This window comes from Lampris incognitus, chromosome 16, assembly GCF_029633865.1.
Source record: "Lampris incognitus isolate fLamInc1 chromosome 16, fLamInc1.hap2, whole genome shotgun sequence".
NCBI classification, from domain to species: domain Eukaryota; kingdom Metazoa; phylum Chordata; class Actinopteri; order Lampriformes; family Lampridae; genus Lampris; species Lampris incognitus.
Genome location: NC_079226.1, coordinates 36,615,962 through 36,675,713, shown reverse-complemented (window position 1 = coordinate 36,675,713; position 59,752 = coordinate 36,615,962). Strand labels below are relative to the sequence as shown.

General features: G+C 45.5%; 3 protein-coding genes across 3 annotated transcripts in view; all 3 read left to right on the top strand.

Moving 5' to 3' along the window:
* Nucleotides 1-1,955: 1,955 nt before the first annotated feature.
* On the top strand, nt 1,956-24,893 carry zmp:0000000662 (RING finger protein 145). The gene is made up of 10 exons (XM_056296364.1): nt 1,956-2,712; nt 3,379-3,487; nt 4,573-4,664; nt 5,176-5,417; nt 8,136-8,314; nt 13,017-13,157; nt 20,246-20,428; nt 21,432-21,579; nt 21,993-22,349; nt 23,107-24,893. Exons 1-10 carry the CDS (start codon nt 2,544-2,546, stop codon nt 24,175-24,177), a joined length of 2,691 nt encoding a protein of 896 aa, XP_056152339.1. The 5' UTR covers nt 1,956-2,543; the 3' UTR covers nt 24,178-24,893.
* A 119-nt stretch (nt 24,894-25,012) lies between these two features.
* LOC130126746 (ubiquitin-conjugating enzyme E2 D2-like) lies at nt 25,013-34,225 on the top strand. Its single transcript, XM_056296365.1, has 7 exons — nt 25,013-25,430; nt 26,841-26,904; nt 27,742-27,773; nt 27,942-28,019; nt 28,497-28,602; nt 31,037-31,130; nt 31,987-34,225. The coding sequence occupies exons 1-7, from the start codon at nt 25,407-25,409 to the stop codon at nt 32,030-32,032; spliced, it is 444 nt and encodes a 147-aa protein (XP_056152340.1). The 5' UTR covers nt 25,013-25,406; the 3' UTR covers nt 32,033-34,225.
* Nucleotides 34,226-35,571: 1,346 nt separating this feature from the next.
* The window catches only part of manba (mannosidase, beta A, lysosomal), a 25,455-nt gene continuing 1,274 nt past the window's right edge, over nt 35,572-59,752 (top strand). The window contains exons 1-16 of the mRNA XM_056296127.1: nt 35,572-36,059; nt 37,089-37,183; nt 37,296-37,401; nt 37,868-38,041; nt 38,293-38,416; nt 40,364-40,533; nt 43,547-43,657; nt 45,216-45,367; nt 46,169-46,286; nt 47,383-47,469; nt 48,513-48,680; nt 49,008-49,226; nt 49,378-49,542; nt 50,309-50,453; nt 53,177-53,319; nt 55,513-55,770. Of these exons, the coding sequence (XP_056152102.1) occupies nt 35,853-36,059; nt 37,089-37,183; nt 37,296-37,401; nt 37,868-38,041; nt 38,293-38,416; nt 40,364-40,533; nt 43,547-43,657; nt 45,216-45,367; nt 46,169-46,286; nt 47,383-47,469; nt 48,513-48,680; nt 49,008-49,226; nt 49,378-49,542; nt 50,309-50,453; nt 53,177-53,319; nt 55,513-55,770 (2,442 nt within the window). The 5' untranslated portion in view covers nt 35,572-35,852. The remainder of the gene's footprint in view (nt 36,060-37,088; nt 37,184-37,295; nt 37,402-37,867; nt 38,042-38,292; nt 38,417-40,363; nt 40,534-43,546; nt 43,658-45,215; nt 45,368-46,168; nt 46,287-47,382; nt 47,470-48,512; nt 48,681-49,007; nt 49,227-49,377; nt 49,543-50,308; nt 50,454-53,176; nt 53,320-55,512; nt 55,771-59,752) is intronic.

Here is a 59,752-nt window from a genome sequence, read left to right as displayed (position 1 = left end):
GACCATTTCTGTGCTAGAGGCATTCTGCCAGGAAGAATGGGGAAAATTCCAAAAGCAAGAATAGAAAGACTCCTAGCCGGCTACAGGAAGTGTTTACAAGCTGTTATAGGTCCAGAGAGAGCTTCTTAATGGCCCTCTCTACAGAGTCATTCATACAACTCTGAATTCACCTTCTGCCACAGATTTCTGTGGCGATGCTCCACCTGCTGCTCCAAATCCGCTTCCTCCTTGTCAGTCAATTCTCTTGTCTCTGCTGAGTTTTCTTTGAGAGCTTGCTCTGATGATGGTGATGCACCAAATATCTGGCACTCTCTTGTCAGTGTAGCCTGTGATAGCATGACCTGATCACAGACTCGGTCTACTGACAAGGGTTTTCTGCGATAGCTGCTGAGCAGTGGTTTGGGGACTGGGAACAACCACAACTCTCCTGAGAAGACAGGGAGGAAAGTACAGATGAGAAGGTTGCACTCAGCAACAAACTCATCAAAAAGAAGATAGCATAAAACTTAGAACTCGACTACTGCAAATTTATCTATTCTACTTTTGGTCTTCAAATGTGTATCTGCACTCTCTGCTGCTTGAATTCTGATGACACAGCACTTGTGCTTTGAATTTGCCTTGACGTCCTCATATCTTGATCAAAGATCTAACAAAAGAAAAACTGCTATTAATGGAAACTGTGGGGAAAGTGGAAATTAGGGCATCCAGGTAGCATAGCGGTCTATTCCGTTTCCTACCAACACGGTGATCGCCTGTTCGAATCCCCGTGTTACTTCTGGCTTGGTCGGGCGTCCCTACAGAAACAACTGGCAGTGACTGCGGGTGGGAAGCCGCATGTGGGTGTGTCCTGGTCACTGCACTAGCGCCTCCTCTGGTCGGTCGGGGCTCCTGTTCGGGGGGGGAATAGCGCGATCCTCCCACGCGCTACGTCCCCCTGGCGAAACTCCTCACTGTCAGGTGAAAAGAAGTGGCTGGCGACTCCACATGTATCGGAGGAGGCATGGTGTAGTCTGCAGCCTGGTAGGGGGTGGAGCAACGACCGGGATTGCTCGGAGAGCGGGGTGATTGGCCAGGTTACCCCCCCCCCCTAAAAAGTAGAATTTAGTGTAGTAGCGCATACTTGTCCAATGTATTTCTTAATGTGCCATCTTAATGAGTGAAGTGTTGAAATGAGACCAGAACTTTCCGTTTGTCGTTTGTATGAGTATGAATGTTTATGTGTGGAATCAATTTGGAGAACCGTGTTGAAAGGAGAGACATTCTGTAGACGGCATCACGACACTGAACCCCTAACTGTTCCTGAAGAGCAGGCCGACACCTTGAATGGCAGCCTCCTCCATCAGCGTGTGAATGTGAGGCGCCCATTAAAAGGCGCGTTGAATGGTCGCTAGACTTGTGTAACCGGTTATTTTCTTGGCCGGTGCGGGATCCGATACGAGGTGTACTGCATCACAAGGCGACGTCACTAACCGCTCGGCTAAAGGGTCAGACCCATTAGCTAGGGGCTAACGTGTCTGATTAGTAGTTCACACTAAGTGCAGTCCATTCACCATTCATTCCCCCCCCCCCCATTCGCCATTCATCTCTTGTCACTCAACAAGTTTCCGTGACGTCACAAAAGACACCAACAGCCATTGTCTGTGCAAAACGTGGCAACCTTAAAAATAACTTCGGAAATAACCGAGGAGGAAAAAAATCAATAAACGACTTCCGGTTTTGCGGTTCCCGTTCGGGCGTCTGACAAGGCGTTACCCGGACGAGCGAAGGCGAGGGCTCTTATTTTGAAATGGAGGAGGAAAAATCAATAAACGACTTCCGGTCTTGCGGTTCCCGTTCGGGCGTCTGACAAGGCGTTACCCGGACGAGCGAACGAGAGGTCTCTTATTTTGAAATGGAGGCATTTCCTCCAAACCGATTGGTGCGCTTTCTACATGACGTATTGCGGAAACGGCCACGCAAGCGACTCGCACCACAACATTGCGTCTGAAGTATTGCGCTCCCCTGTTTATTGTTGGTTATTGGCCAGTCTGTGTCGCTTTTTCTCCCCCTCCCCCATGGGCACATTCTCTAAATCTCTCGGACGAATGAAATTTGCGGATTTTTTTCCTTTCTTAAAGGCGCTTCGCACCACTGGGAAAACATGCTTGGGCGAGCTAGCGTGCTAGCATACGGCTCCCCCGCAGGGGCGCGACGTGCTGTGGGGAGTCGGCGCACCAAGGTCTGGTCGGTTACGCCTCAAAACACGTGCTAACCGAATGAAACCGCTCACGCCGCGGGGATCATTCACCTTTCCCCCAGGGAACATGGAGGGCTGAAGGCTCGACGCGAACTGTGCAGCAACTACCGCCGCTCACGGCCTGGTCGCGGTCGAAGAGGACTCACTGACTGGTTTCCCCATGGACGACTGCGGGATGTACAGATGACGAGAGGACGACCGAAACACAAGTCAGCCTGCGTATGAACCGCCAGCCTCGGGCGTGATTTAAAACGCGTCGGACAACATGTGACGAAAGCTCGTCGTCCGATGCGAAGCCGCCGTCAGGATGCCTCGTCTGGAAGAGTTGGCCAATGTTGCCCTGAGGGTGCCGAGCATATTGGTGCTGGACCTGCTCTATAAATGTGACATTGATGGCTTGACAGAGCACCTCAAGGCTAAGAACGAGGACATGCTCTTCAAATACAAATATGCCATCTGGAACATGTACTACCTAGGTATGTAGGCGTACACGTTTGCTGAAATACTCCCGAGGCAGTCACCCCGTTTGTCATCTTGCCCAATGTACTGAAGAGTTTAGCATTACATTTAGATACCCACAGACCATATGGTCAGATTACCATTCACCAGTGATATCACTGGTCCCCACAAAGTATTTTCTACGTTTTTTTTTAAATCTTGCGACAGCCAAGATGGCCAAATATGTAAGGCGGGGATAGGCAACATGGTCCAGAAAGGTCCGGTGCGGGTGCAGGTCTTTGTTCCAACCAAGGAGTTACACACCTGAGTCTACAAATCAAGGTCCTTAGCAAAGACTGTTGGTTGATCTATAGAATCAGGTGTGTAACTGCTTGGTTGGAACAAAGACCTGCACCTTTCTGGACCATGTTGCCTATCCCTGATATAAAGTATATGTCACCAAATCAATTGTCATGGACAAACCAATTTTTAGTAACGGATGTTAAGGTTTGGTTTATGAGCTACTTAGTGCTACACAATTTGGATTGGGAATTTAGCTTTTGGGCAACAGCTAGTCCATGTGTGAGTGTGTGCCCATGTGTTTCTCTCTTGAATGTGTATCCATGCTCTGAAGCGCCTGCTGAAAGTCAAAGTTGATGTCAAACACAAACAACATGACCTGCACTTTCTTATTTGCCTTCCAGGTCACCTGTTCAACCTGGTGGTGTTGGTTCTGCCATTGAGACACATTATAACGCTCTACCTCCATATCCTTGCTGCCCTTCTCCTATATGTAGGGCATCAGATTTCCAAGTGAGATGCCCCACTACTACTACTACTGCTGCTGCATGGTGCTACAAATAAAAGGAAGAATCAATTGTTTCTAGTGGCATTGCATTCACACTATCTGTCCTGCTCTGTATCAAATGTCCTTTAGACTCCCGAGTGTGTCTCTGAGATGCTGATCACAGATTTTTGTAGTTGTATATAATTTTATGCTGAGCCCCTTATTGTTCACTGCATAGGTTATAACTCTTTTGTAATGTGACAATATTTGGGTTTAGCTAGTTGGTTAGGGAGGGTGCCTACTGCTGAGTTTTGAGAAGGCTGCTAGTTTGATACCCAGCACTGACGGTGTGCATTATGGATTAGCTGTGTTCTGTGCTGGGTAAGATGCTAAACTGCAACCGCAGACTGTAGAGGGGTTAGCACCTTACCTCAGCAAGGGCCCTTTGGCCAAGGACAACGTTCCTACTGATAGATCTGGTCCTCCTGCATGCCTGTATGGTACTTCCCATGGTGCCCAGTCCAGCCAACACATTGGGATAGGAGAAGGGAACTGGTTTCAAATCAACCTGCTGCCTTGTGGGTTGATGCTCTTTAGGCAAAGGCTAGGAGAAGGTAACTCTGAATTCAAATTCCCGGGCACAGCTTACCCAGCTGTCAGTACCTGGAAAGGGTAAACCATGGCGGCTCCGCTCAGTCAACTTGGCAGCGGTTCCGGCAACCGGCAGCTCTGTTTGTCAACTCGGCAGCAGTTCTGGCAAAAAGCAACAGGATTCTTCTGCGGCTGTCTCAGCTACGCTGTACCACCGAACAACAGAAAATCTTGCCAAGGGACACTATAGAGCACCAAATAGTGTCATCATCTAGGGTGCAGCCTCACATTTGAATATGGAGATAGTGAATCATAGATTTGATATATGTACTATCTTTGTATTAACTTGTGTTTTACTCGTTTCGGGTGAAGGCGTGTATATGTTCTGTGCAAGGACAGCTAGCCTTCCTATAGTACCAAAAATGAGCAGTTCCCATGCATTATGTCCTTGTTTTTGTATCTGTCTTGTAAAAATAAGCAAAACATAATTACAGTGCTATAACCAGTGTCTACTTAACAGGGACTATGTACGCGAGGAAGTGCACTACGGTTATGAAGGGGCTTTGTATCTTGATTCTCTGGCCTTCAACCGATTCGTCTCTGCACTGACGAGTAGGTTACAATGCCACACTGGAAAACATAGAGGTCACTCTGCAAAACCTGCCTATTTCGCAATGACAGTAATGCCATTGCGTCATTATTTATTTTCTATTGATAGCCAAGTAAATTTTCACATACAGTTAAAGGAATTTGTCCTGGTAGTGTTCAGCATAGAGAACACAGTGGAAATAAATGCATCATTCTCAAGCAGAAAAAAAGTATGCAAGAATATGAGAGAATATAATGTGTACTTGAGAATAGTTTTTTTTAGAATGTGCATCAAAATGTGCTACACATAGGCCTGCACAATGTACTGTCTATAACTGCATGTTGCAACTTAAGCTTCCATAGTTTTAGAGCCACAATTGTAGAGTTGTCACATATTGGGCATACTCTCACTTTATTAATTATTTTTTTGACATCAATCAAAACATTGGTAATCATTTTAGCAATGTCTGTGCAGTTCTGTCATCTCAACTGTGGTAATCTGACTTCTGTTTTGCTTTCCCTCTGTTTGGTCCAGGCCAGATTATTCTCAGCACGCTGTGTGCCTTTCTGATGAAGACTAGAAAGGTGTGGCTGTTTTCTGCCCACATGCTGCCCCTGCTGGCCCGTCTCTGCTCCGCACCCCACACCACGCTGCTAACCGTCAGCGTCTTCTCCATGGGTCTGACCGCAGCTGGCATTGCCATATTCCTTCTTTCCAATCTCTTTGTGCCATACCGCCTGGCAAGGGCTGCCTATTCAGAGCTGCTTCAGCTGGAGGTAACCGACATGGTGTTGATAAGAAACTCATTTATTCTCCCATGTCAGTGAGTCAGAGGGCTTTGTAGTCCATTACCTCCCAAGTATTTGAATTGAAATGGGGTGCGCTCAGTTTGTGGTGTGTGAATTTCTCCTTTAGAGGCTGTTAGAGTCTTGGTTAAGTGTAGCATAATATAGCCAATATAGGACATTTTGACCTGCTCAAATCTTGAACACATCGGTTTTATAATGTGATTCTCTGTCCATTTCCGAAGAGATTTTTTTTCCTTCCAATTTTTCCAGGATCTTGGAATTTTGGGTGTGTACCCCCCCCCCTTTTTTTTTTAGTCCTGTGCTGTTGACAGGCTTGGCATACAGCACATGGAAATTGTAATGCCAATGTGTCCGGGACAGTTATTCTGCAAGTGGAGTCCAGATTCTCCAACTGCAGAGGCAATTTTTATTAATCATCAAGAACCGCATGTAAAAATAACTCCATCCTGTGGATGATCTGTGGGAGGACAAGAGCACAGGGTTATTATTATACATTTATAGCCCCCGCCGGTCCCCCTCTGCAGCATGTTTGATCAGCCAAGCAACCAATCAGCGTCACTTCTCCAAGAGGGGGACAATCTCCACAAGTGAAACAAGGAAACTCGGAAACAAAACATGACAACATGTGTGTATCTGATAAGCCGTAGAAACTGACGTGTGTTCGACAAAACATAATTAGATCGATCTTATCGATGTCAGTTTAGGATAGTAGTTATAGCAATAAAGGAGAAGACAAGGAAAAAAGGGGAGAAAGGACTAGGAAGAAGGATGTAATCCAGAGTTTTCCAGGGAGTGTGTGAATGTGACCTGGCCACCTGTGAGTGCACGGGATTAATCGCGATAAATTCTGGTGTCTTATTGTAGTTCCTCCGAGCACCAGACAGGCTCTGCAGCCAAACATGCCCCCCCCCCCCCCGAGTCATGCAGACACCCCACAACCAAGAGAACAGCTGGAGCCCAAACACCGTGACCCCAGAGGAACACCGAGCCCTCAGGAGAGCCAGGAGCCCGCAGAGCAACAGCCATGCATGCCCCTGAGGAGCACAAACCAGTCCCCAAAAGCACAAGCTAGGCCCGCACCCCTGAGGCGTACTCACACCACCAACCCCCAAGCGGAGGTACAAAAGGCACCCGCAGGCGTGGCACCCGAGCCGTAGACGGCAAGCACAGACCACTGGCTCGGAGCGGGGCCCTGTGACCAACAGACCGATGCATCGCCAGGACTGCCCACCCGGCAGGCAGGCAAGGGGGGCCCCCATATGGTCCATCTGGCTGCACACACGGAGCATACACCCACGTAGCCGAAGACACCCGATGGCAAACCCCCCCCCCCCACCACCACCACCTCAGGACTGACAGGGCCCCGCCAGCGCCCGTGAACAGCCAGACATGAGGTCCCCACACCGCCCCCCACACTCGCGGCGCCCATCACAGAAAAGCCAAGCAGCAGGTGCAAGTCCGACAGCCGCCCGCCACCCCGCAGCCCACACCCATGATGACGAGATGCCACCCAAGGGCCCCGTAAAGCACCTAGCAGTGCTTACCGCAGCCCTGGCGGTATTCAGCAGGCAGACGCCACGCAGCACCGAGGAGAGAGCGATCCACCTGGGCAGGGGCCCCTCCTGGCCGACCACCCACCCACGCTGACCTGCCAATGTCCCGCCCTTCCCAGTAGTGCCGGCGCTTAATGTGCCCTCGTGTCATGTTTGGAGTTAAAATGGTGGGGTGTGGGAGGTATGAGTCATCCAGGCTCATCAGACCTGAACCACTCACACCCCTCCAGCCCCGCCAATCCTGACCTGTTAGTGAGTGTTGTTTGGAGTATGGTTTGTGTGGATGGGTGTGTGTACTAAGCTAGTTTGCTTCGGATTAAAATTTCAGGACATTGTCGAGGTCCAAGCAAGGTTAGGAGCGTCGTGCGCGATATCTCAGTCACCCACCATGCCTCCACCCAAATAGCTCGCACCTCAACTGTCCCACAAACCCTAGGCCTATCGAATGGAGTGTGTGCTGCGTATGTGTTCCAGAACTGGGAGAGAAGGGCAAGACACGGCAAGACCAACACAAGAGTGCAGTCGGCCGGGGAGCAGCCAAGCAGACCCCCCCACCCCACCCCCCCAATAGCACCAAAACTCTCATGAACGTTTATCTCCGTACCACGGAGAGTGTCTTGACAGGCTGTATCACAGTGTGGTTTGTCACCCTGACTGCTCAGGACTGCAGACTCCTGCAAAGGACTGTAAAGACAGCAGCAGAAATCACTGGCATGGAACAACCACAACTTCATAATATTTACACCGCTCGCTAAAGAAAATCCCAAAACATCATTAAGGACACAAGCCACCCAGCTCATGTTCTGTTCACACTCCTTCCATCTAAAACAACGTTACCGGAGCATCAGATCACACGCCACCCGTCTTAGTAATAGTTTCTTTCCACAGGCAGTCAGGTTGCTGAACAGCTGACGCACCCATGTGCACCTTATATTGTTGTGTTATCGTGTAATTTTCATTATTGTGTATATAATGTATGAATTCATGTGTTCATAGTCTATGTAGGTCTGTAGTTTGGTTTGTTTTTTTTGGGGGGGGTGGTGTCCTTTGTCCTTATGTTAAGGCAGAGTAAACCTCCGTTTTCCTGCTTTTTTTACGTTCCTACTCACATGACTACTCTTCCTCCCCTCAGGTAATAGAACTGTACAGACTCCTGGCCGTGGGGATTTCTCTGTGGAACCAGTTTGCCGTCCCAGTGCTCTTCAGTATCTTCTGGCTTGTTCTGTTCATCGTCCAGCTGTGCTCAGATGCTATGGCTGGCAGCAGCACCTCAGCAGGCCATCAGGGAATCATGTTCTTCCTGCTCACAAGGTGAGTTCTCAGCAGCTGGTCTGTGTGTGTGTGTGTTGTGTGTTTTTGTGCCCATTTATGTGTGTGTGGGTAGATGAGAGCCTGTGAAAGTATGCAAGGCACTTCAACCACATGGCTGCAGATGTGCTCAAATTTGTTGGTACCCTTACAGCTCACTGAAGTAATGCTTCATTCCTCCTGAAAAGTGATGAGATTAAAAGCTGCTTTGTCATGTATCCTTGCATGCCTTTGGTATGTCATAGAATAAAGCGAAGAAGCTGTGAAAAGAGATGAATCATTGCTTATTCTACAAAGATATTCTAAAATGGCGTCCGAGTAGTGTAGCGGTCTATTCCGTTGCCGACCAACATGGGGATTGGGTTCGAATCCCCGTGTTACCTCCGGCTTGGTCGGGCGTCCCTACAGACACAATTGGCCGTGTCTGTGGGTGGGAAGCCAGATGTGGGTATGTGTCCTGGTCGCTGCACTAGCTCCTCCTCTGGTCGGTCGGGGCGCCTGTTGGGGGAGGGGGGGGGGCCTTGGGGGAATTGCGTGATACTCCCACGCGCTACGCCCCCTGGTGAAACGCCTCACTGTCAGGTGAAAAGAAGCGGCTGGCGACTCCACATGTATCGGAGGAGGCATGTGGTAGTCTGCAGCCCTCCCCGGATCGGCAGAGGGGGTGGAGCAGCGACCGGGACGGCTCAGAGAGCGGGGGTGATTTGCCAGGTATAATTGGGGAGAAAAAGTGGGGGGGGATCTAAAATGCCTGGACACGTTTGTTGGTACCCCATAGAAAAGACAATAAATAATTGGATTATAGTGATATTTCAAACTAATTATTTTCCTTAATTAGTATTAGATGTCTCCAACCGTGTAATCAGTCATTCAGCTTGATTAAATAGAGAAAAGTCATCACTGTGCTTTTTGGTATCACTGTGTGCGCCACACTGAACATGGACCAAAGAAAGCAAAGGAGAGAGTTGTCTGAGGCGATGAGAAAGAAAATACTAGACAAGCGTGGTAAAGGTAAAGGCTACTAGGTCATCTCCATGCAGCTTGATGTTCCTGTGACAACAGCTGCAAATATTATGAAGACGTTTAAGGTCGATGGAACTGTAGCCAACGTCCCTGGGCGCGGCCGCAAGAGTATAATTGACCCCAGATTGAAGAGAAGAATGGTGTGAATAGTAGAAAAAGAACCAAGGATAACTGCCAGAGATACAAGCTGAACTCCAAGGGAAAGGTACGTCAATTTCTGATCAAATCATCGATCGCTTTTTGAGCCAAATTGGGCTCCGTGCAAGAAGACCCAGGAGGACTCCGCTTTTGAAAGAAAAACATAAAAAAGTCAGACTGGAATTTGCTAAAATACATATTGACCATCCACAATCCTTCTGGGAGAATGTCCTTTGGACAGATGAGTCAAGACTGGAGCCTCGTGGCATGTCACACCAGCTCTGTGTTCACAGACCAAAAAATGAAGGGTTCAAAGAAAAGAACAGCATACCTACAGTGAGACATGGAGGAGGCTAGGTTATGTTTTGGGGCGGCTTTGCTGCACATGGCACAGGGGGCCTTGAATCCGGACAGGGAACAATGAAATCTCGAAAATATCAAGGCCTTCTGGGGCGAAACGTACTGCCCAGTGTCAGAAAGCTCTGTCTCAGTCGCTCGCAGGTCATGGGTCCTCTAACAAGATAATGACCCAAAACACACAGCTAAAAGCACCAAAGAATGGATAAGAACAAAACAATGGACTGTTCTGAAGTGGCCTTCCATGAGTTCTGATGTGAAACCCATTGAGCATCTATGGAAAGAGCTGAAACTTGCAGTCTGGAGAAGGCACCTATCAATCCTGAGACAGCTGCAGCAGCTTGCTCAGGAGGACTAAGCCAGACTACCTGTTATCAGGTGCAGAAGTCTCATTGAGAGCTATTGAAAACCTTTGATTGCATCGATTGCCTCTAAAGGTTGTGCAACAAAGTATTAGGTCAAGGGTCCCATCACTTTTGACCCCATGCCATTTTCTTTTGTTTTATTTACAAAATTATGTTGAATAAAAAGAAAAATCAAAAGCGAAGTCTGATTTCTGTGAATTATGGCGTAAACAATGTTGGATGCCAATTACATTTGTCAGTTTCAAGTTATTCCAGAGAAAATTGTGCATTCCTTGTTTTTTGTGGAGGGGTACCAACCAATTTGAGCACATCTGTATACGGCAGGTCTAGAATTTCTCAAATCACGTTCTGTATTGTTGGAGCCACCTTGTCTATGCCTGTTTTTACTGCATGTAGAGTCAAAGAAATCATCAATGTGGGTGTTAGTGCGTCAGGCTTGTCGTCGTGTGCAGTTTCCGTGGTGGTATTCAGTGTGAGAGAAATGCTGATGTCATTCGCGACGCACCGTCAACATAGTTTGTTTTGTAATCACAAAATGAAAGCTCTTGCTATTGTCTGAGTGCTTAATTGGTCACTGATTAACGACAGTCAGTGTGTTTACATGCAAGTTAAAAAGTCACTTTTAATCAGAGTAAGGCAAATATTTGATTATTGCAACTGCCAACTATCTTCATCAAATCAAGGACTAAATCCATAAAGGCATGTTGTGATTGACAGAGCTGGATTATTTTGTCAGTCATTTGACTGAATCTGCTTTTTATACACCTTAATCAGAGTTCTTCTGGTTGGGCGTCCCTGCAGACACTATTGGCTGTGTCTGCGGGTGGGAAGCCGGATGTGGGTATGTGTCCTGTTCGCTGCGCTAGCGCCTCCTCTGGTTAGTTGGGACGCCTGTTCAGGGGGGAGGGGGAACTGGGGGGAATAGCGTGATCCTCCCATGTGCTACATCCCCCTGGTGAAACTCCTCACTGTCAGGTGAAACGAAGCGGCTGGCGACGCCACGTGTATCGGAGGAGACATGTGGTAGTCTGCAGCCCTCCCTGAATCGGCAGAGGGGTGTGGAGCAGCGACCGGGATGGCTCGAAAGAATGGGGTAATTGGCCGGGTATAATTGGGGAGAAAGAAAGGGGGGGGGATCCCCCCAAAAAATGAATAAATAAAATGAAGGACCTTAATATTCTAAAGTTCTGGACAGGTGAAAGAACGGAAACGAAGACATTTTCCAAAAAGTCTCGGAACTCGATGTTGGAAGCGGGGTTGCACACAACATGTTTCCTGTTCCACCATTTAGCTATCCAACCAGTCTTGTAAACTCGGAATTATAATTATTATTATCTGTTATTCACCTAAATCATATTGAGTGCATTTTAACATAGTCAGCGTAAAGGCTGTGATGTGCTTCTGTGTAGGTCCATGTTCACATTGTGAGTTATTATAAAGGGCGGCACGGTCGCACATTGGTTAGCGCAGTCGCCTTACAGTAAGAAGGTCCCGGGTTCAAATTCTGGGGTAGTCCAACCTTGGGGTCGTCCCGGGTCGTCCTCTGTGTGGAGTTTGCATGTTCTTTCCGTGTCTGCGTGGGTTTCCTCCGGGGGCTCTGGTTTCCTCCCACAGTCCAGACATGTTGGTCAGGTGAATTGGCCGTACTATATTGTCCCTAGGTGTAACTGTATCGGTCCTGTGATGGACTGGCAGCTTGTCCAGGGTGTTTCCCCACCTGCTGCCCAGTGACTGCTGGGATAGGCTCCAGCATCCCGGCACCCTTATTGGGATAAGTGGCTTGGGTAATAGCTGGATGGATGGAGTTATTGTAAAGAAAAGAAAACCGGGCCACTGCGGCTTGTAAAGCCTCATAGGTACACAGTTATACACACCTCCAAAATCTCAACATTGCATCTACTGTGTCAGCTGGGCTATGCAAAGTATCAGTGCTGATTGGTCGGAAAGGATTTCTGGTAGCGTTACGTCAACACAAAGCTAAATCGGTAGCGGGGCCAAAATAAGCTGACACAAAGTACAGACAGACTAACAAAAATGGGATATACCCAAGATTTTTACAATCTTTTAACTCTTTTCTTTATTTTTCCTTTTTCTGTCTCCACATTTCTGCAACTATTCATGTGTGTAATTTGGTTTTGTTAAAGCAACACTGTCATGGAGTCTAGGGCACCTACGAGCACCGTGTCGCATGTACATAGACAAACACCAGTGCGCACATCAGTGTTAATGCCTCACTCATGCTCACAAATGCTCTGACCTTTACGCATAATTTGACCTCCTATACCAATATTTTGCTTTCTGAAGGTAAACTCGGGTCACTCAGTGTACAAAACGGAAGGCCAACAGTCCCCCCTAGTGGCCAAAGAGGGTAACACCAGTTTTCTTTGGAATTAAAGGGTTGTCCCGCTGGTTTACAAATGGCACCACCACATCAACAGTTGTGTGTGTGTGAGAGATTCTGACATGCTTGATATTATACAAAAAGTACTTAGATTATTGACGTGAGATGGCTTGGGCATGTGTGGAGGAGAGATGCTGGGTATATTGGGAGAAGGATGCTGAATATGGAGCTGCCAGGGAAGAGGAAAAGATGAAGGCCAAAGAGGAGGTTTATGGATGTGGTGAGGGAGGACATGCAGGTGGCTGGTGTGACAGAGGAAGATGCAGAAGACAGGGAGAAATGGAAATGGATGATCCACTGTGGCAACCCCTAACCTGAGCAGCCGAAAGTAGTAGTAGTAGTAGTAGTAGTAGTAGTAGTAGACTTGACTTGAATTGGTTTTCTTTGCTGAACTGAACACCATGTCCTTGTGTCTCAACAGTGTCTCTGAGTGTTGCGCCACACCCTACTCCCTCCTGGGCCTGACATTTGTGGTGTCCTACCTAGCTCTCGGGCTGCTCAACCTATGCAAGTTCTACCTGGGAGGTTACGCAGCTGTTCAGAATGAGAATGTCATGCACAGGTAAGCATGAGTCGCCACAGGTGAATTGTCTCTTTTGGGTGTCCTATCACATAACTTGCTTTTGTTTTTATCAGGAAACATTGACGTGTTTAGGTTACTTTTTTTTTTTTAATTTCTAGTTTTTCCCCTTATCCCACCCGATTAACCCAATGGCATATGGCCGGAACTCTTATCAGATAACTCCCCTGGCTCATGTTTCCACAGGAAGGAGATAGTTGTAACACCAGCTTCCTTCAAACTCGTGTCGGCTGCTCTCGCTATTTTACACGCTGAAGCCTCACATGGATTGCATTACCTTCAGGCCGCGAAGGAGACGTAGGGAGAATGCTTTCAGTTACTTGGCTGCAGGCGCCCGGATGTGCCAGAGGGGTCGCTGGAGAATGACGAGTCCCAGAACACTACACCGACCTACACCCACTATCCCTCGGGTAAGGGTGGCCTAATGAATGCCTTACCCCGTGGGTGCTCTGGCCGTGACCGGTTACGGCGAGTCTGGGATACGAACCTCCCAGCCACATGATGAGCAGATTGCAAGAATGGCGGTTTATTCCGCTCGGCCATCAGAGCGGCCTAGGTTATTTTAAATGCAGTTTGAATTATACTACTGAACACTGACAAATAGAGTCATTTTGAAACCGCTCATTCGTTTGTTTATCATGACGCCAAAACACGGAGTGTTTGTTCTACCTATCCTCTGGTGGACCGACCACTGCTGAGTGATGGGAAACACATCACTACCTGTGCAGCACCTATGGCAGGCAGTTTTATCATTTCAATTTAAGGCACTAGCCATTAAAAATTAGACACTAGTACTTATTTCTTAAACACTAGTCGCTACTCGGACGCTCACTCGTCGCTATTGTAAAGTCACTGGTTGTTAGAAATTAGATAGTAGCTCTGTTAGAATAAGCACTAGTTACTAATTTGATTATGACTACTCACTTCTCTCTTTTTACTTGATAACAATTCAGTAAACACTAATTCTTTTATTTACTGGTAACTCTCTTAAACAGCACTAGTCACTATTATTATAGTATCTTTTTTTAGCAACTAGTAACTTCACAATAGCAACTAGTGTTGAAAAAGAAAGTACTAGTGTTTAATCATTAGTGACTGGTGCCTAAATGGCCCATAGTCCACCAGCTAAATGCAACCCACTATAAAAAAAGATGGCTAAGGGGATTAATCTCTCGTATTTTTTATTATTATTAGATACTAGTCACTATTCTGGCTTTCACTTGTCACTATTGTAAAGTTACTAGTTGCTAAAAAATACATATCAGGTCTAAAGATACCTTTTTACTCGTGTCTAACACAGTTCTACTAGTAGTTATATATTAGTCACCAGTAAGTGTTTATCAATGCTTGTTGGTATTCACCATTTTCCAGTAGAGAACCACAGCCTCAGACTCGGAGGTGCTGACTCTCATCCCAGTCATTTCACTCTCAGCTGCAAACTTCCCCAGTGCGTGCTGGAGGTCACGTTCTGATGAAGCCAACAAAACCACATCATCTGCGAAGAGCAGAGATGCAATTCTGAGGTTCTAGAAATGGACACACTCCTCACCTTGGCTGCGCCTTGAGATCCTGTCCATGAATATCACAAACCGAATCGGAGACAAGGGACAACCTTGGCGGAGTCCAACACCAACCGAAAACTTGTTTGACTTTGTGCCGAGAATGCAGACACAGCTCTCAATTTGGCTATACAAGGACCGGATGGCTTGTAGCAACTGCCCCGGTACCCCATACTCCCACAGTACCCCCCACAGAGTGCCCCGGGGTACACGGCCGTAAGCCTTCTCAAAGTCCACAAAACATGTAGACTGGCTGGTCAAACTCCCATGGATCCGAGGTTCGACAATCGGTCGGAGCTTCCTTTCCAGCGCCCTTGAGTAGACTTTACCAGGGAGGCTAAGCAATGTGATGCCGCGATAATTGGAGCACACCCTCCGGTCCCCCTTTTTAAATATGGGAACCACCACTCCTGTCTGCAACTCCACAGGTACTGTCCCTGACCGTCATGCGACGCTGAACAGGTGTGTCAGCCAAGACAGCTCAACAATGTTGAGAGCCTTCAGCATCTCAGGGCGAATCTCATCCACAGCCGGCGCCTTGCCAACGAGGAGCTTCTTAGCTACCTCAGAGACCTCTGCCAGGGATATGGGTGGGGCTTCCCCTGAGTCTTCAGACTCTACCTCCTCCACCGAGGACATGTTACCCGAGTTCAGGAGCTCCTCAAAGTGTTCTTTCCACCACTCGACAACATCCCCAGTCGGGGTCAACAGTTCCCCTCCCTGGCTGAACACAGCCTGAGTCGAGCCCTGCTTTCCCTTCCTGAGTCACCGGATGGTTTGCCAGAACTTCCTTGAGGCCAACCGAAAGTCCTCCTCCATAGAAGCTCCAAGAAGGAGCTGAGCCGGAAGGCAAAGCTCTCAATTTACCAGTCAGCCTTCATCCCAATCCTCACCTATGGTCATGAGCTTTGAGTAGTGACCGAAAGGGTGAGATCGCGGATAGAAGCAGCTGAAATGAGTTTCCTCCGTAGGGTGTCTGAGATCGGCCTTAGAGATAGGGTGAGGAGCTCGGACATCCGGAGGGAGCTCGGAGTAGAGCTGCTGCTCCTTTGCGTTGAAAGGAGCCAGTTGAGGTGGTTTGGGCGTCTGGTTAGGATGCCTCCTGGGTGCCTTCCTTTGCAGGTTTACTGGGCACGACCAACTGGGAGGAGACCCCAGGGTAGACCCAGAACTCGCTGGAGGGACTACATGTCCAATCTGGCCCAGGAACGCCTTGGGATCCCCCGGGAGGAGCTAGAGGGTGTTGCTGGGTAGAGGGACATCTGGAGTGCCCTACTTATTTTGCTAGTAACTAATATATAATGATTAGTAGGACTTGATTAACAACTAGTATTATTTAAATACTGACTAGTAGTTAATAAATAGTTAATATCTAATATTTGATGCCTCATAAGGTTCAGTTGATAAGCAGCTTGGTATTTTCCTAGTAAGAATATAATAGTGACTAGTGCCTTTAAATTAGATACTAGTATCTAAAACAAAAGAAAGAATGTTCATTTATTACTAGTAAAAGAGAAAAGAGACCAGTCAATCAAATTAGTAAATGGTGCTTCTTCTAATAGAACTAGTATCCAAATTTTACCAACTTGTGACTTTATAATAGCAACTAGCCACAGTCAAAATATTGACTAGTTTTATAAAAATAAGTACCTGTGTCTTGTTTGTAGTAACTAGTGCCTTAAAATGAATAATTCAATTCAGTTCAGTTTATTGTCATTAAAAACAATGTGCATGTATAAAAATAAATTAGGGCTGCGGCTTCGCCAAACAATACAAGACAGACACAGACAAACATCGCAAACATAGTACAAGATATATACAGATGAAGACTAAAAGCTAAAGACAAAGTACAAAAAAAAAAAGCGCACGAGTATAAACATATTTACAGACATTCAGTGGGTAGCCAGGTTCAGGTGGGCAACAGCTTGGGGAAAGAAGCTGTTTTTGAGCCTGGTAGTGCGGGCTCTGAGGCTCCTGTAGCGCCTTCCACAGTGCAGGGGAGAGAACGGTCCATGGTTGGGGTGGGTGGGATCTCTGCTGATGCTGAGACCCCTTCAAAGACAGCGTTTGTAATAAATGTCTGGGAGCTGGGTACCGGTGATATGCTGGGCCGCCTTGACGACCCGCTGCAGAGCTTTCTGGTCTACTGAGGTGCAGTTGCCGTACCACACTGAGATGCAGCTGGTCAGGATGCTCTCTATGGTGCAGCGGTAGAAGTTGGTGAGAATTTTGGGGGGTGGACAGGCGCTCCTCAGCCTCCTCAGGAAATGCAGGCGTTGCTGGGCCTTTTTCACAAGGGCCTGGGTGTTTAATGTCCAGGAAAGTTCCTCGCTGATGTGGACTCCAAGGAATTTAAAGCTGGAGACACACGCCACCTCCACCCCATTGATGTGTATGGGGGAGTGGCTGCAGCTTCTAGACCTCCTGAAGTCCACAATCAGCTCCTTCGTCTTCCGCACATTGAGGACAAAATTGTTAGTGGTGCGCCATGATGTGAGGTGCTGAATCTCATCCCTGTAGGCCGTCGTGTCAGTGTTGGTAATACGGCCTACAATGGCTATTATAAATATAATAATAAGTATGATTGAACGGCTTGCCATAGATGCCTGGGATCTTTGGTGGGAATGTCCTCACAGACACACGTTTGTATTTCTCTGTATTACTGAAACTGCAATGGCATTCATCGGTGGTCGTGGGGTTGAATCGCCATCGTGTCACCACGTTCAGTGAAAGATAGTAACTTAATGGTCATTTTAGTGGAAATCTTCAATATTGTTACCCATCGGATCACATCTGTTGAAACAATAATGCCATTGTGGAAAGTGGGTCGTCATTACAGCAGCAAGTCGATAAGTCAAATTGGAAATACTGAAGTTAATAATACAGCCATCCATCCATTATCCAAACCACTTATCCTACTGTTAAAGCAGTAAGCAGTGACAAAGATATGTCTCTGTAGATGAAATTAAAGATGGAGTTTACGTATACACTCTCTTTGAACATGTGAGGTAATGGGCAAGTTCTCGACATGTTCAGTAAGTAAAGAGCTCGGTCTGTGGTTAACTAGTGTCTTGGAGCAGGATGTCATTTGTAACTGCAGCAAATTCTCCATGTAATGCAGTTTTGTTCCTTCTTTTATAAATAGGAGTGAGAGCATATTGTTAACGTTCCTCTCCTTTTTAATGACCCAATTCTGCCAGTTCTTAGCAGAGTTTCGGAGGTGTCCTAACCCGTTAGACTTCCCAGCAGATGGTGCTGAGACAAAGGCGGGCAGGCACATTCAGGGGCAGGAGGGACATATTGAGAACCCCCCCCCCTTTTTTTCTCTCCAATTGTATCCGGCCAGTTACCCCACTCTTCTGAGCCGCCCCAGTTGCTGCCGATTCGAGGAGGGCTGCAGACTACCACATGCCTCCTCCGATACATGTGGAGTCGCCAGCCGTTTCTTTTCACCTGACAGTGAGGAGTTTGGCCAGGGGGATGTAGCGTGTGGGAGGATCACGCTGTTCCCCCCCAGTTCCCCCTCCCCCCCGAACAGGCACCCCGACCGACCAGAGGAGGCGCTAGTGCAGTGACCAGGACACATACCCACATCCAGCTTCCCACCCGCAGACATGGCCAGTTGTGTCTGTAGGGACGCCAGATCAAGCCAAAGGTATTACAGGGATTTGGTAGTGTTGGTAGGCAACGGAATAGACCGCCACGCCCGTATTGAGAACATTTGACACTGGGAAGCTTATGAAGTGATATTAATTTTTGTGACCGACTTTATCCGGGATGCAATCTCTCTGTCAATGTATAGATTTTGTGCTGTCTCCGTCGAAACAAAAGTTCTCGAAAAACTTGTGAAGAATCATTAAATTTCCCCACCTTTCAAAGAGAAGTAACACAGAAGCAAGCAGCCTTCTCGCAGGTTGCTGGGTCTCTGTGAGTTGTGGCTATAAATGGAGCACATTTAAACACTGTTGTCCCAAGTGTGGATGAGGAAACATTTGTGAACCACAAGCGATACCACAGCATAAACAGCCACATTGTGGATGCAAACGGTTATCACCGGTGTAGGTGCCAGATGGCTTGGGTCGATGCTTGACTGAAGGCTTCTCGGTGAAAGCGGCCTCGAGCGTTGATTGAGCGTGTGCAACCACATTGCACCTGGATGTCACTTGCTTGGTGACGAAGGTTATCCTCAGAAGTTCATGAAATATACAGTCACACTGAGCGCAGTGTTGAGGAAACTACAAAACATTATTGTAAATTTGCTGTGCGGCTCAAAACAATGTAAAATAGTGGTGTCGGTTTCTTAGCAGGAGTTCCCGTCCTAGCTGAGTGTCAGCGGAGTGCTTTAAGTTGAGTATTTTTCAATCTTAGTCATACTTTTAGCGTGACTCAGAGAAGTAACTCAGGCCCAGGCCTCGCTGATTTTCCAAAAAGACCCCTGCACTGTGTGCATGACCCTTTCACCTTTAAAGTGTTATATTGTATTGGATGGCACGGTGGCGCAGTGGTTAGCACGATCGCCTCACAGTAAGAAGGTCCTGGGTTCGAGCCCCGGGGTAGTCCAACCTTGGGGGTCGTCCCAGGTCATCCTCTGTGTGGAGTTTGCGTGTTCTCCCCGTTTCTGCGTAGGTTTCCTCTGGGGCCTCCGGTTTCCTCCCACAGTCCAAAGACATGTAGGTCAGGTGAATCGGCCGTACTAAATTGTCCCTAGGTGTGAATGTGTCGGCCCTGTGTGATGGCCTGGCGGCCTGTCCAGGGTATCTCCCTCGCCTTCCGTCCAATGACTGCTGGGCTAGGCTCCAGCATCCCCGCGAACCTGAGTAGGATAAGCGGTTTGGATGATGGATGGATGGATATTGTATTGGCACAGTACAGTATTTTTGTGCCTTTATAATACTGTTAGATCCATGGCGACAGGCATGGGTGCAAGTCCATGAATACTGGGATGGCATCCAGCGCTTTACCTGTGCCCCCATCCATAGGGTTAGTGGTGGTGTCCGGAAGGGCATCCGATGTAAAAGTTTGCCAAATCAGTATGCGGATTGACAAGACCATACCGAATCGGTTGAGGCTGCCATTGTTGCTGTGTCTTCACAGGGTACTGATGGAAACTATAGAATCCACTGTGGCAATCCCTGAAAAACAAGGAACAAGCCGAAAGAAGGAAGAAGAAGATAATACTGTTAGATCCCTTAGGTCCTTAAAACCAAGAGCTTTGGGTCATTCCACAGGCCAGGGTCAACTTATAAGCACTTTTGTCTTTGATGTTGCTGACCTTAAACTATGGCGCAGCCTTGCGTATGGTACCAGATCATCTGGTTCTTACTACCCTTGCGCTGGTTTACACTCTTTTAATGTCATTATTTTTTCAATACATACAGTTTGCTTCATGTTTTGCTATTCTGCTGTTTTATGCGTTTATCATTCTCATTTTTGGGTTCCCCATTATGAAACACCATGTAACCATGATTTTGAGATGGTGAAATTCAACTTGGTGTACTTCTTCCCCTTTAGAGGTGTCACTGAGGGCGTCACTCTGCTCCTGCTGGCGCTCCAGACGGGTCTACTGGATATGCAGGCACTGCAGCGCACCTTCCTCCTCAGCATTATCCTCTTCATCGTGGTGACGTCTACGTTGCAGTCTATGATTGAGATAACGGACCCAGTTATCCTAGCCCTGGGAGCATCACGCAATAGGTACTTTTACAAATAGTTTGTGCATTTTTTTTTTTTTGGCACTTTTGTTTATTAGGTTTTCCATTTATAAAAGCGAACCAGAAGTGCAGCATCAAATCATGTGTAGGATGCTCAACCCATTCTTTACAACCAGCATGTTCTCTAAGGAATCTTAGCACATAGCACTATACAATATTATTGATACACTTCATCAATTTGGTCATTTTTTCTTAAAATTATGCTTCATAAAGCTGAGGTAAGTCACTTGGTCTCTCTAATACAAATGCTTTATTCAGTAAATCTAACGGTTTGTCAGTTTGTCAAATAACGTGTTACTTTCTGTCGCTTGGAAAGTACCTCAACATACCTAAATGTTATGTGCTGGGGATGTCCGGGTGGCGTGGCGGTCTATTCCGTTGCTTACCAACACGGGGATCACCGGTTCAAATCCCCGTGTTACCCCCGGCTTTGTCGGGCGTCCCCACAGACACAATTGGCCGCGTCTGTGGGTGGGAAGCCGGATGTGGGTATGTGTCCTGGTCGCTGCACTAGCTCCTCCTCTGGTCGGTCGGGGCACCTGTTCAGAGAGGGGGAGGGGGAATTACCATCGCCATGACAGCCAATGTGTGATAGGGGTTGAAATTGCTGTCACTGCTTACTTAAACTTCTAATTCTTATTCCTGATGGTTTATGATATTTGTTTTGCTGTTGCAGAATTTTTTTCACAATTAGATGGGATAGTGGGTTGATATTTTTAGACAAGTTGGTTATTTTGTCTGTCCATTTCTCAAATAGAGTTTTTTTTGAGGTTTATCCTTCCAGCACTAAACTTACAGATACCTTTTACAGCAGCTGTGTCATCACATTGTTATTGGTTTCCTGTTTCTTTCACTGTTTGAGTCTGCGTCATTTTACTCTTTTTTTTTCTTTCTTTTTTTTTCTTTTTTTTTTTTTGAGTCGCTTCCTGCAGCGCAAAACAAGCTTCCTACAGCACTGAAGTTCTTCTTTTTCTTTGTGCCTGCAGGAGTCTATGGAAACACTTCCGCGGCCTCAGCATGTGTCTGCTGTTACTGGTGTTCCCAGGTTTCATGGCGTATAAAATGTCCCAGTTCTTCCACATGGACTTCTGGCTGCTTATATTGGTCTCCAGCTGCATGCTCACATCTCTTCAGGTAGCGTAGATGGACGAGTCCCCTACTGTTTTTAATGCCATATTCTTTAATGTGAGGATTGTATAGTTTGAGCACTGTCTAGTAGAGACACGCTATCTTGTACTTCTTTTGCTATTATACTATACTCATCATACTACCTCTTGTATACATAGTCTTCATTGACGTTACCTTGATTTTTATTACTAAATTTCTGTACGTAAAATTCTGTTCTTTAAAATTTATGTATAACAGTTATTTTATAATTACATTTATAATTGCAAAAAAATATGTACATGCAACTACAAGGCTCTCTCCTGAGGTACACATGTCTACCAAATTGTATTTTTTTGCCCCCTTCTCTCTCCAAGTTCTCTCTAGAATGGCAGATCATTTGAAAAATGCAAATTATATTTCTTTGTTTTTTGGTGTTCCAGGTTACAGGTACCATGCTTATCTATTCGCTCTTCATGGTGGAGCTGTTTTGTAGTGACCCCATCGACAGCCTGGATGAGGTCATCTACTGGGTGAACGCCGTCAGCAGAGTTCTGGAGTTTGTGGTGGCCCTCTGCGTGGTAGCATACGGCACATGGGAGTCCCTGTTCGGCGAGTGGAGTTGGATGGGTGCCTCCGTCATCATCATCCACTCTTACTTCAATGTTTGGCTCAGGGCGCAGTCCGGCTGGAAGAGCTTCCTACTCAGGCAGGAAGCGGCAAAGAAGATTAACTCCCTACCCAGAGCCACGACTCTACAACTGCAGCAGCACAATGATGTCTGCTCAATCTGCTTCCAGGTCAGTCAGGTCATCTTCACAGCAACACTGGTATGGATGAACCACCTTAGATTTTTGTGGCATACAACCCTGCTTGCATATTGTGTAAACTGCTTCTCTGTATGTCTTTTTAACATTATATAAAGTTATTATCCATCCATCCATTATCCAAGCCGCTTATCCCAATCGGGGTCGCGGGGATGCTGGAGCCTATCCCAGCAGTCATTGGGCGGCAGGCGGGGAGACACCCTGGACAGGCCACCAGGATGCCCTTCCTGACGCAACCCTCCCCATTTGTCCGGGCTTGGGACTGGCACTAAGGATGCACTGGCTTGTGCATCCTCAGTGGCTGGGTTACAGGGCATAAAGTTATTAATCCTCCTTATTGTATTCAGGTTTGACAATGGAGACACTAACATTGTTACGGGGTAACGACAATCCAAAATTTTATTAATTTTACTTTTGGCTCAGCAGCAAATTAAAATCTATGGTTGTAATGAGAATCTCTTGAGATGACAACAACTGTGCCTTCATGACACATTTTCCTGTTTTAACTGTGAAGCTTTCCCTCCTTTCTGTGGGTCAGGTACATTCCTGACCTTTATCCATCCTTGGTTTAGGTTGAAAATTTGAGAGTTTTGACAGCTACAATGACTAAAATACTACTAGCAACTGTAGCTATTAGCTATAGATAAGTGGAGAAGGAACTCCCACACCAACATAAGTTGGGAGTTTTTGCACTCATATTTTTGATTCCAACATGTGTCTTTTCCCACAGGAAATGAATGCTGCGGTGATCACTTACTGCGGACATTTCTTCCATGGCAACTGCCTTCGAAAGTGGCTGTATGTGCAGGAAACTTGCCCTATGTGCCACCAGGCAGTTCGACCTGCCCCGCTTGGTCAAGGTCGGGGTTCAGGAGACGCTCAGGCAGAACCGCCTCAGAGAGAGACGGGGCTTGATCTAGCTGCACAGGAGAGAGATGAGAATCCAGGCAACGGTAATTCACAAGAGGCCCCAAGTACTCCACTAACTCCTGGCCCCACAGAACAACAGGCGGGAGCTGTGGCCACAGCAGAAGGAGTCCGTGGTACGGCTGATGAGGGATCCCCAGATGACCCACACAGGGAAGCCATCCAAGGACTTCGTTTTAGCTCCAGTGGGGACTTTGTTGGATTTGTTAACCCAGCATTTAGCTCCACTTTAGGGGCAGATACTGGTTCTCATGCGCCATGGGATAAAGCTTCTTATGCTAACCAGAACAATTCAGGTAAGTGGAGCAGTGAGGGGCAGTTGAGAGGAGAGACAGCATGTTCGGAGGTAGCTGACTCCCCACAGCTGCCATATGCTCCTTACCCCATAAAGAAAGATGACCTGGAGAGGATATCTAGATGCAGGGGAGATGGACCTCACATGCAACCGGAAGACCTCTCTACCTCCCCTGACAAAATATTACAAGATAGAGATGCTGACTGTGAGAGCATTGAGAAAAAATGTATCGGCCCAGTAACTAAAGAGAACATCACTAAAGGCAGTGAGTCAAGAGATTTAAGTGACTGGGGGGAAATGGATCCCCCATGTGAAAATGGATCCGAGCAATCACTGCACAAGGAAACTCAAAGGAACCAAATAATTACAAGTGGGTCATCAAATAACGAAAGACAGACTACAGCCAGAGATGGGGCAGCTAAAATGTGGGATAGCCTTGATTCAGCAGAAGGAAATGGCGTTGACAAACTTCCAGTTGCTGAGTCATGTGACTCAGGCCCTAAAAGCCAAATATCTATCAAAGTAAACAGTGGAAACACTGAACTATCAGACAATGTGGACAGTCATCAAATTCGATAGTAAAGGTGAGCACACACATTCAGACCTGGACTTTTGATAGACTCTTAAGAGGGTGAATCTGCCCCACAATGGGTGCCGCGGATGCTGCCTATTCTTGCACGGGAACGGAGAAGGAGTGACCACCTGGCAATGGTGCCTTGAAAGGACGCGACACACTCGCCTTCTCTCTGGGATACAAAAAGGAAAACAATTGTGACCTTTAACTGACAGTCTAATGAATGTGATTCTATCCAGTACATAAAGACGTGTCTGGGTTCAGTTTAGAGATCAGGTTTTGGGGCAAAAGTCATGGTGCAATTGTGCAGAAGTAGAAAAATGAACTATACGTGCAACATTTAACACAGCTGTCATATTTAGCAATTTCTAGCAGGTGTCCAGTAAACCTGTTCATTATGAGAAATGGAAGTTGTTGGATTTCAGTTTTCTTTTCCCCACTGCCCTGTTTTTTTAATTTTAATCTATAGTAAATCTGTACTCTTTTGGACGTCGGTTATATGGGGTGGTGTGTTTGTAAAAAAAAAGAAAACAACTTCAATTGCCTTTGCAGTGCACACACACACACATAAGTTTTTTTTATTGCACAGTCTGTTTTTCAGTATTAAGTCATTGCTGTGAATCCATACTTTTTACTGTGGTCTGTTCTTTGAATCAAAAGTCACGACGCGGTGCACAATCTGTGTAAAAGTGCGACACGAGTTTATTAAACTTGTAACAAAACGACACAACAGGAAGCCGAGAGCGTTTCTCTAAGCGTGAGTTTAACCCACGCAGCGGCGGTGTCGTCACCAATGTGGCGTCACACGCATCCTCTCTGTCACTCACGGAGCGCCGCCTTCAGAGACGAGCTTTAGCCCCGCTAGCAGTGGCGACGGACGCCGAGAGGAAGAGCATCGTTTTTCTTGTCTCAGCGGACGACGCGTGAATACCCGGGCGGAAACGGGGGACGAAGTTGGTCGGGTGCGATTCGCGAGGGCTGCTGCGAAGGCGAACGTCAGCGGAGTGTCGGGTTGTGCGGGTCTAGAGGCGGACGCGAACTAGGCGAGATCGCGAACCGGACAACGAGGAACTCGGCGGCCAGCGAGCGAGCGAGGCGGCGAGAACTCGGAAGAGAAAGGCCGTCGGTCGGAGGAAGGAAAAAAAACAAAAAACAAAGGCGATCACCCTGGCATATCACGGTTGTCCCTCATCACGCGGATATAAAAACGAGGCTTAGAAGAGAACGACGAGCGATGGCGCTTAAAAGGATCAACAAGGTAGGTTAGCCGCGCTAGCCTCCCTGTGTGTGTAAAAGCGTTAGCTAGCGGCGGCGGCGTTACATGTTCGTGAAACGTAGCGGCTGACGTTAGCCAACAGCTAGGAACGCTCAAGCTACCGTTAGCTAACGGCTAGGAACGCTCAAGCTACCGTTAGCTAACGGCTAGGAACGTTCAAGCTAACGTTAGCTAGCGCGCTAGTGAAACGTTCAAGCTAACGTTAGCTAGCGCGCTAGTGAAACGTACATGCTAGCGTTAGCCGCCAGCTGGCGCGCTGGTGAAACGTTCAAGCTGACGTTAGCCGCCAGCTAGCGCGCTAGTGAAATGTACACGCTAGCGTTAGCCGCTATCTGGCCGTGTGTCGACACTTGGCCGTGTCTCGGAATGCCTCGGTTCCTGTGTTGGCACTCGCTTGCGATTAAAAACCCGCAGGCGAGCGTTTACTGGCCAAGCTAAGGGGTTTGATTGTATTAATCAGTAATGGACCCCGTTGATGTTAACCGGACAATATCGTGTTTGGATGAGTGGAAGTGGCAACAGAACGATCAAACAATAAGCCAAAGTCAAGTCCGGTTCAGTTTTGGCAAGAGAGGGGGGGGGGGATTTGTCCTCCTCAGCCTCAGCAGCCAGTTGGATCAAGCGTTAATGTACACTTTCATATGACCCCGTTGCTGGTAGTTAAGTAGAACCCATGACTCAACGTCCATCACTGGGAATGAGCGGTCTGTCCTGTTTTGTGATGCATTTCAGCGGTATGAAATCCGAATCGCCCCAAGCGCCCCCCCCCCGCACATCACGGCTCTTGACACTTGGAAGAGGAAGTGGCTGTTGTGAAGCAACACCCACTTGGGGCCCTTGGCACGCGTTCTTTGCGCCGCAGTTACCGTGAACTTTGGAGAGGGAAAATCTATAAACTAAACGTGAAATATAATGTGACACGGAGGCCCTGTGCTGGGCGTCCCCCCCACCCCCCACCCCAACTCCCCTTTTTAAATAGCTGAAGTGCTAAAAATAACAGTAGGGGCAGTGGTGGCTTCTCGGGTCTCATCTTGTCTTCAGCAGGAGGGACCATAAAGCGTCAGTCCCCCCTGTGCCTCCGGGGCCGTGCTAGTTTAACGCGATAGGCGGTGGTGGGGGTTAATAAAGCCGCCAGGAGGGTTTTGAGAATTAAGAGAAGCTTAGGACAGCCTCGTTGCAGCTCTCGTTACCTTGGTCGTCCCACTTTGCGGCTCTCAGCTGTGTGAGACCCCGCGTCGTTGTCGTAGCAGTAGCCAGAATGTTGAGAGAATGGAATTCGCTCTTGTATATTGGTTGCAGATTGAATCTCCCCCCCCCTTTTTATTTAGTTATTGTCTCTTTAAATTGACTCATTCTGTCTGCTTATTGTTCCGCACCCCTTTTTCATTGCAGGAGCTTAATGACCTGTCTCGTGACCCTCCAGCACAGTGCTCCGCAGGACCAGTGGGTGATGACAGTAGGTGTCTTGGCTATATATGCAAAGTGTAACTTTTCCCGAAGTGACACCTTGGCCAAAGTTGGAATCAGTAGTTGGACATTTGTATGTGCCAAGTCCGCAGATACGAGGAATGTCTCTTGGCTGGTTACTTCCGCAGATCACTGTAAACTTAACTTGAAATTACAAATAACAAGATTTTTGTACACTCTCATGGTTTTAGGCTCTGAGTTAGATGTGGAACTTAAGTCCATGTTGTTTTTCGTTGACAAATACTCTGCTGAAATCCATGAAAACGTATGCATACATTATCATCAGGAAGTGAGCTCTAAACGAGTTTTCCTCCATCCCCATTCAGCAGTTTGAAAATTATCCAAGCACTGCTTGAGAAAATGTAAAAGTGAACTTAAAATTTGACACATTGGAATTTATCTCGATTGACTTCTCAGAGCATAAGTGGCTGTAGGTTGAGTGCTTAGGATCAGTGATTATGTAATCACTTAAAAGTTCAAAAGAATGTAGCTGTAATACTGCAGGCTGAAATGCAACAAATGAGGGTGGGTCCAATACAATGTTATTATATGAAAACTGAACGGGGGTGGGGGGGATCATGACCACTGTAGCTGTGTAACAGATCCAGAGAGTAACTGCAGAGAAAGCACTGCAGTGTAAAGGGAAATGGTGTCACTGAGTTGACTGCAAAGGGGAGACTGCTTATCAACCTTGGCGCTCAGTCTCGCTGGCGGCTCGATAGTGTCTGCGGAATGAACCTAGTTCCATTCAATCAGAATATCTGTGCCTTTCTGATGTGGGTTCACTTGAAGTTCCTAGATCGCTAACTCTCCCTCCTCTCCTCAGTGTTTCACTGGCAAGCTACAATCATGGGACCTGTAAGTTGATCGTTTTTGATGATTGTTGCTGGTTATTTTCAAAGCTATGTGATGCAAATGTTCAATTTACAAATGCGATAATGAAGGATGCTTTTATTAATACAGTTTTTTATTGGCAAGTTTTATTGATGGTTATTTGTAAAGCACACTCGGTTGTTTTACTTTCAGCCTGACAGTCCATATCAGGGAGGTGTTTTCTTCTTGACAATTCACTTTCCAACAGACTACCCTTTCAAACCACCTAAGGTAAGCGGAGACGGCTGGTCACGCCCCATGCAAGGCTGCCCTTAAGCATTTTGGTCACAGCAGACTTAGTTTCATTTTCTTTATCTCTGTTTTTCATTCTTTTTTAGGCAATCTTTATTCTTCTGTTGTTTCTTGTTTTGCGCTTTTCCTTTTTTGTCTTTCTTCCAAGCCAGTCATTGCTTTATGTCCATCACCCATGTTTTATACAAACTCGTTATTAGCAAATTTTCCATGTTTAACATTGCACGTGGTTCCCTTGCTTTTTCTGTTGTATAATGTAGTGTAATGTCCACTGTGCTGTCTGCTTAAGTGCTCTTAATGCCTACAGGGAGCTGTGCACACATTGCTCATGCTACTTTTCTAGAATGGGCGAGGCTTCTCCTCTTATGTGATGAACGACCATAATTGCATGTCACTGATATTGCCTGTTGTGCTTTTACTGAATCCTGTGCATTTTCATTATGACTTTTTTTTCAGGTTGCATTTACTACAAGAATTTACCACCCAAATATCAACAGTAATGGCAGTATCTGTCTGGACATCCTCAGATCACAGTGGTCTCCTGCACTCACTATTTCTAAAGGTATGGACAACTGCAGCAGCTTGAACATCTTATGGCATAATTTAAGCCACAGTGAACTCTTACAAAAATGAGGCGTATATAATTTAAATGGTCCAACATGAAGTGCACTAGCCTTAATCAACCATTATTATTTCATGTGGCATTATTGATTTCACTATTGCTTGCATCTGCCACATACCACTATTATCTGCCTATAGTAAGTAATTTTTTTAGTCAACTCCACAGATATTGTACTTGTATTTATTTGTGCATAATGATGTGACAGTGCGTATATTTCTTTGTACATAATATTGCATTATTCTTACTCAGTCTGATATCCTCAATGTGATTAAGTATACTATTAACCACGTAGAACCAGGCTACTGTTTCATATATTTCTACTATTGTAAATTTGTCATGCTCCCTCTGTATACACCAGTGACATGCGGTGAGGTCAGTGGCTGGGTAGGCAGTGGGCATTCGCAAATCCAAATTACACCCTTTTGTGCTCTCTAATGTTTTATAACAATCTGATCCTACTTCATTCTTCCAATTGCACAGAATTCTAGAATATTGTGCCCCCCCCCCCCCGGCTGAACTACATTTCAAATGAAAACCTAAACAAAAATATTGTCAAAGTGTATATGAAGTGCTTTTTTTTATGGATTTTGATAGCTGTGAAATGACTTAACACCAATGCCTCACATCGTTACATTACACAGCATTACATCACTAAATCCCAAAAATGCCTCTTTAACTCCATTTTGGCAGACATACCGCAATACAGCAGATAGCTGTGCTTGTTGGTTGTGTCAGTGGTCTCGTCGACTTGAACAGACACGAAAAGGGCTGCGTTTACCTCATCTTGAATGTTCTGCCCAAGAGTGTCGCTGCCAAGATAAGGTCGTTTTAAATACGGTTCGATGTTCCGGAAAACACTGCGGAAGATGCGTCGCCAACCGCTGGTCTTTGTCTTCAATGAGGTTTAAAAGCGCCACGCAGTTTCCCAGGTTTGATGAGCCGGTGCTTTACTTGTTTCTCCGGAAGGCTAATTCCCGTGTCCCTAAGTAGCAAGTAGCATGTATCAAGTCCTTCAGAATCTCATGATTCTTCCTCGCCTTTGCATTGTGCGCGGAGACTTGCTGTTTGTTAGCCTCGTGTAAAGCTAGGTTGATCGCAGTGCAGTTTTCAGTGCTATTTGATGTTGAATGTGTGAACTGGACCGTTTGTGCTTGACTCCTGCTCTCTGGAAAACGGCAAACAAGCGAAGCAGTACAGCCTGGTGGTAGCATCGGAGCCACATAGCCACTCTTTCCTTATGTACCGCTCCGGCTGGAATGATCAGATGATTTTCTGCCCTTTACACTGGTGGAGGTCAGGTAGAGCTGGTGTAGGCCTGCCTTTCTTGATGATAAGTAAATTTGCTGGTAATCCAGTTTATTAAAACTCTGAAGACGTACGATAATCGACATTACTGATTTCGCTCTGAAGTGTAGCTGTGCTGCTCAAGTTCAAATGAGCTAGCTTGTTTTATTGATAGCACAAATATCTAGGACATTGTAGCAATTTAACACCTTGATGGCTCTGATTGACTCGTACTCCCGTCATAGGCAATGCCTTTCCTTGTCCGTTGATTTCGCCTTAAGCTACGCAATGCATGCGCAAACTCTGAAATTCACAATGCTGAAATTCACAGGCTCATTGATTGGCGTGGGGGGTGAAGGCTAGCCTGTCTGGTCTGATCCCACAGAAGAGCTACTGTAGCTGAAATTGCTTAAAAAGTAAATGCTGGCTATGATAGACAGGTGTCAAAACACACAGTGCATTGCATCTTGCTGTGTATGGGGCTGCATAGCGGCAGACTGGTCAGAGCGCCCATGATGACCCCTGTCCACTGTCGAAAGTGCCTACAATGGGCATGTGAGCATCGTAACTGGACCGTGGAGCAATGGAAGAAGGTGGCCTGGTCTGATGAATCACATTGGACGGCTGGGTGCGTGTGCGTCGTTTACCTGGGGGAGAGGTGGCACCAGGATGCACTATGTGAAGAAGGCAAGCTGGTGGAGGCAGTATGATGGTCTTGGCAATGTTCTGCTGGGAAACCCTGGGTCCTGGCATTCATGTGGATGTTACTTTGACACGTGCCACCTACCTAAACATCATTGCAGACCAAGTTACACCCTTTCATGGCAACGGTATTCCCTGGTGGCAGTGGCCTCAGGTGGTTTTAATGTTTTGGCTGATCGGTGTATATGAAAGCCTGGCTTGTGCAGTAAGGAAACGCTTAACACCCGAGCCTAGCTCTATGTATACAATCACCATAGAAACAAGCTTGGAGTTAATTTGCATAGATAAGTTGAAAATGCAGACTAGAAAAGGTTGTAGACTGGTTTTCATTTGTAGATTAGGTGACCTGTTTAGAACAAAAGGATCTGACGTTTCCTGTTTCTTGCAGTACTTCTGTCCATCTGCTCACTCCTATGTGACCCAAACCCAGATGACCCGCTAGTGCCAGAGATTGCACGCATCTATAAAACAGACTCTCCGAAGTAAGTATTGTGTATATAAAGCATACGTGTGTATTTGCCTCAACACTTCTGGATATGAAAACTTTTTTTAAGCCTCTTACTCCCAAAAAAACAATCCAATATGCAATGGTTAGTAGTTTCCAAGGCCTCACTCTTAGGCCTGTAAATTAAATTGAAGGAACTAGTCAGTAACTCATTATCACTCTGTCAGGTATAATAAGCTTGCCCAGGAGTGGACAGAGAAGTATGCCATGCTTTAGGGTAAGGCCTTGAGCCAGCAACGCATCTTGGCTAGTAGTATGGATTTGACCAATGTGTTTGATGCTCTTGTCGCAATGGTGTAACCAGAGGCGCTTGTTTCTGCCTCTTCAAAGTCTTCTTGCCATCTGAAGGTGTGTAGGTTTTGGACCTTGAATCTGGTTCACTAATGATGTATGGCTGCAATGTGGACTTGTATTGAGGGTTTTTAGGATACTAACCAGCTGAGATGGATTTACTAATGTCTGATAGTAAAAACTGAATGCTTGATGGGCCTACAGTATGCCAGTAGCATGGAAAAGGTTTCCCTTGTGAACTGAGCCCCACTGAATGGACTTTTGACTTCTGAAATTGACATTGAATCCAGCGGTTTAGCTTTACAGTGCAATGCTAACTCGTTTTTGATGATGCTTGTCTAGCTTGCGCTTTTAACTAAACATTACCAGTGTGATTGAGCATTTATGTGTATCATACAAGTAAAAGTGCTATCACTTCTCTCACCACATGATGGTGAGCTGGTCAAAGAGCTTGTTTGATCAGGAAGTTGGTATATTCTGAGTTTGTTGAACTGCATACACAAAATGTCTGACTTTTTTTTTCTTCCTCTTGCCATCCACAGATACACTAGAATAGCAAAAGAATGGACACAGAAATACGCAATGTGATGGCCTCCTCTGGAAAGCTCCTGGGAAATGTCGCTTGATCAAACTTAAAATTCTTGGTTTCCTTTTTTTTTTTTTTTCCTCCAAAAATTAAACCATTCCCCCTTTTCACCCATGTGCTCATAAGAAGATAGTGTTTTCTTGCCCAAACACGTGCCACGTTCTGCAAAGTTTCTGTCACCATGTTCTGTTGGAGTTATTCACAGCAGTAATTAAATCTTGGTTTGAGCATGCAGTACTGAGAAGGCCTGGCTTTTCTACAGTGACACGTTTTCATTCAAACCTAGAATTGATAATGTTACCCATTTTTCTCTTAAATTGACACCGACCCATTTCTAGCCCGCATGTCAACCAGGCATCCAGTTGAGCAACTGGCTGGATCTTGTGGGATTGGCAGAGTTTAATCAAGACCAAGTTCCTCAGAGCATCCATAGCCTTAGGTAACTACTTTATTTTTTGCCAATTTTCTGTAATTTTTCCCTGGGCACTGCAGCTGCCCACTCCTATATGATAGGATGGGTTAAATGCAGAAAACAAAATCGTTGTAACTACGATGTCAAATTGACTTTCATTAGCCCCATCCTCGAAACCAACAATGGGATTTGTGTTACTGTTGAATAATATCCATCCGTCATCCAAACCGCTAATCCTGCTCTCAGGGTTGCGGGGATGCTGGAGCTTATCCCAGCAGTCATTCGGCGGCAGGCAGGGAGACACCCTGGCCAGGCCGCCAGGCCATCACTGAAATAGCAGTTTTGATTAAATAGTGGAATCTAAGATGCAAGACTATCGAATCTACGAAAGCTGTGGGAAACTTGGTCTTGACCTCTGGAACGTCCTTAAAGCTGGGGTAGGTAGTGTTTTTATAGCGTCGTTGGGCAAAAGTTCCATAATAACCTTTCAGCATATTGTAATTAAAGTGGTCTGAGAGAAAACTGGACTTGTGAACCACCTCTTGGCTCTGTATTCAGGCTTTAAAAAAAAAATCTAGCCCAGGACGGAAGGTTTTTTGCCAATCACCGGTCAGTTCAGAGAGAGGGTGTTCCTATTGGCTGTTCTACAACCGCAGATGTGCTTGTAGAGATCAATTCGCAACTGCCCTGCCCCCGTCGGTTGCTTGTGGTTGCAACCCTAACTCTAAAAATCAACAAGACCAACTCGAAATGGCTGTTTCACATGAACAATATTTGTGTAACTGAGAGATTCTATGAAAAAATAATCTTTTAAATGGATCAATGATCACCTGCGATACAAGTTTCACGAGTCTCGCTTTGACATTTCCTGCTTGTACACGAGTGTAAGGGGCCGAAGAGCGATGCGGAAGTCATTTGGTGGGAGGGGCTTAGCGGAGTGATGCAGAGGCGGAAGGATTTGCATTGGAATGTTCAATGTTACCTACTGCAGCTTTAACCGGAACGGAGACGGTATGCTCTTAATTATAAGTATTAAACTCAAAAAAAAAAAACATGATGAAAAATCGTGTATTTTAATTCCACAACCAATCGTGTGTACAAAGAAGCAAAGCAGTATGCATCTATGTTAAGGAAACATGGTATAAGAACCTCAATGTTGTATTTTATGCATGTTAATAAAAGTAGATTACTATATCTGATATGTTACTGCAAATTAAGCTGATTGTAAGGCTCGGTGGATGGAATTCTTTTTTTTTATCCCCTTCAAAAGCTTTCTATCATTTTGTTCATTATTAAGTAGTCAAAGATCTTTTAGTTTTCTTCCCATTTAAACACTGTCTTCTTGTAGCCCTGAAATATTGGTGCAAAGCTAACGGTTGATTACCAACCCGTGGCTCTGCAGCTTTTTAGTTTTCCCTTCAATAAAGTTACCCAAAATCGTTACAAAAACTAGTGGTGCATTTCTTCCATGTTGGTGTTGAATTTGCGAGTGGGTTTTGAACGACAGCGTTTTAAATATGAAGGACCTCCACTGACACCCAAGGCCTGTGGGCTCTGTACTGTACATTCTGTCCCATCATCTGTAAAGACACTTCCCATGCTTCATTCTGCTTCCTTCTCCTGAGCCTACTTTCAAATTTATGTGTGGCGTTTTTAAATAGCCCTTGTAACATGATTAAGAAAATGCTGTATAACGATCAAATGTATTTCCCAGTCGAGACCTATTTACTTCTACAGTTGTCTTTTAAAGCATGAGATAAGTTGGTGCAGGTTTGGATATTTTGTTTAATTTGGCACCAGGTGAATAATCCAGCCGCCAATAAAACTTACTTGACGTGGATTATAGATGCAAATGTTAGACATCTCTGATCATAGAAAAGTAAAAATGTTACTAGAATGCATGGTGATCTACCAGCATGGGAAGCTCGTGTTGCATGGCAAACTAGTGCCAGCCCGTGGCATTTAAAAGAAACGTCGCCCCGACGAAAGGGACAATGATTTGCTGTTTTCGACCTTTGACCGTCGTTGTGGTAATGTAAGGTGTCGAAACTGCACACAAACCTTGTCACTAAGTCGCTCACCTGTTACTTTTGTAGGTTGCAGGGGGACAGGGGAGGCTTTCTGCCAAATTCACTGAATTTGCCTAAATTTAACCTTTTTTTATTGAACAAAACATATAAACAAGAAATTATTACATCACAATAGGACAAAAAGTAGTTACAAAAATATAAATTATTTTAAAATTTACGTATCCATAAAAAAGAAAAGAAAAGACAAAATAAAAAAGCTCGAGATACAGAATTTAAGTTAAATTATATTCTTCACATAGTCTTCTGGTTTTGCTGGCTTTAGGATTCATACATTCTTTTAAAGATCCTAAATAGGATGAGAGGAGTGCTTTGAATACACTAATGTTTGGACGCTGGTGTGCGAATTTGGTACAATAAATATGAAATTTAGCAAATATTAATAGAAGGTTGATAATATACATTTTTTCTGAATTTATTTCCTCATTTTGTGACAGATCAAATAAAACATGTTGGATGTCCAGTTTACAAGAAGAGTCAATTTCGTTATTTATGAGATTAATTAGATCACTCCAAAAAACGTGAGAGTAGGTACAATCCCAAAATAAATGACATATGGTTTCATCCACATTGCCACAAAAGGAACAGAGTGTGTCAATATTAATCTTGTATTTTACAAGAAGGGACTTGACTGGATAACATCTGTGAAGCAGCTTAAATGTAACTTCTCGTACCTTATTTTTAATACAATATTTTCCAAGTGTTCCTCCAATAAATTTAACCTAATCTCAACTTCACCTCTAACCGATAACTAACGTCAACCGGAAGCTTCTGTTGGACCGGAAGCTTCTGTTAGACCGGAAGCTTTCTTGGCAGAAAGCCCTGAAAAGACGCTTTTTTTTATTAAGAGTCTTAAAACGTATAGACACACGGGCAATGCAGTATACTCTATAACAACGGAGTAGGCTAAGAACGGCACACACACAAACGCGTCAAAGACGACGAGAACGAAACAAGGAAACGAATGGCTGAAAGCAAAACTCCCGTGTGCGGACGCAGGCGACGGGGCGTCGCCACGGACGTTCTCTCGGAAACCACGTGACTGCCGATAAGGGGCGCTTGCATGGCAGCGTCACGGTACCGCCACCTAAACTTTACCGTTACACAACCGTAACACTACGCTCATCCGCACACGGAAATAGCCGTTCGTGTAAAACGCTGCGCGGTATTTCAAAATCGTCGTGATTCTCCGCCGCTCGCTCGAATCGGCGTCTCTTCCGGGTACGTGGTTTCTGAGAACCCGGGGAGCTGCGATCAGCTGACCGCCGGGTTGTCACATGACCGCGGTCTCGCATTTTCTGGCATGCCTCTAAGAGGGTGATAATGGCCATGGCGGTGTCGAGCGGCGCCGCGGCTGTATTTGTTTTCCTTTCCTGCGTGTGGCGTTTTTGCGCCGGAACCGCAGACGGGCAGCGTGAAGTCAGTCTGAACGGTAAATGGCAGCTTGCAAACGCCAACGGATCGCTGTCCTTCCCCGCGGAGGTGCCGGGCTGTGTGCATTCAGCTTTGCTGAAACAGGGATACATCCAGGTGCGGTGACGGGAGGGATGGGTTTCTGTATGAACACGTGAATAGCTGTGAAGGGCCTCACGTGTGTATGCAGACATTGTTCTGCATACATTATTGTATGTCGCCTCCATTTCACGAGTTATGTCGAGATTCTTCACGAAACGCAACTTGCATTTTGTGCCACAGTTGCCATAAGTCAGTGTTTCTCAACCGGGGGTCCGCGGACCCCTAGTGGTCCGTGGCGTAATTGCAAGGGGTCCGTGAAAATAAAATATCTTTTTAAAAAAAGATCCTATGACATTTATAGAAATAGGATTATTTTACTCAAATGTGACTGAGACCTTTACCTACCTAAACTATAAAGGGTAACAGGACTTTTTTCTCTAATTACATCTGTTTCACAAGTGTAATTTGTTGTATTTTAATAAGAGATCTCGCTCCCGTTTGCATTGTTAAAAGTTACTGCATAAAAATTCTGTTGTTACATATATCTGAAAGTTACTGAATACATATTCTGTTTTGTTACATATATCTGAAAGTTACTGAATACATATTCTGTTTTGTTACATTATATCTGAAAGTTACTGCATAAGAATTGTTTTGTTAACTATATCTAAGTTACAACTGAAAGCTCTTATTTTTGCCCCAAAGAGTGAATAAATGCTATAATGCAATTTAAAATGCAGTTTCTACTGTTTCTATCAAATTGCAACCCCCCTCCCCCAAGATCAGGTGGAGGGGTCTTCAGGGTAGATCAAAAATACGCAGGGGGTCCAGGACCCCAAAAAGGTTGAGAACCACTGCCATAAGTCATGTTCCCTCATTAGTGCATAGGGTTTAAGTCAACAGCCAGTATTAACAGGCTACGAGTGGTGATTATATATGCTACATTTTTCTGGACAAATGATTTTATGGCATCCTATACACTTAGTTTGGTCCATGTGAGTACAGCGGTAAAATCCACAGAGTACATTATCTGTCCTTAGCCAAGAGATCTCTTTTATCCCTGCGCTGAAGCTAACTTTGTTCAGTTTCCCCTGACTTTCACAGGACCCGTACTTTAGATTCAATGACGTGGCCTACAGGTGGATCGCTCTTGACAACTGGACCTACACAACCAGATTTTCTGTGTCTTCACATCTAAGGTCAACATTATGGTTTTCCCCCCCTCTCTCTTTCCAAAGACTATACCTTGTCCTATTTTTTTGCCCCCCCCTATATTCCTAGGATGAACATCTGCTTGTTCTGTGCTTACAGGTTAAAAAAGAAAATGGTCCTTGTCTTACAGGGGGTCGACACCGTAGCCTCCATTTCTCTGAATGGAATCACTGTGGGCAAGACGGAAAACATGTTCTGCCGATATGTACGTGAAGTGCAAAGCGAGCATAACACCAAACTACATATTGTCAACATCAAGTCAGCAGCCACGACTGTTATTTGCTCGTGTCGAATCATCTTCTACTGGTGTTGTGTTGACTGACAGTCCTTAAAGAAAATACCCATCATTTCCCACTTCCCCCCAGTTCCCTTACTTGCTATTACAGAAATGTTATGGGATGCAAAAGTTCTCTTATGTGTGTTTTTAGATTCTTGGTAATATATTTTAAACTCTCTTCTGCGATGATGACCTTGGTGTTTTTTATGTAAAGCATTCTACTAAGTTAAATTTCTTACAGGCAAATTTATTTGATGACCAATACAATCCTGAGCTTGAGCTTTGATTTCTTTTTCTTTCCTTCCATTCCCACATCTCTCTCTCTCTCTCTCTCTCTCTCTCTCTCTCTCTCTCTCTCTCTCTCTCTCTCTCTCTCTCTCTCTCTGGTACATAGGATTTTGCAGTCGGAGACCTGTTAAAGGACGGAGAGAACGTGCTCAAAGTGAGCCTCATCTCTCCAGTGCTTTATGCCTCTGAGAGGAGCAAGGCACATTCGGCGTACAGTGTCCCCCCCGACTGCCCTCCGAATGTTCAGAAGGGGGAATGTCACGTCAACTTCATTAGAAAAGTCAGTAAATAAGACCAGTTGGATCTTTTACATGTCACTTGGGGCCACTCAGATTGTGTGTTCATTCACCAGGTCAAACAAATGGTAAATCTTTCAATGGCATCGGCGCAGAAACACATTGACAGCCTCCAGATTAACAGAATTGCATAGCGCCCAGTTACAGCCGACCTCGCAGAGGAGCGAGGAGTCTATAAAACAAATCAGCCTGCATATGATGAGCATTAATGTTAATGTACTTTGTTTTGGTGTAGGAACAAAGCTCTTTCAGTTGGGACTGGGGTCCATCATTCCCCACCATGGGTCTATGGAAAGGAGTTAGTCTGGAGGCCTATGATGTGCTTCAGCTGGTCCACCTCTCCTCCGTCCCGTTCTATAGTATGTCTCACTCAGCCACAACTTCCCTCTAAAAAGCCTTCACATACCTTTTTTGTCTTTTTTTTGGTGAGGTAAAAACAAAATTATCCTTCTTTATGTTAGGTACTTGACCTATACTATATTGCATTATAGCAGCATCTACCTTGAGTACGGCACCAATACGGTTGGGGTTAGGGGTTTGTTTTCCTCTGGGGTCACCGTTACTGTAATGTGATGCAGTCATTTCATTATAAGTCAAAACAAAGTTGAGTCAGTTCATCTGGACAAAATGTTTATTGACAGAAACGTTTCATCACTCATCTTACGCTGCGTTCCATTCAAAGTCCGAGGTCGGAATTTTCCAGTTGAAATTTTCCCTTTCCGACCTTAAAGCATTCCAGGTGCATGATGCCAAACGTAAACAAAAAACGTGGCTGACCGTTATAAACCGGTGTTTTTATTGGCAAGTGTATAAATAATTGATCTGTCAGCAGTGCAGCCTCACGGTATATATAAATGAAACAGGAATAACTTTTGTGCAGAGATAACTTTCAGAGATTGTTTACCATACCCAGCTGCTAAATAGCTGGTTATGGTATACAAGAATACATACGATCATATAGTAAAACCTATTCTGCATGTAAATTGAAGTCAAAATATGTCGACAATGTTATTAAGTAGCTGCTGCTTAATAACGTTGAAGTGTAGCTGTGCTGCTCAAATTGACTGAGGCATTAATGCATTAGTGCATTAATGCCTCACTTAATTATACGTTACGTTGCATTTTAGTTGATGGTTTACCATTAACACTGTGCACCTCCATGGGTGCTGCCATTGTTGTGTGACATCGGACAACGGCTTCTCCATGAAGTCGGGGTAGATGTATTTGCTCCGAGTTTACAAGTAGGGACTCCCAACTTTGAGTGGCGTTCCATTGTACTTGTTCTAATAGGAGGTCGGAAACTCTCGATTCCCGAGTTGTCTGGAACTCATCTAAGTGATGAAACGTATCTGTCGATAAACGTTGTGTCCAGATGAACTGATTCAACCGTCTTTGATTTTCTTACCTGGATTCAGGGGTGTAGCACAAAATTCTGGGCCCTATACATAAGCAGTCTCTGTGGGTCCCTTTCCTCTTTAGCTAGTTAGCCATCATAGCGTTCCACTTTAGCTAGTTAGCTAGCTAGCCACCTTTCTTTTAAAAGCTCCAAGCTCGCCTTTCTTTTGGAAGAAATTACTCAACAGTTGTTTTCCCTCATTTTGCCTTCTCTCCCTTTCCTTTTCTGGAACCCAGATTCTGCTTCCTTTGGGAAAACCGTGGTTCTGTGCTTGTGATTGTATCAGCAGTCACTTGCGACAGGACTAGATGAGCTGCATTGAGAGATGATCGTGAGGGGCGGATTAAGCCATTTTCCGCCTTTTGTAAGGGGTGAGAGGGGCCTCAGAGAGGGGTGAGAGGGGGCCTCAGAGAGCCGCCACTATTTCCTTTAAGTCCCTCAACCGATGTATTGAGCCAATTTTAACTGAAGTTATGACACTAACTAGTTAGAAATAAAAATTTGCAAACCAAAACAAACTTTTAATTCCAGGCTTCCCGAGGGGCCCCCCACTTCTCTTCTGGGCCCTGGTAGCGCCCCCCCCCCCTCACTGCGACACCGCCTAGATTATTGAGCATGCATAAAGACATTTCATTGTAAAGCGCTTTGTGTCCTGGGACTCAAGAGTGCTCTAGAAAGGAAATCAGTCCTTCCATCTTCATTCATCAAAGAAGTCCCTAAAATGGTCCAGGGTTTAGTCTTTGCATGGCCACATTTTACTTTAGTATTTTTACTTTGCTTGTTCATGTTTTCCTTCATTTTTTTTGTTGTTACACCATTTTTTATCATTTCTCTCTGGTTACGCTTTTTGCAAATATCCCAAATGTGTCTCCTTTGGTTGATTTAAGCATGTTTCCGTCCGTGTCTGCAGATGCCCGCCTGTCTTGGTGGAGTGTTGAGGTGGAGCTGCACGTCGAGGCTGCTGAGCCAACAAACGGGCGAGTCGTCGTCTCCGTTCCAGAGCTGTCTTCACAACACACGTTCCAAGCGCGGTTCCTCCCTGGAAAGACCAAGAACATGTACACCCTTCACATCAACACGGTACCAATCGCAGCAGACTGACGAATGAAGTGGGGGGGCGCAAAAAGTCTTACTGTTCAAAGTTCGGAGAGAATGCTGTCCAGCATCCATCCATCCATTATCCAAACCGCTTATCCTGCTCTCAGGGTCGTGGGGATGCTGGAGCCTATCCCAGCAGTCATTGGGCGGCAGGCGGGGAGACACCCTGGACAGGCCGCCAGGCCAACACACAATTGTCTGTAGGTACACATTCATACCTACGGACAATTTAGTACGGCCGATTCATCTGACTTACATGTCTTTAGACGGTGGGAGGAAACCGAAGCCCCCGGGGTAAACCCACACAGACACGGGAGAAAATGCAAACTCCACACAGAGGATGACCCGGGACGACCCCCAACGTTGTGCCCTCCAGCATTCACCTGCAAAAAGATTCAAAGTGGAAATGTGGCTGGTCGCGTGGTCAAGTTAGATTAATTTGGTATCTTGATAAATTACATGTCTCTCCATCAGAGCTGTGGGTGTGCTGCCAACATTTTAAAGCTACAATCCAGAAGATTTACATGCAAGCAAATGTCCTGGGTTTTTTTTCCGATTCCCCCCCCCCTTTTTCTCCCCAGTTGTATCCGGCCACCCCACTCTTCCGAGCTGTCCTGGTCGCTGCTCCGCCCCCTCTGCCAATCCGGGGAGGGCTGCAGACTACCACATGCCTCCTCCGATACATGTGGGATCGCCAGCCACTTCTTTTCGCCTGACAGTGAGGAGTTTCCCCAGGGGGAAATAGCGTGTGGGAGGACCACACCATTCCCCCCACTTCCCCCTCCGCCCTGAAAAGGTGCTCCGACCGACCAGAGGAGGCGCTAGTGCAGCGACCAGGACGTCTGTAGGGACGCCCGACCAAGCCGGAGGCAACACAGGGATTCGACCTGGCGATCTCCATGTTGGTAGGCAACGGAATAGACTGCTACACTACCCGGACACCCAAACAAATCTCCTTTCTATGACTGTGGCATTGACAGCTTATCCGCAAATATCCAAATCATAAACACTTTTAAAGTTGCTCACTTGATCGGTTACCACCAGGAAGGACTTTACCAAGAAAAACCGCGTTCTGTAGTGTTTAACGTCTTCACCTCAGCAGCCAAATGCAGAAGAAGGAAGGTAGCCATGAGTTGACGGAAGAAGACAAGTTATTCATTCCTTTTTTTTGTGTTCTGTGGCGGGGGAATGTGCCAGACACAACAGACCTGGAGACTTTGTTTGGTTTTGACTGGATCTTTGGGATCTGAAGTGGTCAAACGCCATTTACCAGTATAACCTCAGGGGTCCGAAATGAAACAAAAAGGATGATTTTTAGGATTGTCATTTTAAATTTTCCATTGAGGTTTTTCACTTTTTAAGTTCAAGTTTATAGAACAGCCAATGCACATAGTATGTATGCATGGATAGTATGCACACACTTTAAACACAAGGACACAAACACAATGTTTTACTGTAGGGAAAAAAAATAGGGAACTGGGGAATGATGGGTGTCTCTGTACAGAGTGCAAAAAATAACAGTCACTAATATTAAGAATCTACATAAAGCTGGTTCTCATCTGTATACTATTCATGTGTGTGTGTATATAGTATATATACACTACCGTTCAAAAGTTTGGGATCACCCAAACAATTTTGTGTTTTCCATGAAAAGTCACACTTATTCACCACCATATGTTGTGAAATGAATAGAAAATAGAGTCAAGACATTGACAAGGTTAGAAATAATGATTTGTATTTGAAATAAGATTTTTTTTTACATCAAACTTTGCTTTCGTCAAAGAATCCTCCATTTGCAGCAATTACAGCATTGCAGACCTTTGGCATTCTAGCTGTTAATTTGTTGAGGTAATCTGGAGAAATTGCACCCCACGCTTCCAGAAGCAGCTCCCACAAGTTGGATTGGTTGGATGGGCACTTCTTTGAGCAGATTGAGTTTCTGGAGCATCACATTTGTGGGGTCAATTAAACGCTCAAAATGGCCAGAAAAAGAGAACTTTCATCTGAAACTCGACAGTCTATTCTTGTTCTTAGAAATGAAGGCTATTCCATGCGAGAAATTGCTAAGAAATTGAAGATTTCCTACACCGGTGTGTACTACTCCCTTCAGAGGACAGCACAAACAGGCTCTAACCAGAGTAGAAAAAGAAGTGGGAGGCCGCGTTGCACAACTGAGCAAGAAGATAAGTACATTAGAGTCTCTAGTATGAGAAACAGACGCCTCACAGGTCCCCAACTGGCATCTTCATTAAATAGTACCTGTTAGAGCCTGCTTGTGCTGTCCTCTGAAGGGAGTAGTACACACCGGTGTAGGAAATCTTCAATTTCTTAGCAATTTCTCGCATGGAATAGCCTTCATTTCTAAGAACAAGAATAGACTGTCGAGTTTCAGATGAAAGTTCTCTTTTTCTGGCCATTTTGAGCGTTTAATTGACCCCACAAATGTGATGCTCCAGAAACTCAATCTGCTCAAAGAAGTGCCCATCCAACCAATCCAACTTGTGGGAGCTGCTTCTGGAAGCGTGGGGTGCAATTTCTCCAGATTACCTCAACAAATTAACAGCTAGAATGCCAAAGGTCTGCAATGCTGTAATTGCTGCAAATGGAGGATTCTTTGACGAAAGCAAAGTTTGATGTAAAAAAAATCTTATTTCAAATACAAATCATTATTTCTAACCTTGTCAATGTCTTGACTCTATTTTCTATTCATTTCACAACATATGGTGGTGAATAAGTGTGACTTTTCATGGAAAACACGAAATTGTTTGGGTGATCCCAAACTTTTGAACGGTGGTGTATATATATTTATGATTTTATATTATTTATATATATATAAAGAAAAAAAAATATAGGAGGCATTTAGACCTGAGTAGATGATCTAAAAACAACAATATTTATAATTTGAACCAATTGTCATATAAACGAATGAGTTCTGAATGAATGAGAATGATTCTGAGTGTAAGTATGTTAATGTTTTTGTGTCTGTGTTCTCCAGAGTAGCCAGGTGAAGCTGTGGTGGCCTAATGGACATGGTGACCAGCCATTTTACCGTCTCCATGTCACATGTTTTCTGGATGGACCCATCACCCTCAGTGCAGAATCCAAGGTCAGGATTCACTTTTATCTTTACATTTTATAGATTTCAATTTATCAGGAACACTCTCCTTTTGTCACTTCATTTCATGTTCGTGCGTACACGAAATGAAATAAAATATAGTTTCCCCCAGCCCACAGCAGTTCAACACAAAGACAAAAATACATATCCAAAAACTACAAGAACACATACATCAAAAATAAGAACACATCCAAGCTAAGAATATATATATCCAAACTAAGAACACATAGTATATCCAAACTAAGCAACACATATATCCAAACTAAGAACTCATATCCAAACTAAGAACACATATATCCAAACTAAGAACACATATAGCCAAACGAAGAACACATATATCAAAACTAAGATAAGAACACATATGCCCGAACTAAGAACACGTATGTCCAATAAACTAAGAACACATATATCCAAACTAAGAACACATACATCAAAAATAAGAACACATATCCAAGCTAAGAATATATATATCCAAACTAAGAACACATATATCCAAACTAAGAACACATATATCCAAACTAAGCAACACATATATCCAAACTAAGAACACATGTATATCCAAACTAAGCAACACATAGTATATCCAAACTAAGAACACATATATCCAAACTAAGCAACACATATATCCAAACTAAGCAACACATATATTCAAACTAAGAACACACATATCCAAACAAAGAACACATATATCCAAACTAAGCAACACATATATCCAAACTAAGCAACACATATATTCAAACTAAGAACACATATATCCAAACTAAGAACACATGTATATCCAAACTAAGAACACATGTATATCCAAACGAAGCAACACATAGTATATCCAAACTAAGAACACATATATCCAAACTAAGCAACACATATATCCAAACTAAGAACACATATATCCAAACTAAGAACACATATCCAAACTAAGAACACATATATCCAAACTAAGCAACACATCTAGCAACACATATATCCAAACTAAGAACACATATATAAAAACTAAGATAAGAACACATATGTTCAAACTAAGAACACATATATCCAAACTAAGCCAAAAAAAAAATACTGTCCAAGAGAACGAACGCCAGCCAGGATGACTGTCAGAACTGCCAGGCTGCATGGGCTAGCAGTTAGCTTAGCCTGCCCCACTTCCGCATCCTGTCTGACCACCCTCGCTGTTTCCTTACATTACATTTTAGGCAATTACCGTAAATGATGCTGTTCTCCTGAATTACCCATAACAAGTGCAATGGTACAAATGAGTTTTCATTTCAAATTCACCAACATCATAAGCTAAGCTCAACTTCCTGGACTGCCTACATTACCAGCTAGTCCACATGCATACCATCATCTGTCATCTCTCCAAACATGAGGAGAGATGAGAGGCACTGGTACTTTAGTATCCAGCTGTCTGCGGAGGATGGATGTAAATGGACATGCTCTGTGAAATCAAAATTAATTGGAAGCACAAAACTCTGATACAGCTCATTAATATTTCCACACTTAAGCTTTACTCTCATTGAAATCGATAAACATCTGTTCCCTTGGTTGTCTGAAGGTGTATTTCCGCACAGTGGAACTTATCCAAGAGCCCATCATCGTTTCTCCGGGTCTGAGCTTCTATTTCCGCATCAATGGGAAACCCATCTTCCTCAAGGGCTCCAACTGGATCCCGGCCCACTCCTTCCAGGACCTGGTTACCCCTGATGTGTGAGTGAAATCTAGAAAATCTCATCTGTGGTCTTGAAAATCTTGTGGTCTTTTTATTTTTTCTCCCCTGCACCCATTTAATGGACCCTTGTAAACTAGAGCCTACATATTTTCTCAGTGACTGTGCACAGAAGCACTGAAGCCTGGTACTGCTTTGGTCTTGTTGGTCCGAAGGACCACAAAATGTCCACACATTAAAAATCCCAGGGTCCATTTTGCTTTGAGCATTCGACTCATAACAGAAGGCTGTGGCGATTTAGATACAACATCCCAGTGAACATGCCTATTTGTAAAAGTGAGACAATTAACTGACTGATCAAAATTTAGGATCCATATTCAGTCCACCGCATTCTTATGGAGGACTGCATGTCACTCAGGCCTCTGAATCATACACGTGCACAAATATACAAGAGACGTGACTTTATCTAAATGAATAATTCAGGTGGCGTCTGGGTAGCATAGCGGTCTATTCCATTGCCTACCAACACGGGGATCGCCGGTTTGAATTCTCTATCCTAATAATATTACTATTATCATTATTATTATTATCATTGTTATTTTCAAGTGGCCCTGTGTGCTGCAGGAACATATGACCCCTGACCTTACTTTTATGAATTTCTTTATGTTAACGGGACAACTTTGGAGTCACACTGTAGCAAAAAAAAGTTGACATGATCACTGGAGATGCCACTATGACGCCAACAAAAATGTGTTCAACATAAAACCCTTTGAACCGTTGCTTCACATTTTGTGTCGTTTCGGAACGTCTGCTTGATGGAAAAAACGTTGGGCGGCCTGCAGCCTGAGGAATCTGCTGCAGTCGGCTGTGGACGCCAACATGAACGCCGTCAGGGTGTGGGGAGGTGGTGTGTACGAGCAGGACCTGTTCTACAGCCTCTGTGATCAGATGGGCATCATGGTAAGTAATGCCCCCCACCCCCTCCTCCTTCACAGCTGCACTAGTATGAATGGCTCAGGTGGGTACTCTGCAGTTAAACACTGATGGAGGTACCCTGGTGGTTAGAACAACACCTTGACTAAGTGTTAAGCACACTAACCAACGCACTCATTACAGTGTCTCTGGGTAACCACTCTGTCGTTCTGGGTGCAACCTCTGATGTACATTCACTTGAAACTGAATTTGAAGTAAAAAAAAAAAAAGCATCACAACGTCGGGGTAGTGTAGCGGTCTATTCCGTTGCCTACCAACACGGGGATCGCCGGTTCGAATCCCCGTGTCATCTATGGCTTGGTCGGGCGTCCCTACAGACACAATTGCCCGTGTCTGCAGGTGGGAAGCCGGATATGGGTATGTGTCCTGGTCGCTGCACTGGCACCGCCTCTGGTCAGCCAGGGCACCGCCTCTGGTCAGCCAGGGCACCTGTTCAGGGGGGAGGGGGAAGGGGGGAATAGCGTGAGCCTCCCATGCGCTACGTCCCCCTGGTGAAACTCCTCACCGTCAGATGAAAAGAAGCGGCTGGCGACTCCACATGTATCAGAGGAGGCATGCACCCCTCCCTGGATCGGGTGGAGCAGCAACCGGGACGGCACAGAAAGTTGGCCAGATACAATTGAAGAGAAAAGGGGGGGGGGTAAAAAAAAAAGGTATCTATTTTTTGATTTGTCTACTTTTTTTGCAATCTTTATTTCTGTTAACAAAAGTGCATGTGTTGTCTGGGTCAGTTGCTGTAGTAGTGACTCTTTGGGTTGCAGTTCAACCTTTTACCAGTACTCTGTACTTTACCAGTACTCTGTACTTTACCAGTACTCTGTACTTTAGATCTTTACTTTGCTGGAATGATGACAACTTCTCCATCCATCCATCATAAAGTCTCATATAATTTGATCTGATTTTTGTTTTTTTAAAGGAGAGGAATTTAAATTTCCCCCATAAACCACTGCTGTGGAGATTTGCACAGGACCTGCTAACCCGTCTGTAGTACACATGACTTGATAGTTCACTGCATTCAGAGTTGAGGTCATGTAGATGCTAACGCGTGTCCTTGTCTCTTCAGATCTGGCAGGATTTTATGTTTGCTTGTGCTTTGTACCCCACGGAGGACGACTTCTTACAGACGGTGAGAGAGGAGGTCGTCCAGCAGGTGAGCTGTATTGTCTGTTGTGCTGAAGAACAGAGTGACTGACATGTTGTGATACGGTGACATGGAGAGGCAGGACTGTATGGGGGCGAGCCACTTTAGACCGTCTCACACTCAGATTTCCATCCAAATCACAGTTTCATAGTCCGTGCACCGAATCTTAACATCAGTGTCATATTTTTGTCATCCTTTACAGTCTTGAAAGTGCTAACTTTCTTTGCTAGCTTTCTTTGTAATAAATCTTTAGCCTCGATCACCATTGAACTTTTCTCATTTTTAATTTTTTTTTCTTTCCTGCTCATATTCAGTCACCTGTTTCTTACTCTGTCTGTTTATTGCGTGGTTCAAATTGAGGAGCACTTTGGTCAATTATTTTTTTTTGGGTTGATAAATGAATAAATTTACTTGATTGTACTGAAGCTTACATGCATAATGAGAGACTGGTAGGGCGTCCAGCTGGCGTGGCGGTCTGTTCCGTTGCCTACCAACACGGGGATCGCCGGTTTGAATCCCCGTGTTGCCTCCGGCTTGGTCGGGCGTCCCTACAGACACAATTGGCCGTGTCTGCGGGGTGGAAGCCAGATGTGGGTATGTGTCCTGGTCGCTGCACAGCGCCTCCTTTGGTCGGTCGGGGCACCTGTTCGGGGGAGGGGGAAGTGGGGGGAATTGCGTGATCCTCCCACGCGCTACATCCCCCTGGTGAAACTCCTCACTGTCAGGTGAAAAGAAGCGGCTGGTGACTCCACACGTATTGGAGGAGACATGTGGTAGTCTGCAGCCCTCCCCGGATCAGCAGAGGGGGTGGAGCAGCGACCAGGATGGCTTGGAAGAGTGGGGTAATTGGCCGGATATAATTGGGGAGAAAAAAAGGGGAGGGGAGAAGTGGTAACATCTCAGGCAAGTTTACTGTTCACTAAAACCAACAATGCATGTCTCCTGTTGAGACGTGAACATCATTAACAACCTGGCAGGATGGAAAACCAGCAGGGTCCCCGAGGAGCGACTCGAGGACCACTGACGTGACGAATGTTGTGTTTATCCATCAGGTGCGGCGGCTGAGGTCTCACCCCTCAATAGTTGTGTGGAGCGGGAACAACGAAAACGAGGCTGCCTTGGCCACAGACTGGTTCAGCATCCCCGCTGCCCGGAGGCCCACATACCTGAAGGACTACGTGACCCTGTATGTGACCACCATCAAGGCTGTCGTCCAAGAGGTGGGCAACGAATCGGAGGCGTCGGCGTGGAAACGACACGTCCGAGAGGATCAGCCGTCCTTCTGTTGTGTCCATCAGTTGTTCTTAAAACGGTTAGAAGTTAGATTCCCCTCACTGGTGATCGGAAACCTGCACAAATTCACCGTCTCTGACTTACCGATCGGGTCATGTGGCCCTAAAACATACTGCTCATAGGCGTAAGGTGCGACACAGATTTTACTGTACAACCTTATGCGCTGCTGTTGTGCTACAGTGCTTATTACTTCAGTACACCTAAGAAAACACAGTACCCAACAAAAAAAAAAAAAGATCTCTGATATCCCACAGGAGGACCGGAGTCGACCATTTCTCGTCTCCAGTCCCACCAATGGGGCCGAATCGGAACGGGAGGGATGGGTGGCGGCCAACCCCTACGACCCCCACTACGGCGACACCCATTACTACAACTACAACCAGGACTGCTGGGACTGGAAAAGCTTCCCGCGCACTCGATTTGGCTCCGAATACGGCTTCCAGTCCTGGCCCTCCTTCTCCACTCTGCAAGGGGTAATTTTGCTCAGGTGTGACGCCTGAAGTCGGTGTAACGGGGGTGGGATACCCTCAAATTTGGGATCCAGCCAAACAGCATTCGCTATTGTTGATTGCTTAAGTCAGAAGGGAGTGTTTCATCTGTTCTTGTGGTCCCCCCCCCCCCCAGGTGTCTGTAGCAGAGGACTGGAGCTACGACAGCGAGTTCACTGAGCACCGTCAACACCACGAGAGTGGCAACCAGCAGATGCTGCTGCAAGCTGGCTTCCACTTCCACTTGCCGAATTCCTCAGAGCCCCTCAAAAGATACAAGGACACCCTTTATCTCACACAGGTGAGGAAAAACACGAAGGGACCCCCTCACCTTACATCTGACATGCACCAGAAGCATGGTATGATGGAGTGCAGAATTAACGCCACTTGGGTCTCTCTCACTCGCTCTCTCGCTCGCTCGCTCGCCCACTCACTCACTCACTCACTCACTCGCTCACTCACTCACAGCCTTGCTGCAAAGCTTCTCTCCATTGCAGTGTTGTTCAGAAACACTGTTCATAAGCAAATGCAGTGTTCTCTAGACCCGTATACCTTACTGTTCAACGTACACACAGTCCTGAGTCCATAGTACCAACACAAAGTACCAACACACAGGCTGCAATGGAGGTTGCGTGTATACTTGAACCAACATTTCAGTTTTGCATTTAAGATTTGTGTTTCTCGTCTTCTTTTCTTGTTACACTTTTCCTTAACCTGCATTCCTAAACGCAATGTATACTCTACCAATAGAGCCGCTATTCCCTAATTGTTATTATTATTGTTTTGCTTAATAAGAAATTCTACTTTATAATTGGGAGTTACAATTCATGTTATTTTTGTGAGGAACTACCCAATCCAAAATCTCTGACTTTTCAAACTACCCTCCCAAATGCACCGGACTCTCATTCGAATGTCCTTGGTACTCGTTGAGCTGAGCGACGTCCCATTCCCTCGTCTTGTCATTGGCTCAAATCAGACTTGCGACCTCGACGGCGTGCCAAACCTGCCCGGCCCCCCAGTGGTGTACATTCCAAAAGCCAAAGAATTTGTGTTGATGCCCTGTGCAGGTGATGCAGGCACAGTGTGTGAAGACTCAGACGGAGTTTTACCGGCGCAGTCAGAGCGAGATCATTGAGGGCAAAGGTCACACCATGGGTGCCCTCTACTGGCAGCTCAATGACATTTGGCAGGCTCCATCCTGGTCCTCTATTGGTAGGTGCTATCCCGTTCAGCGGGGACAATAGTTAACTCAGTGATACCTGAACTAGTGACACCGTGATATAAGAATGTGTTTATACTCTGACTGTTGATTTCAACACCTTGAAAGGATTTTGATTTGAGAAAAGCCATGTCTGATAATCACACCTTTTTAAAAATCAGCTGTATTATTATTGTTATTATATTATCAGTGTTACTGGTTTTTTTTGTTGCTTTTTTTGGGGGGGGGGGATTTTTCCCCCTTTTTCTCCCCAATTGTACCTGGCCGATTACCCCACTCTTCCGAGCCGTCCCGGTCGCTGCTCTACCCCCTCTGCTGATCCGGGGAGGGCTGCGGACTACCAAATGGGAAATGTAGCACGTGGGAGGATCACGCTATTCCCCCCAGTTCCCCTTCCACCCCGGACAGGCGCCCCGACCAACCAGAGGAGGTGCTAGTGCAGCGACCAGGACACATACCCACATCCGGCTTCCCATCCGCAGACACGGCCAATCGTGTCTGTAGGGATGCCCAACCAAGCCGGAGATAGCACGGGGATTCGAACCGACGATCCTCCATGTTGGTAGGCAACGGAATAGACCGTTACGCTACCCGGACACCCCCCCTCACTGTTTAACACAATCTCGGAAAGTGAGAGGATTCCTGAGGAGTGGAGAAGAAGCATACTGGTACCGATTTTCAAGAACAAGGGTGATGTGCAGAGCTGTGGTAACTACAGAGGTATAAAGTTGATCAGCCGCAGCATGAAGATGTGGGAAGAGAAGTGGAAGCTAGGTTAAGAGGAGAGGTGACGATTAGTGAGCAGCAATATGGTTTCATGCATGCTTAATAATCCAAGTGAGAAAATCACAGAAAGGTGAGTCAGTTCATCTGGATACGTTTATTGACAGAACGGTTTCATCGCTCATCTAAGTGACCTCTTCAGTCTAAACTGACTGCAGGTGTCCCCACCCCACTCTCTGACTCCCCGTTCAAACCGGCGTTCCCCCCTATCAAGGATGTGAAGAGGGAGTGGCCATCTCTGAACCGGGGGGCCAAGAGTACATCTGTCGCCATCTTACAATGCATCTTATAGTTGCAACTATTCCCCAATCCTCTGTACACATGGCCATTGTCACTCCAGTTAATGGTCACGGTAATTTGCATATGAAACCGATCGCTGGTGTCGGTCGTTGTGCCACTGTGTTGTTTTTAAGGGTGGGGATACCTGCATTCAGTTGAGACTGAAGAGGTCACTTAGATGAGTGATGTAACGTTTCTGTCAGTAAATGTTGTGTCCGGATGAACTGATTCCCCTTTCTGTGAAACAGCAGTATGGTTTCATGTGGTGAAAGAGCACCACAGATGTGATGTTTGCTTTGAGAATGTTGATGGAGAAGTATGGAGAAGGCCAGAACGAGTTACATTGTCTCTTTGTGGATTTAGAGAAAGTATACGACAGGGTGCCGAGAGAGGAGGTGTGGTATTGTATGAGGAAGTCAGGAGTTGCAGGGAAGTATATAGGAGTGGTGCAGGATATGTATGAGGGAAGTGTGATAGTGGTGAGGTGTGTGGTTGGAATGACAGATGGGTTCAAGGTGGAGGTGGGATTACATCAAGGACCGGCTCTGAGCCCTTTCTTGTTTGCAGTGGTGATGGACAGGTTGACGGACAAGATCAGGCAGGAGTCTCCGTGGACTATGATGTTCGTGGATGACATTGTGATCTGTAGTGAGAGTAGGGTGCAGGTGGAGGAGAGCCTGGAGAGGTGGAGGTATGCACTGGAGAGAAGAGGAATGACAGTCAGTAGGAGCAAGACAGAATACATATGTGTGAATGAGAGGGAGGACAGTGGGGGGATGAGGATGCAAGGAGTAGAGGTGATGAAGGCATAGGAGTTTAAATACTTGGGGTCAACTGTCCAAAGTAACGGGGAGTGCAGGAGAGACGTGAAGAAGAGAGTGCAGGCAGGGTGGAGTGGGTGGAGAAGAGTGACAAGAGTGATTTGTGACAGAAGGGTGCCAGCAAGAGTTAAAGGGAAGGTTTACAAGATGGTTGTGAGACCAGCTATGTTATATGGTTTGGAGACAGTGGCACTGATGAAAAGACAGGAGGTGGAGCTGGAGGTGGCAGAGGTGAAGATGATAAGATTTTCACTGGGAGTGACGAAGAAGGACAGGATAAGGAATGATTATATTAGAGGGACAGCTCAGGTTGGACGGTTTGGAGACAAAGCAAGAGAGGCAAGACTGAGATGGCTTGGACATGTGTGGAGGAGAGATGCTGGGTATATTGGGAGAAGGATGCTGAATATGGAGCTGCCAGGGAAGAGGAGAAGAGGAAGGCCAAAGAGGAGGTTTATGGATGTGGTGAGGGAGGACATGCAGGTGGCTGGTGTGACAGAGGAAGATGCAGAAAACAGGAAGAAATAGAAATGGATGATCCGCTGTGGCGCCCCCTAACGGGAGCAGCCAACAGAAGAAGAAGAAGAAGAAGAAGAAGAAGAAGAAGAAGATATTATTATCAATGTTACTAATACTGTTGTCACTATAAATTTAATCTGTAAATGCCTGTGTAATTTTCATTACATTGATGAATTCATGAGATTAACCTGAAAATCTGACCATTCCTTCTCATCACATCTCAGATGAGGTGAACGGTCACAGTATGATATCCGGTGCAATTTTAAGTTTTTCTTGGGGAGGGGGAGGAATTAAAGTTGCTTCTTTTCCACCAGAGTTTGGCGGGAAATGGAAAATGCTGCATTATTTCGCTCGGGACTTCTTTGCCCCGTTGCTGCCAGTCGGCTTTGAAGATGGCGGTTCGCTCCTGATCTATGCTGTCTCTGACCTGAGCGATGATGTCAAAGTAAAGGCAGTGGTACGTCACTCACCGCACATCAACCAGTAAATCATGCTTCATTGATAAAGCCCATTACGTGCAATATGGTTTACATTAGCACAAGCCATCAGAATCAGAAACACCTATATCCAAACTAAACAAAGAAATCCCTGTCCAGGAGAACCAACACTGTCAGATGACTGTCAGAAATGCCGGTCTTCATGGGCTAGCAGTTAGCTTAGCCTGCCCTGCTTCCGCATCCTGTCAGACCGCCCTCGGTTTTTCCTCTTCGGGCGCAGCTCCAGTCAGGGCCGTGGTCCTTAGGCCCACAGCATGCAGCAGACCAAGTTCCCTCAGCTGATCCAACACTAGCTCTCCCAGCCAGACATCTTCAACACACCTCCCCGCACTCTGCACGACGACACTAAAAATACAGCCAAGGCTAGGTGAGGCCGCCACCAGACCGCCCTCGGTGTTATCGGAACTGCCGGTCTGCATGGGCTAGCAGTTAGCTTAGCCTGTCCTGCTTCCACAGCCTATCAGACTGCCCCCGGTGTTTCCTCTTTGGGCACAGCTCCAGCTCAGGGCTGTGGTCCCTGGGCCCACAGGACACGGCAGACCAAGCTCTCCCAGCCATCAAGTGAAGACAAACTTAGACGTGGACAAAGACACTCATGGACGGTACTGGGTGAGGCTGCCGCAAACATGAATTTGTGCCACCATCTTCCCACACCAATACTGGGTGAGGCTCCTGCAAATGTGAATTCACACCACCACCTTCCCACACCAGAGGCCATTTACCTAGTCATAGGATAAGCAAGTATGTGTATGTGTGAGTAGATATACACACACATACACATTCTCTCTGATAACTCTGATACCAGAAATGCTTAATACAAATGGTTAGAAGTCATTGGTGTTGCAATTAACAAGAACACTCACATACACACATGTACCTCCATGCACTTGGCCCTTACCCTTCAACACTGCACCACCTGATTAACACTTCTTACTCTTCAACACTGCACCACCTGATTAACACCTCTTCTCCCAGCAGACGGGGACAGACTAATCAGGGAAATCTGCTGGTGTATTAGGTTTGAATGAAAACCTGCTTGCATATGTCCTCCATGACACATTATCGCCTCCAGTGTGGAGGGTGAGCAGGAACCCTGATTAGGGTAAGGGCAAAGTGCATGTACGTGCGTGTGTGTGAGTGCATGTACACGTGAGTGTGCACATGGGCACATTGTTAATTATGACACCAGTGACTTCAGTGACCCAGGTTTGTGTCAAGTTGTTTTTACAATGATGCAAATAAAATTCCATATGATAAGCGAGGCTGCACATGGATGTGATGCAGGCAGATGCATCAGCAGTGAGCTGGGAAGAGGCAGTGACTTGGTAAACGGCTGCATGTGGGCTGACATGGCTGCAGGCTGACAAGCGAGGGGGCATCGCAACAAGCCAACATGTCATTACTGTGTTATAATTCACTCGCTTCCATTGCTGTTCAGCTTTTTAACTGATTCGTTGTTTTTCGAATTTGGTGTTTGTACCCTCATGGCTGTGAAGAACCCACAAAGTTTGGTACTGTGCACAGATTTACGTTTCGTTAAAACGCAAAAAACATACCTTTCCAAATTCCCTTTTACACTTTTGAAAACCTACCGACACTTGAATATCTTTTAATTCTCCATTATATTTAGTTTTTTAAATTTTTTCTCCCCAATTGTACCTGGCCGGTTACACCACTGAGTTGTCCCGGTCGCTGCTCCGCCCCCTCTGCCGCTCCGGGGAGGGCTGCAGACTACCACATGCCTCCTCCCATACATGTGGAGTCGCCAGCCGCTTCTTTTCACCTGACAGTGGGGAGTTTCACCAGGGGGACGTAGCGCGTGGGAGGATCACACTATTCTCCCCGGTTCCCCCTCCCCCCTGAACAGGTGCCCCAACCGACCAGAGGAGGCGATAGTGCAGTAGTGCAGCGACCAGGACACATACCCACATCCGGCTTCCTACCTGCGGACACAGCCAATTGTGTCTGTAGGGACGCCCGACCAAGCTGGAGGTAATGCGAGGATTCGAACCGTCGATCCCCGTGTTGGTAGGCAATGGAATAGACCCCTATGCTACCCGGGCGGCCATCCAATAGATTTCTTCTTTTTTTAAATAGGAAGGTTTTGCATGGATCATCACAGTGCTGTCACATGTACCTGTTTCGTCCCGCAGGTGTCTGCCTACGCCTGGAGCAGGTTGGACCCCGTCTGCACGGTGACGTCGGAGACGGCGGTGGTGCGGGGGGTCAGCGCCACCGCCATTTTCAAGCAGCCAGTTGATGCCCTGCTGGCGGCCTGCGGGAACTGCACCCGTCTCACCTGCCTGCTGGTCTTTCACCTGGATGACGGCAGCGGCCCGCAAGGCCCCACAAACCACCTCTTCCTCAGCTCGCCCAAAGAGGCGCGGGGGATACGGCGAGCCAACATTACCGTAAGACACAATGTCCGACAAACAAGTGTTGCTTTGTGTATGTGGGGGGGGGAGCATTAGTAACACAAAGAGAGGGGGTGCAACATGTCAGTTGTTGAGGTGTAGATGCTTATAAATGTGTTGACCTCAACATGAACTTATGCACATTCTTCACCTCAGTCAGTGGAGCCATGTTTATACAGGGGGGCAGCCGGGCCGGGAACCCGGGTCGCCTGCGCTAACCAGTCAGCTAAAGGGTCCGACCCGCTTGTGTCTAGTCATCCGTGCTCATTACAATACAGCACCTTTCTAAAGCACAGTTGCAAAGTGCCTCAAATTGGGATGCCAGTAGAAATCAAATGGATAAAAACAGACGGGATAAAAACACACAACGTCGATTAGACCGATAAAAACAGTTGCACACACACAGCAGAAAAAGGCGTGATTGAATTAAAAGCAGCCTAAGATACTAAAAGCAAGAGAGCAAAGTTGTCGTCGTTAAATTAAAAGTGCCAATCAAAGGGTGTGTGGGTAGCATGGTGGTCTATCCCGTTGCCTACCAACACCGGGATCCCCGGTTCGAATCCCCGTGTTACCTCCGGCTTGGTCGGGCGTCCCTACAGACACAATTGGCCGTATCTGCGGGTGGGAATCCGGATGTGGGTATGTGTCCTGGTCGCTGCAGTAGCGCCTCCTCTGGTAGCATGATCCTCCCACGTGCTACGTCCCCCTGGTGAAACTCCTCGCTGTCAGGTAAAAAGAAGCGGCTGGCGACTCCACATTTATCGGAGGAGGCATGTGGTAGTCTGCAGCCCTCCCTGGCTCGGCAAGAGGGGGTGGAGCAGCGACCTAGAACTGGGGAGAAAAAGGGGGGTGGGGTGCTAATCAAATTTTTTTTTCTTTCATTTTTTTCCTCAGTTGGTAAATGTGAGATTGAACAAACTTCTTTGTGTGCAAAGCAAAACTCGAACAAAAGGATAAAAACTGAAGTAGATGTTTAGAGGAGGGTTTGGTGATGGCAGAGGATCAAGATCATGCCGCAGTCGCCTAAAAACCTCCCCTGGACCGATATCGAGGACCTCCGTTTTCTTTTCCTCTCCAAAAAAGAACAAAACGGCCAGCAGAGACGCATCTCCACCGCAGGTTAAGCTCACGTTGTATAAATTTGTGCTTTCCATAATCTCATCACACTGTCTGAAAGAGGAGTAAAATATTACAGGAATAATAAATCGGTAGGTAAACATATTAAGGTTATATCTGGTATTACATATTTACTATGTAAAGAGATCAACCTTCCTTTGAATACACCTTTACTGCTCCTGCTTTCTAGACTGTGGATAGATGGATTACGGATAAACTGTAAAGATATCATCAAATATGCCAGTAGGACCCGACTTCCGATAAGCGGCTTGGGTAATGGATGGATGGATGCCAGTAGGCTTCAAATGTATTGACACTCGTGGCAGTAGTAAACCCACGGTGGAGCCCGAGTGCTGAAGATGTGGCACACGTTGGTCAGGCTCCCCTAAACTGTCTCATTCTTCCGAATTTGGCTGCCCTACCGTAAAACTGTCCTACCGTAAAACAGTCAAGTCAAGTCAGTTTTATTTGTATAGCCCAATATCACAAATTCTACCTTAAAACAGTCCTACCCTAAAACAGTACTACAGTAAAATAGTTCTACCGTAAAACAGTCCTACCCTAAAACGGTTTACACTAGCAGTCCTACCATAAAACAGTTCTACTCTAAAACAGTACTACAGTAAAATAGTTCTACCGTAAAACAGTCCTACCCTAAAACGGTCCTACAATAAAACAGTGCTACCCTAAAACAGTTCTACTCTAAAACAGTACTATGGTAAAATAGTTCTACTGTAAAACAGTCCTACCCTAAAACAGTTTACACTAACAGTTCTACCCTAAAACAGTTCTACTCTAAAACAGTACTATGGTAAAATAGTTCTACTGTAAAACAGTCCTACCCTAAAACAGCACTACTGTAAAATAGTCCTACCCTAAAACAGTTTACACTAACAGTCCTACCATAAAACAGTTCTACTCTAAAACAGTACTACAGTAAAATAGTTCTACTGTAAAACAGTCCTACCCTAAAACGGTCCTACAATAAAACAGTCCCACCCTAAAACAGTTCTACTCTAAAACAGTACTATGGTAAAATAGTTCTACCGTAAAACAGTCCTACCCTAAAACGGTTTACACTAACAGTCCTACCATAAAACAGTTATACTCTAAAACAGTACTACAGTAAAATAGTTCTACCGTAAAACAGTCCTACCCTAAAACGGTCCTACAATAAAACAGTGCTACCCTAAAACAGTTCTACTCTAAAACAGTACTATGGTAAAATAGTTCTACTGTAAAACAGTCCTACCCTAAAACAGTTTACACTAACAGTTCTACCCTAAAACAGTTCTACTCTAAAACAGTACTATGGTAAAATAGTTCTACTGTAAAACAGTCCTACCCTAAAACAGCACTACTGTAAAATAGTCCTACCCTAAAACAGTTTACACTAACAGTCCTACCATAAAACAGTTCTACTCTAAAACAGTACTACAGTAAAATAGTTCTACTGTAAAACAGTCCTACCCTAAAACAGCACTACTGTAAAATAGCCCAACCCTAAAACAGTTTACACTAACAGTCCTACCATAAAACAGTTCTACTCTAAAACAGTACTACAGTAAAATAGTTCTACTGTAAAACAGTCCCACCCTAAAACGGTCCTACAATAAAACAGTCCCACCCTAAAACAGTTCTACTCTAAAACAGTACTATGGTAAAATAGTTCTACCGTAAAACAGTCCTACCCTAAAACGGTTTACACTAACAGTCCTACCATAAAACAGTTATACTCTAAAACAGTACTACAGTAAAATAGTTCTACCGTAAAACAGTCCTACCCTAAAACGGTCCTACAATAAAACAGTGCTACCCTAAAACAGTTCTACTCTAAAACAGTACTATGGTAAAATAGTTCTACTGTAAAACAGTCCTACCCTAAAACAGTTTACACTAACAGTTCTACCCTAAAACAGTTCTACTCTAAAACAGTACTATGGTAAAATAGTTCTACTGTAAAACAGTCCTACCCTAAAACAGCACTACTGTAAAATAGTCCTACCCTAAAACAGTTTACACTAACAGTCCTACCATAAAACAGTTCTACTCTAAAACAGTACTACAGTAAAATAGTTCTACTGTAAAACAGTCCTACCCTAAAACGGTCCTACAATAAAACAGTCCCACCCTAAAACAGTTCTACTCTAAAACAGTACTATGGTAAAATAGTTCTACCGTAAAACAGTCCTACCATAAAACAGTACTACAGTAAAATAGTTCTACCGTAAAACAGTCCTACCCTAAAACAGTCCTACAATAAAACAGTCCTACCCTAAAAGAGTTCTACTCTAAAACAGTACTATCGTAAAATAGTTCTACTGTAAAACACTCCTACCATAAAACAGTTCTACCCTAAAACAGTTCTACCCTAAAACAGTCCTACCATAAAACAGCCCTACTCTAAAACAGTCCTACTGTAACGGTCCTACCATTAAACAGTCCTACTCTAAAACAGTCCTACTGTAACGGTCCTACCCTAAAACAGTCCTACTCTAAAACAGTTCTACCCTAAAACGGTCCTACAATAAAACAGTCCTACCCTAAAACAGTTCTACTCTAAAACAGTTCTACCCTAAAACAGTCCTACTCTAAAACAGTTATACTCTAAAACAGTTCTACCCTAAAACAGTCCTACCCTAAAACAGTTCTACCCTAAAGCAGTCCTACTCTAAAACAGTTCTACCCTAAAACGGTCCTACAATAAAACAGTCCTACCCTAAAACAGTTCTACTCTAAAACAGTCCTACTCTAAAGTAGTTCTACCGTAAAACAGTCCTACCATAAAACAGTCCTACTCTAAAGTAGTTCTACCGTAAAACAGTCCTACGGTAAAACAGTCGTACCATAAAACAGTCCTACC

What these genes read in the sequence shown, in the direction of transcription:
- zmp:0000000662 (XM_056296364.1), top strand. Translation starts at nt 2,544, where the DNA reads ATGCCTCGTCTGGAAGAGTTGGCCAATGTTGCCCTGAGGGTGCCGAGC. An exon ending in CTGGAACATGTACTACCTAG is followed by an intron (nt 2,713 to 3,378) that starts GTATGTAGGCGT and finishes TTTGCCTTCCAG; the next exon opens with GTCACCTGTTCAACCTGGTG. An exon ending in ATGTTCTTCCTGCTCACAAG is followed by an intron (nt 8,315 to 13,016) that starts GTGAGTTCTCAG and finishes GTGTCTCAACAG; the next exon opens with TGTCTCTGAGTGTTGCGCCA.
- LOC130126746 (XM_056296365.1), top strand. Translation starts at nt 25,407, where the DNA reads ATGGCGCTTAAAAGGATCAACAAG. An exon ending in CGCTTAAAAGGATCAACAAG is followed by an intron (nt 25,431 to 26,840) that starts GTAGGTTAGCCG and finishes TTTTCATTGCAG; the next exon opens with GAGCTTAATGACCTGTCTCG. An exon ending in AAGCTACAATCATGGGACCT is followed by an intron (nt 27,774 to 27,941) that starts GTAAGTTGATCG and finishes TTTTACTTTCAG; the next exon opens with CCTGACAGTCCATATCAGGG.